At 47.4% G+C, this 66,128-nt stretch overlaps 1 protein-coding gene across 10 annotated transcripts; it reads left to right on the top strand.

The window, feature by feature from the left end:
- The first annotated feature begins 16,797 nt into the window (after positions 1 to 16,797).
- Positions 16,798 to 57,618, top strand: RASSF2 (Ras association domain family member 2). Of its 10 annotated transcripts, XM_034947578.3 has the most exons (14): positions 16,801 to 17,035; positions 18,188 to 18,262; positions 18,733 to 19,008; positions 32,917 to 33,006; positions 33,822 to 33,912; positions 37,205 to 37,280; positions 39,308 to 39,459; positions 42,615 to 42,709; positions 44,624 to 44,784; positions 45,538 to 45,639; positions 46,967 to 47,018; positions 47,488 to 47,609; positions 48,913 to 49,010; positions 51,046 to 55,358. In XM_034947578.3, the coding sequence occupies exons 5-14, from the start codon at positions 33,854 to 33,856 to the stop codon at positions 51,113 to 51,115; spliced, it is 987 nt and encodes a 328-aa protein (XP_034803469.1). In that variant the 5' UTR covers positions 16,801 to 17,035; positions 18,188 to 18,262; positions 18,733 to 19,008; positions 32,917 to 33,006; positions 33,822 to 33,853; the 3' UTR covers positions 51,116 to 55,358. The 10 variants fall into 10 exon arrangements, with proteins under 10 accessions (XP_034803471.1, XP_034803469.1, XP_008973050.2 ...); XM_034947580.3 differs by lacking the exons at positions 18,733 to 19,008; positions 51,046 to 55,358 and adding an exon at positions 56,789 to 57,618 and having other exon boundaries at positions 16,798 to 17,035; XM_008974802.6 differs by lacking the exon at positions 18,733 to 19,008.
- The last annotated feature ends 8,510 nt before the right edge of the window (positions 57,619 to 66,128 follow it).

The following is a 66,128-nucleotide window of genomic DNA, read 5'->3' as shown; positions in this document are numbered from 1 at the left end:
AAATTCTTTGACACTCCTCCCTTCAATAGGTGGACCTAATTTCCCTCCCCTTGAGTATGGGCAGATTTAGTGACTGCTTCTAAGGAATAGACTACAGTAGCTGTGATGTGTGTCTTCCAAGGCTAGGTCATAAAAGACTTTACAAATCTCCACCTTGTTCTTTTGAATCATGCCATGGATGCATGCAAGCATGCCTATCAAGGGACAGAACCAAGGCCCTCTGACAATATCCATCTGCCTGAGCCATCTTAGAAGTGGATTCACCAGCCCCAGTCAAGCCTTCAGATGATTGCAGCTCCAGCTGACATCCTGATAGCAACCCAGTGAGAGCCCCTGAGCCTGAACCACTCAGCTGAGCTGCTCCCAAATCCATAACCCACAATAACTGTATGAAATAATGAGTGTTTATTATTGTTTTAAGCTGCAAACTTTTGCAGTAATTTGTTCTGTAGTGATAGATAATACGCAGGGGCTGCTGTTGGGTGAAGCCACATTAAGACATCAGCCGTGATGAACCTTCAGGACGTAATCTTACAGATGGGGAAATTACAAAAGGTTTTAAAGGGAAGCTCCCACTCCCAACTAGCAGACCCTACCTCGGGTCTTTTTTCTCTTCAGGCTGCCCACTCTCCCCATGGCCATGGTTCGTATTCTCATCCGAGGTAGCAGAAGCACAAATTGAATGTTTCAAAAACGAAACATTTGTTTTATGATTGCTCTTCTCTTGATGTTGAGAAACTCATTAGAATTTTCCTTTGGTCTTCCCCAGCACAGGCATTTTGGTAGGGGGCTTCCAGTCCTACTCAGGATCTGTTTGGTACAGTTCCACTGCCACACCCCACCCACTAATTTCCTCCCTCACTCCAGGCTCACTAGCCCCATAGAGCATGGGGCCACAGTATGGTGCCTAGGGGTGGGGGGGTGTTCCATGGCCCTGTCTGACTGTGCATTCAGATTCCTGTTCTCTATCCCCCTGGCCCACCTGCATTCCCCTGCAGCTGCAGAGAACAGTTTCCAACACTGACAGATTTTGGCCTCAAGTATCTGTACATCTTGCTTTTCCTCTGCTTAAGGCTTGGGCATCATGGGAGTTTGCTCAACAGAAGGCAGGTGTACCCCAGAAGTGGGAGAGGCAGGAACACACACATCAGTAATTGTGTGGCTACTGATGTCCAAGTGGCCTTTTCTCTCACCTCAGGGCCACTTAGGCTGCCTCTCTCATCTGGGAGGGCCAAAGAACCTGCATTCTTGAGTGGGGCACTTCCCCCAGAACTGAAGTCACATTCCACCCCCCTGTCAATCCCACCCTAGGGGAACAATCCACGTGCATCCCTGGAATGCTCTCTTAAGGTGCCTCTACATCAGGCCATCCCAGGGAGAACCCATGGCTCCCAGAAACTCTGGAAGTGATCACTATTTTCCCTCCTCCCAACACCTGTGGCTCTGGGCGCGTTGCAGGGTGGAGGGTTCCTTTTTGTGCTCTCTGTGTGATGGACAGGATGACCTCTTTCCCCACTGTGGGAGATGCTGGCAGTGTCCACCCACCTCCTGTCAGCACTCACCTGACTGAAGCTGCTCGTGGGAACATTTTGAACAAACAGGAAGTGCCAGGGGATAATGCCCACAGGGCAGCCCTCAACTCATGATTGAAGGGATCAGTGTCAGCTGTTCATTCCCTCAAGTGGGGTAGCAGAACCATGCTCTACACTTTCCCAGAGTTCCCGGTGGGACTGCGCCCTCCCAGTGTCCCACGATGGTAACCTGCTCCACACACCCCATGTGGGGGTCCTTCACTTCCCCACCGTGCACCTTCCAGCTCTACAGCTTGCATTCGAATCTATGTCTCAGTGTCTGCATTTGAAGGAACTATGACACACACAATTACCACTGAATTTCACAGATGTCTCCTTCTAAGAGTAAAGAAGAAGTTGCCCATCACTCTGAAGCTTCTAAAAATAATTTTCTCAAAATGAAATAGGCAAAACCCTCTCTCCATCCAAATGCAGATATCTCCTTTCAGCCTCTCTGATCCTGAGTGAGAATCGTCTTCTCACATGGCAGCATGATGCCCCTTGAACTTAATCACATGGGGTCTGGTGTCTTCAGAGGTCCGTGGCAGGGTGTGGGGCTGGGGAAAGGAGGACAGATCTCCTGTGGTGTCACAAGTTATTGCCACAAGCAAATACTTCACAAAGCACTTTGTAGGCTTTGACAAGTCAATGACTATTCTAAACCTTTACCTGGACCTTGTTTCCAAGTTCCAGAACTTAGGACCCTCTACTCACCTGAAGCCACCACGGGATGCCTCTCAAACTGGAAACATTGCCGTCCCTCTCCACCAAAGATGCTTCTCCTCCAGCCCCATCAGCCTCTCTCAAAGCCTGGCTGTCAGAGTGATTCCTTCTTCTCTGTCATTTTCCATACTCAATCTATCACCACATGTTGTGGGTTTTTCTTGCAACCACCTCCTGAGTCTACCCTTGTCTCTGCACATCCACTGTTACCCCTGATAGTAGATCGCATCACTTTTCTCAGTTCTTCACTCACCCTGAGTCCATATCCTTTGCCATGTGCCTTTGCAGCCCCTCCCACTAAAGGTGGTATGTTCTTGCATATGCCTTGACCTTGGGCTTGGCCATGTTGGCTGACTTCAGCCAATGAGCTGTCACAAAGACTTGAAATGTGCTTGTGTGGCAGGGCTTGCTGTCTTGCACTTCAGACATCATCAAGAGAACATGCTCTGGCTAGCCTCTGGGGCCTGGAGAATGACATACATACAGGGCAGAGCTGCAGCAGGAAATAGAGCTATCCCACCTGCTCCCTACCAATTATCATTATTTTAAGGGGCTTGTTTGTTACACAGCAATACTGTGGCAATAGCTGACTGATCCACCCCTGTAGTCCAAATGACCACAGTTTTGTTTCTTAACTTCCATAGTAATCTCTTAACCAGTTTACATGTTTTAATTTTGCCCCTTGCCACTCCATTGTATAAACGGCAGCCACTGTGATATTTTTATAGTAAATTTGATTGCATCTTTTCCTAGTTTAAAGGATTTCAATGGCATCCCATTGCAATTTTTTTAAGATCAAGCACTTCTAATGGTACAGCCATTAAAGGGTTTAAGTGTGTAGATCTCAAAAAGAAAAACAGAAGGCAAATGCACTTATCAAGTAAAGGAAAAAATGCAAAAAAAAAAAAAAAATTGGGAACAAAGAAATCCTATGCCATCACTCCCACAAATAAAACTTCTCAAAACCACATTCAGAAACAATCCTAAGTTTATACAAGTGCGTTTGTAACACTAAACAAAACCAGAATTACAGAAAGCTCTCAATTTATTCTATACTCCATCTCTGTTTTGGACTCTGCAGTAGCTTGTACTGTGTCAACCAAGCTAAGCTGGAGTCATATCTCCCAGAATTCCCTCCCCTTTGTGTGTCCAGGTCAGGGCTGGCCACAGGAGTAACTTGTGCAAGATTTGGAAAGAGACAGCAGCAGCAGCTGTTACATTTGGGAGATGGGTGCAGGCTCTAGATGCCACTACAGCTGCATCTGTCCCCATCCCCATGGCCTCATCTGCCTGAGCCCAGTCAGACCAACAGCTCCTGCTCCTCACATTGGACCTCCTACATGTGCAGCTCTGAGGGTTTTGTAAATTTTTAAATTTTTTGGATACAGGGACTCTATTGCCCAGGCTGGAGTGCAGTGGTACAATCATAGCTCACTGCAGCCTCGACCTCTTGGGCTCAAACAATCTTCTCACTTCTCAGCCTCCTGAGTAGCTGGGACTACAGGCACACACCACCATGCCCGGCTAATTTTTGTATTTTTTTTGTAGAGATTGGGTTTCTCCATGTTAACCAGGCTGGTCTTGAACATTTGGGCTCAAGCAGTCCTCCTGCCTCACTCTCCCAAAGTGTTGAGATTACAGGCGTCAGCCACCCGCACCCAGCCCACAGACGTCTTCTGTAGGTCACTCCAGATGTATGAAAGACAGACAGGTTCCAATTTGTCCTCATGGGTTTTGCTGTGGCTTCCTGGGTCTCCATTCATGTTTGCTTTTTCCCACTTCGTGTCAAGCTTTTCTTTGTAGCCTGCCCTGGCTGACCCAGGTTTACCACTACACACAAAGAACAGCCTTCCGTAGATTTTTTTCATCGTTTCCACTGTGACATCTTTCTGATCTTCCAGTGATCCTTACAGGTGTTACCTCACCAGCTTTTCCCACAAGTACATAAGGTCTAACTCCTATAATAAACCCATGATTCAAGGGCATCCTATTGCAATATGACTGAAACCCCCAGCTCCTTATCGTGGCCTGCAATACAAGGCATGACATGGCCTCTCCCATCTCATCTTATGCCCGTCTCCTCCCTGCTTGCCTGGGTATGGTGTCATCATTCCTTCAGAACAAGAGCCAATTGACTGGATATCATAATTACATTCTCTGTTGAGTCACTTAGATGCTTCAAGTCTCTCCTCCCCACCATTCCTGGTTGCCTGGGTCTGGGGAGGAAGAGGTTAAGGTTGTTGGAAGGCCTGGATAGCTTGGGCCTGTTCTCAATCAGAGCACAGCAGGAAGGCGTGGGGCTGCTTGCTGGGTCGGGGAAGTCTCCATAGCAAAGCGATTAGGTCAAGTGTGGGAGAGAACATGCTGAACGTTCATCTCTGTGCACGGAGGAGGGTGGGCTGGGCCAGGGGCAGGAAGGATGGGCGGTCAAAGTCTCAAAGTGGTAAAGCCCTGGGAGTTGGCTTTGCATCTGCAGAGATTTGGCCAGCTCTGGGCGGAGGGTCAGCGTCTCAGGCATCTCATGACAGGCTGGAATGGGTCAATGGACCAGTCTTGCTGGCTGTGCTGTCCAGCCCTCCCCTCCTTGGCTTCTTCCTGATATTTCTTGGCCCAGGAAGCATGTCTGTCCTCCAAGAAACTTCTCCCAGCTGGCTCCTCTCAGCTGGCTCTGCATCGCCGTGAGAGGTGGCGTTGGCTCCCCGTCTGGCCCTGCGGTTTGGACCAAGTACACACATAGGGGAAGGTGAGCTGTGTCCCTGAAACACGACAGGAATCAGGGAATTTGACTTGTCTTGAATACTGTTTCTTGGCTGCATAAGTGGAACATGAAACACCTCTCACCTCCCACCTTCTGTTCCAGCCACGCTGGACCACACGCTGTTCTCTGGTCGAGCCAGGCTCCTCATGGCTTTGAACTTGCTGCTGCCTCTGCCTAGAATGTCCTTCCCCATCTCACCCTTAAGACCTGACCCAGATGTCACTCCTTTTATGAGGGAGTTCTCTTCTACACCGAGTCCTGTCTTCCTAGGGGCTTCTGTGTAGTGACTGTATTACATCCCTGGTCTCCACCTTTAACCTCCACACAGAGCACCTGAAACTTTTTAAAAAAATATAATTTAGGCAGGGCGCAGTGGCTCACACCTGTAATCCCAGCACTTTGGGAGGCCGAGGTGGGTGAATCACAAGGTCAGGAGATCGAGACCATCCTGGCCAACATGGTGAAACCCCGTCTCTACTAAAAATGCAAAAATTAGGCAGGCATGGTGGCGGGCGCCTGTAATCCCAGCTACTCAGGAGGCCAAGGCGGGAGAATAGCTTAAACCCAGGAGGCGGAGGTTGCAGTGAGCCGACATCGTGCCACTGCACTCCAGCCTGGGCAACCGAGTGAGACTCCATCTCAAAAAAAAAAAAAAAAAAATATATATATATATATATATATATATATATATATGAAATTTAATCTCTACTTTGAACCTCCATTTGGCTGGCAGCAAAAATCATGCTGGTCAATTTCTGAGAAATGTGGTCATTTTAGGTTAAAATTCACTTACTTCTGAAATGTTCCTTTCTGCAGTCCCATTCCCACCTTCTCGCCAGGTTCTCATCTCTGTTTCGGTGGTGGTGGGCTGATGGAACATGGGTGTCGTCATGGTTCTGGGCACAGCATCCTTCCTCCCTGGCTACTCCCAAGATGTTTGAGCTTCCATGTGGTCCCTGGCAAGACTCATGGGTCCCCTTGTTCCAACCATGAGATGCCCTCAGTTCCCCAGCTTTCTCCCATCTGACTTCCATGCCCTTCTCAGGGTTATGGGAAATGTTAGCTGCTCTCCTATAACATCCTACATCCCCTAGAAGCTCTCTGGGTCTACTTAGGTCCCTCTGCCACCAAAGATGCCTGGGCAGCCCTATGCCATGGGTACCATGTTACTCCAGATGACTGATGGGAAGTGGGGCGGGTCTCTACCTTCAGATCCCAAACTCGTATGAAATCTGAGGGTCTTATTGTCCACTCCCATCCTTCTAGATATAACCCTAGAGAGAGGGCAGCATGCTGGATACTCCCAGGATCCATCCCCTCCGGTATCTAAATGACTTGCTTCCCCAGCTCACCTCTCCCTACCTGCCTTCCCCCGACCCTCTTCCCTGCGCCTAGGATCTTTACTTTTTAACCGTTTTTTTCAAGCTGGGATCTCACTCTGTCACCCAGGCTGGAGTGCAGTGGTGCAATTCCAGCTCACTGAAGCCTCCACATTTCAGGCTCAAGTGAGCCTCCCACCTCAGCCTCCTGAGTAGCTGGGATGACAGGGGCAAGCCACCATGTTTGTCTAATTTTTTATTTTTTAATTTTTTGTAGAGATGGGGTCTCCCTATGTTGCCCAGGCTGATCTCAAAGTCCTGGCCTTAAGCAATCCTCTTGCCTTGGCTTAACTATCTTTTTTTTGACTAGTTAATATATGCACATGGAACAAAAGGAAGTCAAATAGTACAAAAGAACACTCATATTTGTATATAATTTATTCAATCCTACATTTCTTCGGATATAATCAATTGACTCTTCACCAAGAGTAATGACAAAACCACTTTCTCCCAAATCCTCTCTCTTCTCTCCTCCATTCAATTTGGGCTGGTTATTGCTATTATTAGTTCTACTGCTTTACTGCTCCGTAGGGACACTGTGAGTGTTTGTATGAGAAAAATCGTCTTTGTCCAAGACAGTCAAGCATTTTACAGTTTGCTCATTATCTTTGGTCCCCACACACCAAATGACATCAACACTCTCAAGCTCCAAGACCACCAAAGAAGCAGATGCTACCTCTGGCCAACAGCCTCTCTCTAGAGGGTTCTTGTATAACTTCACACTTATTTGTATCCCTAATAGCTGGGCTACAGACTTTAAACGTATCTTTTCTTGGCCTTCAACTACAAAAAAATGAGAAAATCAAGATACTTAACACATTCTTACCTTCATTGGGTTTTACAGTTTCTGCTTTATAATGGTTTATAGCATTTGTTTTGTTTCGCAACCATAATTCCAATAGTTGTTTTAATTGTAATCCCGAAACATACATGTATTCAGTGCTCATTATTGGTGTTTTTGCTTCTGTTTCTCATTTGTTTACTAAACTTGGTCTTTCTGTATTTTCTTCAAGGTAGCTGAATTTTTGTAGTTTTGAAAATATATGCATGTTCTTTATTTGGACTAGAGTTTGGGTTGATAAGGAGTTCCTGAACCATGTTTTCTTTCTCTGAGGACACCATAGTAGCATATGTGGCACAAGATTGTTTCATTGTATTCTAGCTTTGAATCTTGCTGTGCTGATGTTTGTAGTCAATCTGATTTTTTTAGCTTTAAGTTCAGGGGTAGATGTGTAGGTTTGTTATATGGGTAAATTGTGTGTCACAGGGGTTTGGTATACAGATTATTTCATTACCCAGATAATAAGCATTGTACCTGATAGGAAGTTTCTATGATCCTCACCTCCCTCCCACCCTCCACCCTCAGGTAGGCCCCAGTACTCAATGTTTAGCTCCCACTTAAGTGAGAACATGCAGTATATGATTTTCTGTTACTATGTTAGTTCACTTAGGATAATGGCCTACAGCTCCATCCATGTTGCTGCAAAGGACATGATCTTGTTCTTTTTTATGGCTGCATAGTATTCCATGGTGTACATGTTCATCACAGCATTATTTTCTAAAACTTCTACATTTTTTTTGTAGATTCAGGGTCTCACTATGTTGCTCAGGCTGGTTTCGAACTCCTGGACTCAAGTGATCCTCCAGTCTTGGCCTCCCAGAGTTCTGAGATTACAAGTGTGAGCTACCACACTTGGCCCTTGTGGGACTATTCACAATAGCAAAGACATGCTGTTATTTTTTAATGGATGATCTGATCTTTCTACTGAGTAACCAGAAACTCTTTATCTTTGAAGCATGGCACTGTTAATAGGATATGTTGCTATTGGTTAATCTGTTCCTTTAGCAATTCATTTACTGAATGTTCATTGGGGCATTATTTTAAGCATTGGGAACACAGCAATAAACAAAAAAGGACAAAAACCCCCATCCTCATATCTCAAGGAACATACATTTGGCTGTAAACATACATTGGGCATAGTTTAGAAAAAACTATATCCATTTTCCCAGAACATAGTATGGTCTTTCAATCTATAAATTCACATTTTCAGTTTAGGAAATTTTTTTTTAGTGTATATATTTGAATGCCAATTATACATATGTTGACTTTCTTCTGCATTTGTTCTATGTCTATTATTTCTTCTCGTCTTAAAATTCACTGTTATTCTCCATGTTACTGCATTCATTTTTCTGAAATGTACCTTCCAGGCTTCTAGGTGAATTTTCATAGTGTTTTGCTCCTCCATTGGGTCTTCTATTTCTGTGATAGTTTTATTCTTCTCTTTCACTTCTTTTCCTGAGTCCTGGTAGCTTATATTTCTCTTCTTTCCCTTGTCTTGTAATTCTTTTCTGGTGCACTTGTAATTTCTCTTTTTTTTCTTTTCGTTGTCTTCTTTCTTTCTTTTGTGCTTGCTTGATTTTTTTTTCTTTTCTTTTTTTTTTTTTGGACAGGCTCTCACTCGTTGCCCAGGCTGGAGTGCAGTGGCATTATCTGGCTTACTGCAGCCTTGACCACCTGGGCTCAAGTGATCCTCCCACCTCAGCCTCCCAAGTAGTACAGGCACGTGCCACCATGCCCACATAATTTTTTAATTTTTTTTGTAGAGACGGGTTTTTGCCATGTTGCCCAGGCTGGTCTCAAACTTCTGGACTCAAATGATCTGCGTGCTTTGGCCTCCCAAGGTGCTGGGATGACAGGTGCGAGCCACTGCACCTGGCCTGTAACTTTTCTTGGAGTAATTGTTTATAGATAATTTTTTTTCATTAAGTTTCTGAATTCATGAGAAAATTCTTGGTCCCAATTATCATCTATCCAGGACAAAGTCTTCCTTAAATGTTAGCAAGAAGTCTCTTTCTGGCTCATTGGAAAGCTCTGAACAATAGAGTTGTGTGTGTGCATGTGTGTGTGCATGGTGGGTGTGGTGGTAGATTGGCCTTTCCTATGCCAAACACAGACTCTATAGTTTCACCTTGGTAATATATATATATATATATATATATATACACACACACACACACACACACACATATATATACACATATATATACATATATATAATCAATATCTATAATTTTGAATATGTATTCAATTTGTATTGATAGGGTAACATTTTTCCCACCAAGTAATTGGTATTTCCTTCCAAAAATGGAAGGGGAGCTTTGGTGGAATGTAACCCTGGGGTTAAAAAAACCTGAATGGATTCCTAGGAAAATTATATGACATATCCCACATAATCTGAAACATGGTTCAGTTACCAAATTGTTTATAAGCACTTTGTTTAGCAGGAAGGTGGCCAAGAGAGAGTTTAGCCTTGAGGCTGTCTATCAAATACTTTTTGTGAAAAGAGACAAAAGGTGGAAATGAGTAAGTTTAGGTTATGCACTTTAGGTCCTTTTCTTTTCTTTTTTTCCCTCTTACCAGCACCTGTTTGTGTTTTAACTGAGGAGGGAAAGCCTAGTAAGATAGGTCTCCTGTCTGGGGCCCAAGACATGTGGACGTGAGCCTACTTAGATATCAGCTGAGCGAGAGCTTCAATCCACTCTCCATCTGCAAGGATGGATCCAGACACTGTGTCATATAAATATTTTAAATGCTATGGAAATTGCTTAGTGGTGGATAAAATGAACTGTTTTAATTAAGATAGTCCTGCCCCATGAAAGATAAACTTGTAGAGTTCAGTGACAAAATCTTTGTTACTCAAATTTCCCTAGGTCTCTCAAGTTTATGAGAACAAATGGAGTCACATTAACAGCCATAAATCTAAATGCCACCAACTCACTCAGACTTGAGCCATTTGAAAATACCTCTTCTGCTGCTTTGGTGGTGGGGGCAAGGGCGGGGGCACAGGGCTGGCAGTGGGGACAAATTCCTAGAGGTACCTCACACAAGCTCAGAAGCAAATCCAGGGGACTTCAGACTTATGTCTGCTGAATACCCTGGTCGTGTCAGCCTTGATTGCAGTATCCTGTTAAGTTCTTTAACAGTTCACTATTGCTATAAAACAAACTATGCCAAACCGTAGTGGCTTAAAGTGACAACCATCTATTTTGTTTACGCTTTTTATCAGCTGGCTATTTGGGCTAGACTCAGCTGGGCTCCCTCATGCATTGGTGGTCAGCTCTGGATTTGGGTATGGGACTTGACAGATCTTGGTTGGGCTCTTTCACATGCCTGGGGCTTTGGCTGGGACAGCTGGGCCCACTTGGCTCTGGGTCATGTGGTCTCTCATCCTCCAGCCAGCTAGCTCAGGTGTGTTCAATGGTAGAGGCAATGTTCCAATAGAAAGAGTGGGAGAATGCAAGGCTTCTTGAGGCCCAGGCTCTGAAAAGGTACAACATGACTTCTGCCTCCTTCTATTGGCCAAAGCAAGCCACACTGTCAGCCCAGATTCAAGGTGGAGAAGTACACTCCACTTCCTTATTGGAGGAACTGCAGCATCACATTGCAAAAAGCAAGTGTGCTGGGAGCCAGTAGTCGTGACCATTTTGGCAATCAAGCTATCTCATCCTAGGTAGTGTTGTCAACATAACAAGCTCTTGAAATAGAGAAGCTGAACAGTGGAGGGTTGGCCCCTTAAGTATTACTCAGCAGGAGGGTTCCCAAAACATGGTTGCTTGGGTCTCAGAATACCTGGAGGTTTACAAAACAGCCCCTTCAGTTGTAACCTAGAGCCCCTTCTTCCCAGGAGCCCCCTCCTGTGTGTCCAGGGGACCAGATTGGGAGCAGAGTTGAGTGACAATCTCATTAGCCTTCTGTCAACTCAAGCCTTGTTACCACTCGTTTTCTTCTTTCTTTAGAATGCAAATTCTCTCCCAGGAGGGTCTTTTTTCACCCGTCAAGCAGATGTCCAGCTGGCCTGCCATGCTGGTGCACCAGACGTGTGAAGAGGTGGCGGCAGCCCAGGGGTAGACCTCACTTAGGCTTCCTTATTTCTCTATATCTCATTGGATCTTCCTCTGTAAATTGTTACCTCCTGGATAGCAGAGGGGAAAAATATCTGAATATTAGTCTGGTAAATGAAGTCTTACGCAATACTAAATGGTCCCTCTGGTCTTCTTACGCAAACCCTCTCTCAGAGTTCTTCCTTCCTGCCCAGCTCTTTTTAAGACGCATCTTTGGGAGAGGTTGAACCTTACTCTGGTGGTGGCAAGTGAGGCTCGTGCTCAGGATCACGGGGAGGCCTCTGGGTCCTCCCTGGGCCCCGCTGCAGATGGCCTGCTCTGGACCCTCCCTTGAAAGCAGAATGCTGGACGGGCTGGTCCCATTCCTGAGTACTGGGCTGGCATCTACTGCTGACGCCTGCAGCGTGTGCAGTTCAAGGTCTGGGTGCTCCAGGCTCCTTCGGATCTCTGCACTCTGATCTTCACTCGGCCTTCGCTGATGCACCCTCTGGGTCTCCATTATGTCCTCCTGCCAGCCCCTGATTTAGCCAGGGTCTACCTGCCCCTCTTCATCCTGGGGCTTAGAGCAGATGATTTGTTGGTTCTGTGTCGCATCCCCTCAGCCCGTTTCTCATCCCAGCAGGGCAGTGGTGGACAGCTCCACGAACAGGAACCCATTCCACCTTAAGGGACAATGGCTCCTGTTTTTCTTTTTTCTTCTTTTTTTTCTGGATTTTTGTTCTGTCGCCCAGGCTGGAGTGCAGTGGCGCGATCTCGGCTCACTGCCACTGCAACCCCCCACCTCCCAGGTTCAAGCAATTCTCCTGCCTCAGCCTCTCAAGTAGCTGGGATTACAGGTGTGCGCCACCATGCCCAGCTAATTTTTGTATTTTTAGTAGAGACGGTGTTTCACTATGTTGGCCAGGCTGGTCTCGAACGCCTGACCTCTGGTGATCTGCCTGCCTCGGCCTTCCAAAGTGCTGGGATTACAGGCACGAGCCACCACACCCGGCCGGCTCCTGTTTTTCTGCCTCAGATGTTTCTTTTAGAACAAATATGTCCACACAAACCAGGAAGTAAGAGGAGGTAAGCTCAACTAGAGGAGAATGAGAGGAGTCAGCAGAAGAATGCCCCAAACCCCCCATCTTTAATGAGATATTTCTGAGGCGTGTTCTACACAGTTCCTTATACGGTCCCCAGAGAAGTCAAGCCCCAGTTGCCCCCAGCAGTAACCTGTCCAATAATGCACCTTCCCCACTCTCCACTTCCACCCTCCCTCACTCCTGCATTCTGGGTCCTCAGTAAATGATCTGCACCCAAATCCTTGTCTCAGGCTCTGCTCTTGAGGGAGCTCAAACCAAGACGGGCCCTGTTAAAAAGCCTGTGGCTCACACAACTCAGCTTCCCTCTGAAGCTCCTGGTCCTTGGGAGCAGGTGGGAACTTTGGCATTACATCTATGCCACACAGGGATTGTGGGTGACCCCAGGAAGCTGAACCCAGGCCCTCCCTCTGTGTAGCTATGGTGCCGCACTGAGCTGACTTGTGTGAGGCTGTCTAGGTTGGAGGAGAAGCGAGTGGGCAGACCGTGTTTTTTTTTTGTTCTTGTTTGTTTGTTTGTTTGTTTTTGACAGTTTTGCTCCTGTTGCCCAGGCTAGAGTGCAACAGCGCCATCTCTGCTCACTGCAACCTCCGCCTCCCAGGTTCAAGCAATTCTCCTGCCTCAGCCTCCTGAGTAGCTGGGATTACAGGCGCCCACCACCACGCCTGGCTAATTTTTGTAATTGTATTAGAAATGGGGTTTCACCATGTTGGCCAGGCTGGTCTTGAACTCCTGACCTCAGGTGATTCTCCTGCCTCGGCCTTCCAAAGTGCTGGGATTACAGACGTGAGCCACCGCACCTGGCCTGTAATCCTTGATTCTATCCCCAGAACTCCACTTAACCCACCAACATACCTCGGCTCTAAGGTCAAAGGTCACAAATCGGGGAGACGCAGCATCCAGGACTTTCTGTCTTCCTCCCTTTTCCCAGAATCCACTGGGAACTGAGGAGTGGGCTTTGGGCCTCCCGGTTCTCTGCATAGCCTCCTTTTCCCAAGCCACACAGGAGAACTCTGATCTGCCTCTCCAGCTGTTATAGGGGGAGACAAAGAAATGTAGAAGCTCCTTTTCTTTCTCTGGCCATGCTTGTCATTCCCACTACTGTTTTGCTAAGGAAAAAAGGAACTTAGCTTTGAGACTCCAAACTCATCAGTGGCCTCCTTGTTCTGTAAACCTGTGCTGTCCCAATCTGGTAGCCTGTGGCTATTGAACACTTGCAACATGGCAAATGCCCCTGAGGAACTGAATTTTTTTTTTTTTTTTTTTTTTTTTGAGACGGAGTCTCGCTCTGTCACCCAGGCTAGAGTGCAGTGGTGCGATCTCGGCTCACTGCCAGCTCCGCTTCCCGGGTTCATGCCATTCTCCTGCCTCAGACTCCCGAGTAGCTGGGACTACAGGTGCCCGCCACCACGCCCGGCTAATTTTTTGTATTTTTAGTAGAGACGGGGTTTCACCGTGTTAGCCAGGATGGTCTCTATCTCCTGACCTTGTGATCCACCCACCTCGGCCTTCCAAAGTGCTGGGATTACAGGCGTGAGCCACCACGCCCGGCCGGAACTGAATTTTAAGTTTATTTATTCATAATTAATTAAAATGAAAATGTATATGCCGATCCTCGATTCAGTTATTGGGCAACATTTAAGTATGTTTGAAACAACTTGGGCATGTGAATCTACTTTTTCAACTAGAAGTTTTACAAAATCTGAATTCAGATCAAGTAGTTTTGTTGAAATTTTAATGTCCAAATTGAGATGTCCTCAAGCAAAAAACACGCTAGATTTCAGCCTTAGTATGAAACTAGAATGTGAAATGTCTCATGGATAATTTCTTTATATTAATTACACATTGAAATGATAGTATTTGTAATATATTGAGTTAAATAAAAATCTATTACTAAAATTAATCTCACCTGTTTCTTTTTACCATTTTTAATGTGGGTGCTAGAAAGTTTAAAATTGCACCTGTGGCTTGAGTTGTATTTCTTTTGTATTTTTAGTGGAGGTGGGGTTTCACCACGTTGGCCAGGCTGGCCTCAAACTCCTGACCTCAGGTTGTCTGCCCGCCTTGGCCTCCCAAAGTGCTGGGATTACAGGCATGAGCCACTGTGCCCAGCCACAAGTTGTGTTTCTATTGGAGAATTTTAGACAATTCTAGACAATGCTCACCTGTTGCTTCCTGGGCCATGAGCCTCTTGGTCTGGCCTCTGGTGGTAGAAGCCTATAAGAAAACACGGTCTGGCCAGGTGCAGTGGCTCACGCCTGTAATCCCAACACTTTAGGAGGCCGAGGTGGGTGGATCACAAAGTCAGGAGTTCGGGGCCAGCCTGGCTAACATGGTGAAACCCTATCTCTAAAAAAAAATACAAAAAATTAGCAGGGCATGGTGGCACATGCCTGTAATCCCAGCTACTCAGGAGGCTGAGGCAGGAGAATCTTGAACCTGGAGGTGGAGGTTGTGGTGAGCCAAGATTGCACCATTGCACCCCAGCCTGGGCAACAAAAGCAAAACTCCATCTTAAAAAAAAAAAAGAAAATATGATTTAAGGGTAGACTTTAATTATTAGTTTAATATATGCAAAATATTATCCCTGTTCAGATGTGTTGCTATATTCTGCCTTGAAGGATGAAGGATGAAGGGCTATTCCTTTCTCACCTGTGGCTTTGGTATGGGGAAATTGATGGATGGAAAAATTTTTTCTGGTGACTTGCCTGAATGAATGAATGAATCAATCAATCAATTTATTCACCAAGATGGAGAATCTAAGTAGAGAGAAATGTGTTCGGGGCTTGGCAAGATGGCTTGTGCTTGTAATCCCAGCACTTTGGAAGGCTGAGGGGGAGGATTGCTTGAGGCCAGGAGTTTAAGACTAGCCTGGACAGCATAGTGAGACCCCATCTCTACAAAAGATACAAAAATTAGCTGGCCGTAGTGGCACATGGCTGTAGTCCCAGCTACTCGGGAGGCTGAGGCAGGAGGATCTCTTGAGCCCAGGAGATTGAGGCTGCAGTGAGCTATGATCATGCCACTGCACTCCAGCCTGGGTGACAGAGTGAGACCCCATCTCAAAATTACAAAACAAAACAAGAACAAAAACAAAAGTAATGGGTTTAGTTTTAAATAGGGCCTAGGTTCAGGATTTCTGGCAGCCCAGTTTGGACAACCTGAGCTCATCCCTAGCCCCACCGTCACAGGAGGGTGAGCTGCTCTTTTGGGAGATTAGATTAGAGAATAAGGGATTCTAGCAGCATCTGGCTGCTTTCCTGAGCAGCAGAGCTCCAAGCCCCGGAGATAGAAGTCATGGCCACCTTTCACCAAGTGTCTGGGGTGCAGGGAGGGCCAGTCTGTGATGAAGGAGAAGAAAGAACCCCTCAGGGAAGACTTTCTGGGTTACGGGAAGCCCTTTAGGCTCTGGATTTGCCTCTTATACTGAGCTCTCCATGCAGTTCTGACACTGAGATCAGATGAGATTATCGAGAAACCACTGCGTCTGCAAATGCATTCCCCCAAGGTTATTTCTATTACCTGCAAAGGAAAGAAGCTTAACACATAGAGTAGTGGGTCCATATGGGGAAACTTAATGGGAGAACTTTAACTTATTTAATTTATAGTGTTTATAGCCCAAGAAGAAAGAACCAGAACATATATACATATTTTTTCTACAAATAAAGCTGATCAGTGGCCTCCTTTTTCAGGGTAGCTGACACAGTTCTCAGCACCACCCTACAGCTGCATTTTGGGTTCAACAGACTTTTGTGGCTGGCCTGGGAAGCAGATCACCATTTATAACATTGTTTCTAAGGGAGACACATTCCAAGATCCAAAGAATGAATTTAGTAAAGAATGCTTGGCTTCCAGGCTGGATGAGCTGGTCTGGCTGTACCTTGGGGGTTGGCCTGAGGCTCCCTTCCCCTTTGGTCCGCAGACACTGCAGGGTTGGGGATAGGCACGTGAGGGGGAGAACCCTGAGTAGATAGGGAACCTGCAGCCGGGCTGCTCAAGGGCCTCTGTGTGCTGGGGGCGCCAGGAGGTCCAGGGATACAAAAGGGGGAGGTGAGAAATGGACAAAGAAACTTGGCCTCCTTGGCATTGCTGTCACGTCTGGCCGGCCCGCCAAGTCGAAGGGGCCTGTTTAGCCCCTGTCCGGCTCAAACCCTTTTGGGAATAAGCTGGGATGTTAGAAAAAACAAAATCCCACAACCTCTGCCTGGGGAATCCAGGCCGCTGGAGGTGGGCTTGGTAGGGCAGCGTGACTGTTCCCTGGGAGTGGCTGTCACAGCTCCGGGTGAACCGAGGAGCTTGGGCCAAGTCTCCATCCCTCTTGGAGAGGGCAGCAGCAAGGAGGTGAGGGGAGCCAGCTCATCCTCCCCAACCCTGCACTCCCCCCCACCTCCCCACCCCCAGCCCGGAAGAATCGCTGGCGGCGGGAGCCTGGACGAGCTGGCGGGGAAGGGGACGCAGCCACAGCATTGTCTGGGAGGGAGGGGAGAAGCTCCGCCCCAGAGGGGAGGGGAGAAGAGGAGGGGGCAGGAGACAAGGGGAGGAAGAAAGGCGAAGGCAAGGCGAAGGGGTGGGGAGTGATCTGAAGAGCGAGAGAAAAGAGAGGACAGCGGACGAGCAGATCCGGTAGGGGCTGAAAAAGGCCAAGGGGCTGGAGGGAGGGAGAGGAAGGAGGAGGGGAGCGAGGAGGGCGGGGCGCCCGGTCCCCAATCGCGCGGCCACCGCCTGCCCAGCCTGGCTGGATTTGAGCCCGGCCCGCCGATCGCTGGCCGAGGCGCAGCTGAAGCAGCCCCCCAGCCGCGGCGCCCCCACTTTCCAACTCCACGGTTCCTGCGGCGCGGGCGCGATGCAGCTGGCCCGGGGTGCAGGCAAGGCGCGGGGCGCGGGGCGCGGGGCACTGGGAGCGAGGCACTGGCGCGGGATGCCGGGCGCAAGGTGCAGGGCGCGGGCCGTTCTCTTTCCGCGTCCCCCCACCTCGCCAAAGTTTTTCCACGATGGTCCCTACCCCGGCTGGGTCAGCCCCTTAATCCTCGCCTGTCTCTTGTCTCCTCTTTCCTCCCCGAGCCGCGGGGCTCCCGGGGCGCGCGGACCCCCGCCAGGGGCCGTGTAGGCGCGGAGCCCCAGCCGGCCTGCCTTGGGTCCGAAGAAAGTTGTGGCTTGGAGCTAGTCCTCCTTCTAGGACCCCTGGGGGCGTCCTTCCTTCTTTTTGAGCCCGCGATGGGAAGGCGCTCCCACCCCATCCCCGGGGTCTCTGAGACTTCCTGGCGAGGTGGGGCGGCGTGGCAGGTGCAGGGCTGGGGAGGGCCTGACAGCCCTGGAGAGTGCCCGACCCCAATCCGCCGCCGTCTTCTAGGCGGATTCCCCAGAGGCAGGTCCTAGTCCCCGGCGCGGGGAGGCGGCGCGCTTCAGAAGGGCGCAGGGTGCGCGGGGGCCGTTGGCCCTCCGGGCACTTCCCCTTTGCGGTCTCCCCGCCCTCCTTCGGAGCTGGTGCCTGAGGTCGCTGGGACCTCTGCCTGGCGTCTTCTCTCGCCCCGAGCGAGGCAGGTGCCGTGGGCGGCCCCGGCGACTTCTGCATTTCGAGCGCTTACTTTGCATTCAGCTCTAAGTCGGAGAGCTCTGGGGACAGCCGAGAGTGCCAGTGGCCTCATAGGGAGACTGAGGGTTCTGTTTCACCTCGGGCGCTGCGTGGGTCTGGGCTGTCCACAGCACCTCTGCGCCTCAGTGACGGGAGAAGCCAAGCGCGAGGCCTCTCAGCGCTGCGTGCACTCTATTTCCCAGGTATCTGGAATCCCGGCGCCTAGAACGTGTTTTTCGGGAGAGCAAAGGCTGTGTCTACGGCAGGCTGGGGATATAGTAAGTACCTTGTAAATGATGAATGAATGTATGAACCAATCAGCTGACAAACAACAATTTGTCCTGGAGGGGGACCCAGTTCCTGCCACAGTTGATCTTAGTACAATGGGAGGAAAGAATTAGAAACAATGATTCTTTTAAACAGCCGGGAAGACAGAGCCAGGGGCCTTCTTTCAGGAACATCTGGATGAGGAATCTGCAGCTAGGCTTATTTTACTAATAAATCCACATTTACTTACTAGGCACTTTTTCTGCAGGTGGTCTGAAGAATTAAAGAAACCTCGCATGGCAAAGATATATCGGATTGTTTGAGGAGAGTTAATTTTCAAAAAACCCAAAACACTTGTGTTCAAATATAGTGTCCCAGGGACACAGTGTGACATCTACCTGGGTGGTGGCCATTTGGGATCAGAGACCCTTGCGTGGGGGCTTTGAGGGTGGGCAGTAGCTGTGTTTTCTCCTCTGGACAGGTCAGCCTGATGCCTAGGGGCTGTGGCAGTCCAGCAGGCCTCACAGGGGTGGAAGAGGGCCTCAAATGATGGCTGAGCTTGGAGAGGGCAGTAGTTTTGGAAAGAGCGGGTGTTCTTGCCCTGGGAGAAGATGGAGGCATAGCGTGCAGCCTGCCTGGGCACGTGGAGTGTGGACTGGTACAGCTTGGGTTCCCTGTGCTGGGGAGGCTGGAAGGTGAGTTCCGCTCCTCCTTCAGCAGATGGAGGAGCAGAGGTGGAATATCAGGGAGACATATGGTAAGTGTTGGGGTGCAGCCTAGACATATCCCAAGTGCTCCACTCCCCTCATTTTTATTCTGTTGAAATTGGGTTGGAATGATGATGGCCCCTTTGAGGAGCCAGGCTGAGAGGAGACCAGGGATCTGAGGTCCCTTTTCGTGCCTTCCTCCAGGGGAAGAGGACTGTGTGCCCTCCATATTGGCCAACTGGGGCTGCGCCCACATCTGCTGTATCTCCAGCCACATCATCCCCACTTTCCTGAGCGTGGCCTCACTCTGTCCCTAGTGCTCCACGGCCCACCTCTCTCCATCTCCACATGGCTTCTGTTTGGAGGTTCAGGTCTTCTCGCCAGTTTGTGCCATCTTAGGAGTCCAGTTGGTGTGGCGGACAACCCTACACCTTGTTTTCAATCCTTTGGATGCTCTGACCCACCTGAGACATCCCAGTTACTATTGGTTTTGCTTTGACTTCTTGGTCTATTTCCTGGTGCCCCGGAGCCAGGCTTCGTGTCTGCGTTCCCTACGTGAGCTGCTTAGGAATGGCTGAGCGAGTCAGCTGGAGAAGTGCCCAGGGTGTGCATCTGCTGCCTCAGAGGGCTGGACGACGCTGCTTGCCAGAGAGGAGACCTGTCATCAAAGCACAAAAGAACACGGGCCTGATTATTACTTTCAGTCATCTTTAGGATATTTTGGCAGGAAGTGTCCTTACTGAGTGGGAGGTGGGGGCAGAAAGGCAGGGTCAGGTTGCCAGAGAGTCTCACGGAGAGGCTGGGAGATGGACTGAGTGACCCCAAGAGTAGTCCCAGGACTCATCTCCTCCTCTCTTCCAGAGCGAGAAACAGGGCAGGTCTCAGCAGTGTGCTTGGAATGGAACAAGATGTTTAGCCTCTATCTTCAATCTATAGTAGCTGAGAACTGCCACAGCTGGGTTTATAAAGCAAGGGGTAGAAATTCCCTCCTGCTACCTCCCTAATACTCTTCACAACATGGTCCAGTTGTTTACTGTAATGACACACTGTCCTATTTAAACACTTCCCTGTCTCCAAGAAGAAGTTTTATTTTTTATTTATATTTATTATTATTATTATTTTTTGACATAGGGTCTCTCTCTGTCGCCCAGGCTGGAGTGCAGTGGTGCAATCATGGCTCATGCAGCCTCAACCTCCTGGGCCCAAGCGATCCTCCCACCTCAGCCTCTTGAGGAGCTGAGACCCCAGGCATATGCCACCACACCCAGCTACATTTTTATTTTTATTTTTTTTATAGAGATGAAGTCTCGCTATGTTATCCAGGCTGGTCTCAAACACCTGGCCTCAAGCCATCCTCCTGCCTCAGCCTCCCAAAGTGCTAGGATTATAGGTGTGAGCCACGTGCCTGGCCCAGAAGAATGTATAAATGTCCTCAAGGTGGAATGAGCTCCCACAGGTCTCACGGCTGGTTTCATTTATTTGGCCTGCTTGTTGGTTACTGTGGACCACATGGCCGTGTGAGGTGGGGGTTGGTGAATGGGGCAGGAGGCACCAGGGAAGGAGGGTGGCACACCCTCTGACTTGGGCTGTGCAGCCAGTGGGTCATTTTTTATCATTTCTGGGATGGCAGACTCTAAAGTCTGTCATCACAGGTTGATGCTGCTGTTTGCGGTGACAGCTTGGGGCTGGGGAACTGCTGCTGCTCAAGGCAGCTGTGGCGGAACCAGAGAGGGGCCCTCTCATCCATTCCTGTGGAACGGGCAAAATGACTTCCAAGGCCCTTTCCTGTTCCTTCAATTGGTGAAAATTGGCAGAGAAATACCTGTGCTTTCTTTGAACATGTCGACCCAAAGTGATTTGGCAAAGTAGATTTCCTTCATCAGCACGGTGCTTTAACCGTAGTTGGCATTCAGTGAAGTGTGATTAACTGCTCATTTTTATAAATGTCATGAAAGAGTATTGGATTTGGAGTTTGAATTGCATCTTACCATTTCCTAGCTGTGGGCTACTGAATAATGTAATAGATGCTGTCAGTCTCCTGCCCATGTTCCACTGGTCTCAACCAATGACTGATGGGAGAAGGTGTGCAAATACTCCAGCTTCCTCGCCTCTCTTTTGAGATAAGTTTGGGGCATGTTCTGTGCTGTCTCTAAGAATTCCCTTGCAGGACCGAATCTCAATTGCTCATAGTGTTAGCTTGCTCACTTCCTCATCTCCAGTACATTTCAAGTACAAAGGGAGTGTACTTTGTACTTTGTACACTCCCTTTGTACTTGAACTTGAATTCTTGTTTCACGATCTACTTTTGGGTGAAACCAACCTAAGACAGGCTTTAACTTATAGTTAAAAGTCATTAAGAGTCTCAGTTTCAGGCTGGGCGCAGTGGCTCATGCCTGTAATCCCAGCACTTTGGGAGGCCGAGGTGGGTGGATCACCTGAGGTCAGGAGTTCAAGACCAGCCTGACCAACATGGTGAAACCCCGTCTCTACTGAAAATATGAAAATTATCCGGGCATGGTGGCGGGCGCCTGTAATCCCACCTACTCAGGAGCCTGAGGCAGGAGAATCGTTTGAACCTGGAAGGCGGAGGTTGCAGTGAGCTGAGATCTCGCCATTGCGCTCCAGCCTTGGCAACAAGAACAAAACTTCCTCTCAAAAAAAAAAAAAAAGAAAAAAGAAAAGACTCAGTTTCCGCAACTGTAAGATGGGAATTATAATAAGTATCTCACAGCAATATTGTGAGGGTCAAATGGGCTATCATGTGCTCAACCTGGCACATAGCAAGCATGTAGAAAACCATTTGCTGGCTAGAAGCAGGCTATGATGGATTTCAGAGTGTGTATTATGGTGGAACATAGAGAGTTACAGTGCTTTGGAGAGAGACTGCTCTTAGGTTAGGTGAGGAAACTGAGGTCACCTGCACATGGTTTGTATTACTAGGTTGTGACCAGCGACGTGCTGGTGAATATTTAACACCCGGCTCTTGGTAGGGGCTTTGGGGGAAGCCCTGCTTTGTGGTGTTCTCCAGTTTATATGATATAAATAAATATTCCCACTATGGCTGACTTCACTCTACCAACCTGGTGTCAGTGAACACTCAGTTGGGAAGAGTTGTGTGCCATTGGCACTTGAGAGCCAGTAGGATCTGGCCCCAGCACACATCTGGCCATGACTAAGTCAGCATGTGACCCCAGTGATTTTAATTTCCAATTCTGTACATGGGGAGGGGAGGATAAGATTTGTATTAGGCATCCAAGTCATGGGATATGTTCAAGCGCTGCCCCAAACCGGTTGAACCTCACCTGCATGTGAGACACTTCTGGGGTGCATTTAGTGATTATAATTATTATTGTTTTTTTTTTTTTTGAGTTGGAGTCTCACTCTGTTGCCTAGGCTGGAATGCAGTGGCACGATCTTGGCTCACTACAACCTCTACCTCCCAAGTTCAAGCGATTCTCCTGCCTCAGCCTCCCAAGTAGCTGGGACTACAGGTGCACGCCACCACACTCAGCTAATTTTTTATTTTTTGTAGAGACAAGGTTTTGCCATGTTGCCCAAGCTGGTCTTGAACTCCTGCATGCAAGCCATCCTCCCGTCTCGGCCTCCCAAATTGCTGGGATTACAGGTGTGAGCCATGGAACCTGACCTATATTTTAAAAATAAAACAAAAAATGTTTATTTTACTTCTGTAATAGAAAGGAAAGGAAAGCCCTGGGAGACAGTTGTGGTATTTGGCCCCTGGTGGTTCCATCTCAGGCTGGGTCATGTGGTCCTGACTATCCTTCCTGGCCTGGGCAGTGTCAGGGTGCTGCCTCCATCTCAGCCTCACAGGACAAAAGTGGCCAGGGTGCAGACGTGCAGCACCACTGGCTTGGGAGCTGACCACAGCATGGCTTGCCAGCTGCTGGCAGCTGGCCCTTGGGGCCCAGACCCCCTGCTGCTGAATCTCAGGGTTTTCTGTGTGGTGATGAGTTTGGAAAGGTGGGCTCACGATTCGCCATGACTTTGAGGGAGCAGCTGCCATGCAGAGAGAGAGATTCAAACCAGGTAGAAGTGGAGTTGTGTGGACACTAGCTTCCTTGAAGCTCGAGAAGGAGGGTCTCTGCCTTTCTATTTCAAGCATCCTTTGTGTGTGCCAAACGCTTGCCCTGCTAAATACCCATCCCAGTGGCTGTAGGGCTGGTTGTTGAATGTTTTGTCCATAGTGTGGCATGGGGTGCAGGGGGGACTTTAACTGGTGGAGTCCACGAGGCCTCAGGTACTCTGGGGAGATGGGTGGTAGCCTCAGATAATCAGTGCCCCTTCCTAAAGTGCCATGTAGGGTCTCACAGCTAATCACACAGACATTTAGGGCAAGGATGGCTCTTTTGTGTCCAGTCGGGGCCACGGTGCCACGGGGTTGGGGGGCTGGTGAGGCAGAGTTTGCCCGCAGGTCAGCTCAGGAAGCTGCGGGACCCAGAACAGGGAAACCAGGTCACGTGACTCTATTCAGGGGTCACGGGAGTGGGTCAGGTGGCTTTTCTCTGGGACATTTGCTCTGAGGCAAATGCTGTGAGTTCCTTGTTAGGTGAGTTCCCCGAAGCGCCCGCGGCTCCTCCAGTGAGCTGGTAAGAGCGTGAGTCTGGGAGGGCGCTCAGGGTCTCTTCACCTGGCCCTGCCCAGTGGGTGGCTACCTTATTAATCTTAGGCAGTCGTCGGGGTGTACGGAGGTTTGATAGAGCCGCCTCTGCGGGCCACGTGGAGGAGCAGTTCTGCTTTTCATGGGGCTGACTTTCCTTTAGGGTTGGTCAGCTGTGCCCAGGGCAGACAGAGGAGGGTGTGAATGTGCTACTGTGGCAAACTTCCCCTGGAAACGGTCTGGAAACCCCCCGATGTGCCATTTCTCCTGGCACTAGGAGGGGTCTGAGATCTGCAGTGAGCGGGGAATTTCCCCGCACATGTTGTTGGATGCGTTAACTCAAGGTTAAAGGAGGGTGGAGGGTGGATGTCAGATATGCTGCAATGACTGCCCCCTGCCGACCACCCTGGAGGGCTCTGGACACACCCAGCACTTCCTTTGCTCTTCCCACTCACTGCTTTTCAAGTCCAAGGAACCTGCCGGGGTCTGGGGGTGGAGGAAGCCAGCGATCCTAGCTTTTGGGTTTTCAGTCCTGTCCCCAGGTGGCGAGTAGAGGAAACCCCAAGATCTCTGCACACACAGCTCAGAGTCTCAGCCTATAGCACCAAAAAAGGAAGAATGCTGGGGTTCCCTTGAGGAAGGGGATGTGAAGTCAGAGATGAGTCTGAGTGGCCTGTGACTTGGAAACCACTCAGTAAACAGGAAGTGTCGATACCAAAGAAATCTGAGCTTGTAGGAAACAGGGGACCCGGAGGCAGCCCCTCCTTACCTGCCTGGATCTGTCTGTCTCTGTCTCTGCAGAGCTGGGAGACGAACCCTCAGATGGGCCATCGGGAGCACTTGGGGACACAGGCCTCAGGCCCTCCCTGCAGGGTGGCCTCCCTTATATCCTGTAGTTATTGGACAGGAGGAAAGCTTACCTTGCTCTTCCCCAGGTAGGACATTAAAACTACCCTATAAACTGGCTCAGCTTTGAGAAATGCAGGTCAGGGAGTGTCTTGTCTTATTTGCTTTATTGGGGCCAGTGTTGTCTCCACCAACTTTCCACTCTCCCCTTGGGTCCTACAGTCACATGGAATTTCTCACTTGGTTGAACTGGAGCCCACGAGGGACTATGTCTTGGCTGGTTAGCATTCTAGGTCTTTAGTTTCTCTGAGCCAGAGTCTAATTCTACACATACCAAGCACACACACCATACATGTGGATACACACACATACACAGCCATACACACCACCCCCAACCATACCCTCCACACACACACACACACGCCACACACTGGACTCTCACTCACACACCGGGAGCTATGCTCACACCCACGCACACACAGCTGCTTTTTTCTGGAGTCTGTGCTTCCTTTATGCTTCCCTTTTTGTCCCGCTCCAGTGCCCTGGCTCTCTGATCAGAGGCTAAGCGCTCTGAATTTCCTTCTGCAACATCCATCCTAAAGGTCAGGCACTTGTGGATGCCGGTGGGGCTTCCCTGTAAACATGTGGCTGCTCCTCCGGCCTGCGAGGCCATTGTCTGGGTGGGCCCAGCGGTGGCCTTCTGGGTCACTCACCTGGCCACACCCCCACTGGCGTGGAGCTGGAGGCAGGCCTTTCCGGCAGGAGTCCCAGGACCGCTTCCTCCCATCTTCCGCAGTCGCGTCCGGGAACCCAGGCCTGTGCAGACAGCTTGGGCAGGGAGGGCTGGGCCGGGCTGGGCCACAGTTGGTGGCGGAAGAGTGGCGGCTTCGTAGGCTGACATGCTTGAAGAAACCCCAGCACGGCCCTTGCTGCATTTCAGTTCCTCCTGTGTCGGTGGGCCAGGCAGGGGCAGCTCTGGGGATGGGAGTGCGGTAGCTTGCCAGGAAGGGCCTGTGCCTGTCAGTTACCAAGCATCGGGGCTTTTCTGGGAATGGGGTGGGGATGGTCTGTGGGGCCTGTGAGTGGGAGGGGTAGTTCATTGTCCCCTCAGTGTCCCACCCAGTGTGTGATAAGGGACTGAGAGTCAGTGGCTCTGTGACTGCAAGTGCCCATGTCCTGGACCTGCGGCTCTGGGCCTCTCTCCCTGGCCCCTGCAGGGTCTGCTTTTCCCACAGCTTGTCCTCTGGGCTGGTCACTCACTTGCCTCGCATCCCCCGGACCTCCCAGCCTGCTGTGGGCTGGTAACTGGAGCCAGCCTGCACCTGCTACTCGCATAGTGACCCTCTCAGATCCAGCGCTCAGCCAGAGAGCCACAGGAGCACTGGGCTGCATGTCGGCTGTGCCACCTGGGACAAGCCACCTAACCTCTGAGACCTTCTGTTTCCTCACTTGTAAAGTGAAGTCTTCCCCCTGGGGTTCTTGGAGGGACTAAGATAAAGCATCTAGAGCCTGCTACCACCAGCAGCATCAGCAGCAGCCCTGGGCGCTTATTAGAACTGCACCTTCTCAGACCCCACCCCAGAATTACTGAATCAGAAACTGGGGCAAAGGGACCTGCAATCTGTATTTTAACGAGCCCTCGGAGGGATTCCAATACACACTCAAGTGGGAGAACCACTCCTCCAGAATACAGTTGGGTTGGCTGATTTTTGGCTGAAAGCACTTTCGCCCTTATCACCTCAAGAGAAGCTGTAGTCTACAGGGGTTCCGCTTGGCAGCTGCACCGCCCTGGATTTGAGCCTCAGCTCCGCCCCTTCTAGCTGTGTGTCTTTGGGCAAGTGGCATAGCTTCTTTGTGCCTCAACTGTTCAACTGCAAAATGAGGATAATAAAGTTTCTTTCGTAATGAGCTTGGTGTAGGGGTTAAAGGAGTCCAAGCAGTGATGGGGCTTCTGTTCCATAAAGCAGGAAGGCAGAAGGCAGAGTATGCCATTTCCTTCCGAGGCAGCCCACATTTTGCCCATGCCCAGGACAGGCTTGGGTTTGGGAAGCATGATCTGGCATCTCTTGCCATCTCTAGGTCTTGGCAGGGCCCCAGCCTGCAGCTGAGGTCTCCTTCCTCGTGTGGTGCAATGGGGCTGGGGTTTCCTGTTTGCCATCCGCACCGCTTCCTGCCCCACTACAAGGGGGCCGAAGCGCAGAGGGATCACTATCTCCTCTGCCATTGCTTGGTTACAAAGCAGATTCCCTCAGGAGACCCGGCCAGTTGGTCTTTAACACTGTAGTGGAAAGCACTGTGTCCAGCAACTTTCTTCTCCAACCCAGGAGATCCAGGTTGTCCTCAGAGGGAGGGGCAGGGCTCAGAGAAGAGGTGTGCACAGGCCCCAAAAGGGGAAGCTACAGGCCTCCAGTGAGTGTTTCCTTTGCATCAGACTTGGGGCCTGGGGCTGGGGTTCTGGCTTCTGTGACATGGTGCCCTGGCTTGCAAGAAGGAGCCCTTTGCGTCAGCTCCATGCCTGCACACATAGACCCTGCGGGACACTCTACACTGTCCCCTTTCTCCTTGGAAATATTAGTAGTAGGGAGAGGGTGCTAAATACCCAACTCAGTTTGCTTTTAGAAAATTCCACCCCTTCCTTTCTTGAAGGGCTGCTTTGAAATACCTATGGTGGTGTCCTCAATCTACACAGCTCTTTCCCTACCAGGTTCCACAGTGGCGCTCAGCCCTGGATGTACACTGGCATGACCTGGGGAGGCTTTGAAAATGCTTCTGCCTGGGCCCCTCCCCTAGAGTCTGATGTAATTGATCTGGGCTGCAATCTGGATGTCAGGATTTGATTTGATTTGATTTTTTAAAGAAGGGGATACACTCCATCTCCCAGACTGGAGTGCAGTGGTACCATCATAGCCCACTGCAACCTCGAACTCCTGTGCTCAAGCGATCCTCCTATCTCAGCCTCCTGAGTAGCTAAGACTACAGGGGTGCACCTCCTGAGTAGCTAGGACTACAGGCATTAACTGTGCCTGGCTAATTTTTTATTTTTTTATTTTTTGTAGAGACGGGGTCTCACAATGTTGCCCAGGTTGATCTTGAACTCCTGGTCCCAAGCCGTCCTTGTGCTGTGCTGCAATTACAGGCGTGAGCCACCATGCCTCACTGACATCAGGATTTTTAAAGCAACCCCTCTCTCTACCCACTCCCTGCCGCTGCTCTGGGAGTCTCATGAGCACCTGGAGTCAGAATCACTGTGACGTCGGGTGTCTCTAAGCCACCTCTTCCCACCGCCCCCCATCCTTGGTTTCAGTCCAGGCTTTGGCAAGTGCCCAGCCCTCCCACTGGTCAGGTGGTGGCTCTGTGGGGTCTGCCACCCTGGGAATTCTCCATGGAAAGCCCTCTCCTCCCCAAGCCTGTCTCAGAGACTGGGGCTGCCTGGATCCTATAGAACAACTGTTGCTCTCCCTCCCTCACCCCCACTGGGAGCTGAGGTGGGGGTGGGTGGGGCCTGGCCCCTGCTCTACAACCAGGAAGACAATTCAGGAAACAAAAAACAAAAGTGACCACCAAAGGGAGCTCTTCCCCTCTCTCACCCTGGACTTTCCTGCCAGGGCTGCCCCTCCCTTGGAGGACTTCCCAATTCATAAATAAGACGAGAGGGGCTGGGTCTCCAGGCTGGAACTGAAACCACGTAGGGCGAGCCAGGGTCCTGGGGATGCTCTGAGACCAAGGAAAGGTGGCACGTTCTCCGGGCTCCCTGACCGTGGAGCGTTTGGAGGAAGCAAGACCTAAGAGCAGAGGGGATTCTGCTGTCTTTGGTGGGAGCTCCAGACGCCTTTCCCTCCTCCTAGAGCGTCTTGAGAACTTGGTGTGTGCTCTCCTCTCAGGAAGCTGAGGCTGTGAATTTTGGGCTTGGCCAGCCCTGCATTTGTTCTTGGAGAGGCCTCCTGTGGGAGGCTGGAAACACCTGCAAGTGGCATCTGTGGGAAGGAAGGGAAAGGACCCTTCATGCAACTGCTGCAGGGCTTCAGCTGGTCCAGAGCTTGGGTGACGCTGACCCCGTTCCTGCAGCCTAGGCTCCAGCGCCAGGCTGGTCCTGAGTGGGCAGCTGTTTCCTCCCAACTTGAGAGTGGGTGGGGGACAGTGACAGACCCAGTAGTTGCTTCAATCTCAGATATGGAGCAGGTGTAATGGATGCTGCTGTACCACCCAGGTCCCCTTAATCTATTGCATGCTGTGAGTGTTGACAGTGCTGGGTCTTAGCGGCACACGTTTCCTGAGAATTGCTCTTGCAGGGAAATGCCTACGGGCTGGCCCTCTGCCAATGACTGACATGCAGCGGTCCAGAAGCGCCACCTGCCCACCTCCACGTAGGACAACTCTGGGGGCCCTTCACACCACAGAGCTCCCCAGGGGATCAGCTGTGGCTGGGCTCCAGCTGAACCCCCCTCATTCCTAGCTCCTCCCACTGCCCCCGTCCTGCCTCCCCCACTCCCTTACAGGTTTCTCCTGAAAACACCTGCACAATAAATCACATGCTTTCTCTCAGGCTCTGCTTCTAGGAATCCCCTGGCCTAAGGTAGCAGGTTAGTGTCCCTGGACAGACTGCTGATCCCATCCCCTTCCTGGAAGCAGTAATCATGATAACCCGGGTGCAGGAGAGGCACAGGCTGGGAGCTGGGGGCTGGGGGCCAGAGAGGAAGCTCCAGGCCCAGGAGGGGAGAGAAACACCAGCAGGTGACTTCTGTGTGGGGTACGTGCTGTGCTGAAGGGCAGGCCGAAGTGGGAGTGCCTGTCCCTGCATTGTCCAGGGGGCATTTATAGGGGGAGGTAAGTTTTGATGATGGTCGAGGCTAGAACATGTGAATCTGGGTCTGAGGGGGAGCATGGGCACACTCACAGAGCATAAAAAGTAGGCTCAGAAAGTTCTCTGTGGCTGGGATGTCATCATATTAAACGGCCAGAGGACCTTCCCTCTGTAAAGACGTCCTCCTGGGTCTTAGGGAAGGTCTTACCCCCAAGTTGTCTTTCAGGCAGTCAGGGAGTCATGAATGGATCTCCAAGTAACCAGCTGAATTCCACTGACAAGCAGAATGCATTGCCCAGGCATTTAATGGAGCTGAGGAGAATTTGGAACATTCTGCCAAAGCATGAAGCCAGTGCCAGAGGGAAAACTTGACTGGTTGGTGGTCCCAACAGGGTTGCAGCATGACAGGAACCTGGGAGACTCATGTCTCAACTAGGCAAGCCCAGCTGTATTCACATCTCCAGCTATTTTGGCAGACATGCTTTGTGGTTAGTAGACATTCAATATATGCTTTATTTTCTAAAGTGTTTTTTCTAAAAAGAAGTACTGATTTAGAATTCTAGAGGGAGTAACTATGTTCATAGAGGAAGTTCAGTAGATTTAAATATGTTTTAGACTTCCAAAGAGCAGCTCCATATTAAAAATGATTTTTGAGAGATAGCTCACACCTGTAATCACAGCATTGTGGAAGCCAAAACAGGAGGATTGCTTGAGGCCAGGAGTTTGAAACCAGCCTGGGCAACATAGTGAGACTCCATCTTTACAAAAAATAAAAAATTAGCCAGGTATGGTGGCGTGTACCTGTGGTCCCAGCTACTCAGAAGGCTGAGGTGAGAGAATCACTTGAGCCCAAGAGGTCAAGGCTGCAGTGACCTGTCATCGTGCCACTCCATTCCAGCCTGGGTGACAGAACGAGACCCTGTCTCAAAAAAAAAAAAAAAAAAAAAAGATTTGTGTAAAATTTGCCCTTTCTTTCTTGTCCCCTTTCTGCCCCTCTTCTCCTTTCTCTGTGTGGTAGACTATGAGGTGTTTTAGTTCTGTGCCTAGATGCTGGCTGATGTGGGAAGCCCCTCTTTCCTCCTTGCCTCAGTTTCCCTCCTACGAGACATAACAACCATTAGTCTGTATTCCCAAGGCCCCGTGGGAAGTCATGATCGTAAATGGTTCTTAAAGGCATTTTGGAGCCCAGGAGAGCACCATAAATTCTGGATAATAACAGGGGAGGCAGAAGCATTGCAACCAGCCAGCTGAACGAATCCCTGTCTCCAAGGCCACAGATACTGGCAGGCACCCCTGGAGGAAGTGTCCAGTTGAATCCAATTGAATCCACATTCCTGTTCCACAAACCGTCTTCCTCTGACCTTCCTTGTGTGAGGAACAATGCTCTGTTTAAGGAATATCAGAATTAACTGTGAATTTCTGGCCCTCTGTTAGTGCTGCTGCTGTTTGCCTTAAGGTGGATGTGAATGTAGCTTAGTATCTTTAGCTGGCTGCAGGGAGACAGTGCTTTGTGAGGGTGGTTGGAAAGTTTGTGAAGAAAGGTGCAGATGCCCAGAGTGGGGCAAAAGAGGGATTGGGTCCTAGAATCACCTACCTGTAATTTCAGCTCAACTTTGGGTTAGGCTATGCAAATATTTTCTTAACACTTTTTTCCCAAGAAATGTCAAAGTAAGAAAAAAGGTGGGGAGAAGTCAGGCCATAGACAAAGATGGGGCAACATGACCCCATAGGTCGGAGTTATAGCTATGGCCTTGGTGAGATCACCCAACAGGTAGAGAGAGAGTGGCTGAGCCCTAGAAAATTCCCACAGTCGGGGCCATCAGACTATCTGATGTGTATCAATCTGGTAAGTAAAAAGTAGGGTCATGAGGGAAGTCGAACACCTTTTCATGAATTTATTAATTACTTGTATTGAGTTTTCCATGAACTATTGTGCGTGTCCTTTGCCCATTTTATGAATGAGCATAGAACCTTTTTCTTACTGATTTATTAAAGCCCTTTATGTATTAAGGACATTAGCCCTTTACCATATGTTTTGTAAATATTTTTCCCCAGTTTTCAATTTGCCTTTTTGACTTTGTATAGTTTCCTTTTTTTTTTTTCTGAACAGAAGTTTAAAATTTTCACAGGTTGGTATCAATTTCTTCAGCATTTTATTTTTCAATGTTTAAATTTTTGGTTCAGTTATTTCTTTTGGTGGAAGGAGTAAGCTAGCGATTTCACTTCCCTGTCTTCCCCCTTCCAAACGCCAGCGAATTCTCTAGTGATATTTTAAAAAATTAAGCTACCTTTCCCCTGCTATTTAGAACTGCTGCTTACATTCCATGTTCCCAGATATATTTGGGTCTATTTCTATATGTTTATTGTTTCATTGCTCTGGCTATTTTTTTCTGTAGAACCAAATAGTTTTAAGAATCAAATTCTCTAACTGGTATTCTCAGTAGATTTAAGAAGACATGGTATTAAAAAGAATTGTCTTAAGAGCAGGACAGATGCAGAACTAAATTACCAAATGATAGGTTATGTTGGAGGCAAAGAACGAAAGAGAGAGGCCTGGAGAAAATTCAACTGGTGAGTTAGAAGATTAGCTGGAGAATTCTGAGAAAAATAAGGAAATGGAGGGTAGCTGCCGGGGTGGATGGATGCATAGTGCTAGAGAGAGAAGAGATTGCAGAAGAACCAAGAATGGACCGGCTGCAGTGGCTCACTGTAATCCCAGCACTTTGGGAGGCCAAGGTGAGAGAATCACTTGAGGCCAGGAGTAAAAGACCAGCTTGGTTAACATAACAAGACCCTGTCTCTATAAAAGAAAAATTAAGAAAAAAATTAGCTGGGTGTGGCAGCCCGTGCCTTTAATCCCTTCGGGAGGCTGAGGCGGGAGGATCGCTTGAGGCCAGGAGTTTGAGGCTGCAGTGAGCTATGATGGCTCCACTGTACCCCAGCCTGAGTGACAGAACCAGACACCGTCTCAAAAAAAGAACCAAGAATGGAAGGAAGAGGGGAAATAATCAAAGAAAGATAGAATAACATTTCCTCTGGCTGAAGAAAGACTCCAGTGTTGGAGAGTGAGAAGGGCTGCCGACAGCAGGCACCGTTCACCTGATTTCCACTCCAACCAGGCTGCGCGATCAGCTCTGGCTGAGTCCCCCATGACCTTTGTGTGGTTTAACAGAGGCTGCTCTGGGTTCCCCTTCCTTGGGCTCTGACCACCAGCTCCTGGCTCTGCTGGCCTTGGCCTCCTTCTCAAGGCCCCTTGTTTCCTGGGCTTCCTTGGTACCATGTCTCCTGTTTTTCCTCTTTCTCCAGGGACTCCTTCCTCTGCCCATGCTGACCAACTGGGTTAATGGGAACCCTGCTCTAGGCCCTGCCCCCTTCACCCCTTCTGTTCTTTCCCGGTGACCTCATCCTCTCCCCTCACCTCACGTGCCAGGAATCGCTCTCCGGGGCCCCAGGCCTGCTGTACTTCTGGTTATCTGCACTGAAAGTTTCCATGGGCCTGCCTGAAACTCAGTCCTGGTCCTCACTTCAGCGACTGTGAAGGTGGCACCTCTGCCTACGTTGCGGTCCTCGCCAGCAGCCTGTGCATCACCAGGACTCTGCCTGTCACCCCACGTTTCATCCGGCAGCACACCCTTTCCCCAAAGGGTGTGCTTTCCGCATCATGACTTTCCTCTTCTTCTTCGAACTCTCTAGAGTCTGTCTCTCCAACTCGGGCTCCGGCCTCTCAACTGGTCCCCTGGATGCTCTTCTCCCGGATTATTTCTCCACAAAGCAAGGCATTGGGTGGGTGACCTTTCCAAAATGTACATCAGATCACATCCCTGCCCTCGGAATTCCCCTTGTTTTCCTCTTGCTGCCGAGAAAAATGACTATGGTCTTGGTAGTTTAAAACAACAGAAATTTAATACTTATATTCTGGAGTCCAGAAGTCTTGAAGTCAGTTTCTCTGGGTTGAGAAATCCTGACATATATATATATATACCTATCTGAATAAATATTTATACATGTAAATGTGTGTATGTATATGCACATTTTATACTTACATAGATTTTAAACAAAATTAGACCCATAGTTTTGTTACCTGTGTTTTTGTAATGTATTGTTATAATTAAATTGTCTTTCACATTGTAATATTTTAGTGGTGTCTGTAGACACATACTGTGATTTCTCGCACTCGGCTGTATTTGGGCATTTTCAGGTGGTTTACCCATCCTCAGTAGACCTCAGTAGAATCGGGCTGTCCCTGAGATAACTCTCTATTCTGTGTTGTGACGGTCTCTTCAGAGAGGAGGACTCATCAGTCGTCCTTGGAACCAATGTGGGTGTCAGTGTGCTCTGTGGCTGGGGCATTTGTGCTTGGATTGTCCAAGGGTTGTCGTCTTTCCTTTGGATGTTTGTTCTCAGAGGCTGTGGCAAGCCGAGGCAGCAGCCAGCAGTGTTGCCTCTCACAGCCTTGGGTCAGTGTTAGCTGTGGATCTGGGTGGGGAGGAATGGAGAGCCATGGCGTCCAATTTTGTGCCGCCTCCCCACCCCAAGTTCTGCTGAGTTCCCAAGCACACAACTTGACTTTAACCTCTGTCTTCTCCTTCCAAATGTAGGCCTCTCCTTCCGATGAAAAGAGAAAGGAAGAATGGACTACAGCCACCAAACGTCCCTAGTCCCATGTGGACAAGATAAATACATTTCCAAGTAAGACGTTTTGCTAGAGTGTTTTGTCCTCAGTGACCAGTCCCGTGCTGGGATGTTGTGGGTGGACGGCAGCCGCTGGCAGAGGGCCCCCTACTGTATATCAGACTGGTGGGGCTCCTGCATGGGGGAAGGAGCCAAGCAGCTGAACTTGGACTTGTAAGAGCATCAGGGCTGCTGCTATAGATAAAAACATGTCCCGAGAGCCTGGCCTGGAGGTGAAGTAAAGGGGAAGTCAAGATGCAGAAATTTGGGGGCTCAAAAGATGTGGTATCCTGGAAGACTTCCAGGAGGAGGAGTTGGCTGGTGGCTGTTCGCTATCTTCTGAATATTTGTGTCTCCCCCAAATTCCTATGTGGAAACTTCACCCCAAGGTGCTGGTATAAGCAGTGGGGCCTCTGGGATGTGATTAGATCTAAGTACCCTTATAAAAGGCCAAGGGAGATTGTTTTTCCTCCGTGGTGTGAGGACGCAGTGAGAAGGCACTGTCTGTGAGGATAGGGCTGTCACCAGACACTGACTCTACCCTGACCTTGGACTTCCTGGCCACCAGAGCTGTGAGAAATGAATTTCTGTTCTTTAGAAGCCACCCAGTCTATGGTCCGGCAGCCAGAGTGGACTCAGACACTGCTCCCCGTCCTGTCCGTTGTGTTCCCAGGGAGTCCTGGCTGGGGTAGTGTGTCCCTCGGCTGCTCTGGGTCTGGCTAATGCCCTCTGAATAGAAGGGGACAATTTAATTGCTTTCTGTGCACTAAAGTCTCTTGAGCTCAGGCTTTTTGCTAATGTGACTGGGCTTGAGCCAAAATAGACCCTTGAATTGGAAGTTCCAGCATAAGATTTCTCTATCTCTTTTTTTTTTTTTTTTTAGAAGGAATCTCCCTCTGTCACCTAGGCTGGAGTGCAGTGGCGTGATCTCAGTTCATGGCAACCTCTGCCTCCTGGGTTCAAGTGATTCTCCTGCCTCAACCTCCCAGGTAGCTGGGATTACAGGCATGCGCCACCACACCCAGCTAATTTTTTAATTTTTAGTAGAGGTGGGCTTTCACCATGTTGGCCGGGCTGGTCTTGAACACCTGACCTCAGGTGATCCACCCGCCTTGGCCTCCCAAAGTGCTGGGATTACAGGCGTGAGCCACCGCGCCCAGCTGGGATTTCTCTATCTTAACGAAATATTTAATTTATCTGAGACTAAATTGTTGGAAGTCCTTAGGCACGCTTGACGCATGTTTTGTGACATCTGACCATTCTTATCTCTTTGTGGACAGATTTCCCCAGGGACTTCTACCAACCAGTGATTTTCTATCCCGGTTTCAGATCTGTGTGTTCAAAAGTACCAAACGGCCTTTTGTCTTAGGTGATTTTGAATCACATTTTCCACAAATTTATTTCAGCTTGCATAGAATCACGCTGCTTTATCTAGGTTTAACTTGTCAGGATTTTCTTGGCATTTCCAGTGGGTTTTGACTCCTGGCGTGGTCCAAAATCTCTCCACTGAATGGCTGGGTTCAGAGAGGCTGAACTCTGCCACCTCTTACTTGAGACTAGACAAAAGCGCACAGTGGCCCCCTCCACCTCTCTCCCCTCTCATCCCACCTGGAGTGCAAAACATGCACTTTCAGATGAAACTTGACTTGTGCATTCTCAGGGTTGATGAGGGATTTCCCTGATCACAAAGGGGGTGAAATCTCCTCTCTGGCCACGTGCAGTAGAGCTGTACTCCCAGTGCAGCCACTTGGAAAACTTGATGGCTAAGGAGGTCCAGTACTGGGCTTCAGAGGGGGAGTTTCTAAGGGTTTTTATTTTTTAATTTTTAGAACTGAAAAAGTATTGCCAGGGCCCAGAAGCCACCTCATGCCCACTTCTTGTCACTACTCCCCAAGGTGAACCACTATCCTGAATTCTAACACTCCATTTTGAACTTTATGTCAATGGAGTATGATCTGTGCTTTTTTGTGAAAGAAGCTAGACACAAGAAAAGCACATATCCTATAATTCCCATGAGTCACACACATGCGTGTAGTTGTGTAGTTCATTCACATTCTCTTCGCTGATAGTTTTCCGTTGTGTGGCTATTGCTTCCTTTATTCACCCATTCTGATGCTGATGGGAGTTTGCAAGTTTTTTTTTTGTTTGTTTGTTTGTTTTTTTGAGATGGAGTCTCAATCTGTTGCCCAGGCTGGAGTGCAGTGGCGCGATCTCGGCTCACTGCAACCTCCACCTCCTGGGTTCACGCCATTCTCCTGCCTTAGCCTCCCAAGTAGCTGGGATTACAGGTGCACGCCACCATGCCTGGCTAAATTTTTTTTTTTGTATATTCAGTAGAGATGGGGTTTCACCACGTTGGCCAGACTGGTCTCAAATTCCTGACTTCAGGCAATCTGCCCATCTCAGCCTCCCAAAGTGCTGGGATTACAGGCGTGAGCCACCGCTCCCAGCCACAAGTTTTTAAACACGTGATAAGGTCATGTCTATGAAGCATGAGTTAGTGTGGCTCAAACCTGTCTCATTTCACTTCTGAACAGCCTGGAAGCTTCTGAGTCTTTTATTATTTTCTGAGACCGAGTTTCACTCTGTCACCCAGGCTGGAGTGCAGTGGCATGATCTCAGCTCACTGCAACCTCTGCCTCTGAGGTTTGGGTGATTCTCCTGCCTCAGCCTCCTGAGTAGCTGGGAATACAGGTGTGCACCACCACGCCTGGCTAATTTTTTGTATTTTTGTTAGAGACAGGGTTTCACCATGTTGGCCAGGCTGGTCTCAAACTCCTGACCTCAAGTGATCTGCTGGTCTTGGCCTCCCAAAGTACTGGGATTACAGGCGTGAGCCACTGCACCCAGCCAGTTTCTGAGTCTTGTGAAGGCCTATCATTATCGTCCTTTCCTCACTCACAGCGTGCTTGAGGGAGAAGAGGCCACAGCCATGCAGGAGAATCACTGTCTGTGGGCTCTGAAGTGCTCGCCTCAGTGAATCCATGGCTTATTAACACCTGCTCATTCAGCTTGAGTTTGGGAGTATTGTCGGTAGACGAGGCCTGCCTCGGTGTCCTGGAGTTGCTCCTTACATTCAGCATTGTTCTGGGGTGGTGCTCACTCTTGACTTTGATCCTGGGGGAAGATGGTTATGGGGTGGTGGCAGCAGAACTCTGTGTGCGTGTGCATGTGTGTGTATGTACATGTGGACAGTTACCCCAAAGTGGGGTGACTGAAGGCCAGGTGAGAGGTGAGAGAAAGGGGGAACAACTGCATTATAAGTGGCTTCAGCTGATAATGTTATACCTCTTCTATTTTTCCCCCTAAGAAATGAACTTCTCTTGCATCTGAAGACCTACAACTTATACTATGAAGGCCAGAATTTACAGCTCCGGCACCGGGAGGTAAGGAGTCCCCAGGGAAGGCCCTGATTGGCTAGTCCAGGGCTTGTCACCATGTGTCCTGGGTCTGAAGGTCCCTGAGGTCCCAAGAGAACCCTGCCTCTCCTGCTTCTCATTTAGGATGCTAGTGAGAGTCCTTGGGGTTCTTTGGAAGAAGACTCCAGGCCCAGTTTTGTTCCAAAAAGGATGAATGTTTCAGAGATGTGTTCCAGAGACATTCCTGTAGAAATGTGGCAGGGCTAGCCCAGTCTCATGGGGGAGATTCTCCAGAGGGAGCGTTCATGAAATGACCTTTCCAGGTGGCTCCCAAGCAGACGTTCTCTTCGTTGGGCAATTCGGGAACCCCACCCAGTCCTCTGTGTTTAAACACTTGGGCCCAAGTTGTATCACTGCAGTGACCTGGGCAAAGCACATAAGTTCTGGATGTTAGCACTTGGCCCGTCCCCACACTTGGTCATCCTAGGTTGCTTTTGTTACTCATCTGATTCCCATCCCGAAACTGAGCTTACTCATCCTGTATCCATTTCTCTAAAGCCTGTTATCAGATAGATGATGAGTTATAAAGGAGTCTGGTAGGGTACTTTATACTCAAGCGCCTGTGACTGATAAAAAGGTCCCTATGTGTAATGCCCTTTGAAACACATTTTCAGGTTATCAAGCTGTGGCGATTTAACCATAGAAACAGATAACAGATGGTGGAATTTCAGCTGCTAGGGCAGGTTGCTTGGGGACAGTATGTGGGATGTAGTGGCCTATTCTGTGTCCCTCAAACCACTCCACTTAGACAAAATCCTGTTTGGGGTTAAATTTTGACCTACAATTGTGTAAAGGAATGATGCCCACCTTGAGCAGGGGAAGGCCGTGTAAATTGCCTATGTTTACATAAAGCCTTCCTCTCCCAGACTCCTAAAATTGTTTCATTTCTCTCCTTCCCTCTTTTATTCCTTCCTCCCTCTTTGAGGATGATTTTGGGGCCCAAGTTAGTTAGTTAGTTGCTCAATGGGCTGATGTCATTTTCACCTATGGGGCTTGTCCTGAAGATGTGTCCCATGACCCAGATCTAACACTTGAATAGCCCATAAAACATGGCTTCAAAAAGGTTTTTCTGAGACTAGAGGGAGGAGAACTGATTCTTTTAGGAACTGCCCTTCAAGCTTTTACTCATCAGCAGCTGGGCCATGCAAGATTTTCGTTCTTAAATAGCTTTCCCGGGTTATGTCCTATAGAATAAATGATTAAAAGTGCTTCATGATTAAAGGATTTCATAGTCATAAGCGAGTCCCAATTCTTTGGGATAGAACAACATATAAATGCCTCTAGAATGGTTTTACATTTAACGTCTAATTAGTCAGCAACCTTTGAGTATAAATTGGGGACGCCTGCAAGATTTATTCACCTGTTGGAGAGTTGTCATTTAGCCCGTTAGTTTATTACAGAACCTGGGACATTCTGCTGTTTGGAAATCTGATTAGCGCAGCCTCTCCCAGCTCATGATCACTTGACACCCTTTTAAAGACAGCAGTTCATCTGCTAGAGGAGCTGGTATTCTGTAGAATAAACTTCGGCAAATGTTGCTTTAAATTTCCTTCAACCACCAGGTTGGATTGCTAAACAGATGTTGTAGCTAAAGAGACATCATTTTCCATAGCAGGGGATGGGACGTAGCTAACTCCAGTTCTTGCTTCTGTTAGCAAGGCTAATCTCACTTATTTTAAGAAATGTATTCCGCTTTCTTTAAAAGTCATTAGGATAAAAAGAAAAACAATGCTTTTTATAATTTACACCTATGTATTTGAATTTCACAGCAACTTTTGTGCTGACCTGTGAGGTCAGCTTCAGGATCTGGAGTAGTTTACGTCAGAAAGTATCTCAGAGCTGGGGTGTGAACTGGGCAGCTGCCCCTATCCTGTGAATACAATCTGGGGGCCCCCAGCCAGGACATGTGAAGAATGTGTCATTTGTCCCTCAGCATGGTCTTGGCTTCTGTGGGGGCTTTTCTAGGCTCACCACTCTGATTGCTTTGTGGGCAGGAAGAAGACGAGTTCATTGTGGAGGGGCTCCTGAACATCTCCTGGGGCCTGCGCCGGCCCATTCGCCTGCAGATGCAGGATGACAACGAACGCATTCGACCCCCTCCATCCTCCTCCTCCTGGCACTCTGGCTGTAACCTGGGGGCTCAGGGGTGAGTGAGGAGAGATGGGGCAGGGAGATGACTGGGATGCTTGGGGGTTCTATGTGTTCTCAAGCACATAAATGCTGCCTTCTTCCAGCCAGCCCTGACCCTGGCTCCTCCTCCTACTACCTCTACTGCCCACCTGCCTTGGCCTTGGAATGAGGAACAAGGGGCAGATGTGGTTGTGATTGGGCCCCCTTCCTGTCACCGCAATCACTGATGAGGTCACAGGAGGGGAGCTGCTGAGTCATACGAGGGAAGCTGCTGAGTCAGAGTCCTCCCTTAGGGAGAACTCAGGAGTCTCTGAGTGGAGCTGCTAGTGGCTAGTGAGGCCCAGCCTGTATATTTCTAACAGGGCGCCCCATGCCCCAGCACCCTCCCCACTGGGACCACTCCTCATAGAATAGCCCCACTCCAAAGCATTTATGACTTGAACCTTCTGACCAAAGCTCTCTGAATCTTGGGGGAACCTAGAAGAGGAAAAGGAATGTCAGGCTCTGTCAGAGTCAGCCAAGCGAGATCAGCCAGGGGTCTGCTCCCTGCAGACCATACGGGGAGCCAGGGTGTGGTGAGATGGTGGTAGTCTAAGTTCCCACCAGAAGGGCTGGGAAGCCCTAGTCCATCCCTCCTTATCCTCCATGGCTGAATAAGCCGCCAAATGCCTCTAGCAAGGCATGCCCTCTTTATTGTCTTTCTGGGACTTGAGTTTTAGGATCAAGTGACTAGCCTGGCTCCATCCTGAAACCTGCTGATGCTGACTGCCTTCGGCCCCAGCCTGGGTGGAGTGTGCTCGCCTCTCAGCCAAAACCACAGTGACCTTTTTTTTCTGGTTTAAATGAAAACCAAGCCCTCTCTGTTGGCCACATTGAACATTTTGCTAAACTCCACAGCCAAATCTATGTTTCTCTACAATTGAGAGAAACCTACTATGTGGCCAGCCCTGGGGCTGGTCTGGTTTCTTTCCAAGGGGATTTAAGGAGGAAAATTGTTGCCCACCCCATAGGCGCTAGGATGTCTGGTTAACGTTCTTTGGTTTCATCTAACTTTGCAGGTTTCATGCTCTGCTTTTCAGCACTATCATCATATTTTTGTTTTGTTTTGTTTGAGACAAGGTCTCACTCTGTTTCCCAGGCTGGAGTGTGGTGGCTTAATCACAGCTTACTGCAGCCTCAACCTCCTAGGCTCAAGTGATCCTCCCAGCTCAGATTCCCCAGCAGCTGGGACTATAGGTGCACACCGCCCCACCCCGACCTTTTGTTTTCTGTTGCCCAGGCTGGAGTGCAGTGATGTGATCTCGGCTCACTGCAACCTCTGCCTCTTGGGTTCAAGCGATTCGTGCCTCAGCCTCCTGAGTAGCTGGGATTACAGGTGCCCACCACCAAACCCAGCCATTTTTGTATTTTTTGGTAGAGAGGGGGTTTCATCATGTTGGCCAGGCTGGTCTTGAACTCGTGACCCCAAGTTATCCACCCTCCTTGACCTCCCAAAGTTCCGGGACCATAGGTGTGAGCCACCATACTGACCCTACCTGGATACTTTTCGTATTTTTTGTAGAAATGGGGTCTCACTATGTTGCACAGGTTGGTCTCAAACTCCTGGCCTCAGGCAATCCTCCCACCTTGACCTCCCAACGTGCTGGGATTACAGGTGTGAGCCACCATGCCCAGCTGTACTTGTTACACTGTACTGTATTTGTTGTTATACTATACTGTATTATTGCTGTGTTTGATTTCCAATGGCCAAGCCCATTTCACAGCCTGACTCTGACCCCCAGACTATTCTATTCCCTAAGTGAGATGATTTTTAAGATTTCGTTTGACCCTGCGGCCTTTGGTTTGGGCTGCTAAAGGGTCCTTCAGTCTGCCTGCTTCTTCTCCCTTCTCTGTGGCATCAAGCTGGTCTTGGTTGACTCTGCAAAATACTTTGGTAGAATTTTCAGGAATGGTAAATGATGTCATTTAGATGTCAGCTATAATACAGTGAATGCCTAGACTACTGTCTTAAGAAGGATCCTGAGGCTGTGCGTGGTGGATCATGCCTATAATCCCAGCACTTCGGGAGGCTGAGGCGGGTGATCACTTGAGCTCAGGAATTCAAGACCAGCCTGGGCAACATGGTGAAACTCTGTCTCTACAAAAAAATAAAATAAGAAAAAATAAGGATGCTGAGACTGGTTCCTGCTTCAGCGAGAATGAGGGCTTTAAATCAGGGAGTGGGAGTCGCTGCTCTGGGTGCCAAGTGTTCACATTCCCCAGAAGCTCTGACCAGGTCCATTCTGTGGTTCAGAAGTATACGAGTTAAATTATAATAGGAAGTTCTTTCAGATTTTCCATTTTAATTGTCCCTCCTTAAAACGATCGTCCCCAGAACATGAGGTTTATCTCTACTGGGTCCCAGGGAACCCATGCTCTTCTCACCATGGGTTGTTCCTAATTGGTCAAATATGATTCTCCTTTCTAGCCAAATCCTCTGTTGATTTTGGATGTTTTTCTGAGCTGCTCCCTTTGTCCTTTTTGGCTTTGAGAAGTTATTTGCCAGTTATGGTGGCAAACCAGGGTCTCAGCTTGGACTGCCTACTTGTAACCCTTTCTTCAGCTTGGATGAGGACTCCATCCTTGCAACGCTGAGAACACTGTCAGTGTCCCTTCCAAAGCTGCCCCTGCCCTTGTTGTGGCCAACCTATTACTTTCCATTCCTTTTGAATGCCAGAAGCAATTATGAGTTATTTCTTCAACAGCAATGAGTCTAAACTGGAATCTTACCCTGCAAAACAAATGGCCATTATTAGAGTTTTCCAAGTAAGCCATAGAATCCATACATGCTTAGAAGCAGTGCAGGCAGCACGTGGGTTTTGTTCCTTGGTATTATCCATCCTGGGCTTGATGAATTGGATGGGTGTGTTACTGCAGTTGCTGCAAAAGAACATCTTCTCCCTCCAGAACTCCCCCTGCCCCACCCACTGCTTGACCTGGGAGCTGGGCCAGCCTTTCACGGGATGCTCCGCGCAGCCCATCTGCACCCTTCATCACCTGATGTGTGCCAGTACCCAGCCTGGCACTAGCAAAGTGCTCCCCTTTCAGGAGTGGGGTCCAGCGGGTGTGGGGGCATCTCTCCACAGGGGTTAAACTAGTCTCCCCCCTCCCCTTTGTCTTCTGCACTCCCAGAACCACTCTGAAGCCCCTGACTGTGCCCAAAGTTCAGATCTCAGAGGTGGATGCCCCGCCGGAGGGTGACCAGATGCCAAGCTCCACAGGTACATGTGAGTGGAAGGTGCTTCCAGCTAGGGACCAACTGTGTGAAGACCGCTGTGATAGATGTTGTAAACTGTTATTTATTTTTGAGAATATAAAATGTATATGGTTCAAGATACAAAGGGAGAGAATTAAGTCACCCACCTCATCCACCCACCTAGAAGCATCCCAAGAACATCCTTCGTGGGATAGTCCATGCAAATATAAGCAAAACACACTGACATATCTTTATGGGTGGATGTAGTTTCTTTCCCCCTCCCCTCCTCTCCCCTCGCCTCCCCTTCCCTTCCCTTCCCCTTCCCTTCCCATCTCCCTCTGTCACCCAGGAGGATGCAGTGCAGTAGTGCAATCTTGGCTCTGCTTCCTGGGTTCAAGTGATCCTCCCACCTCAGCCTCCTGAGTAGCTGGGATTAAAGGCATGGGCCACCATGCCCAGCTAATTTTTGTATTTCTAGTGGTGATGGGTTTTTGGCATGTTGGCCAGGCTGGTCTTGAACTCCTGGCTTCAAGTGATCTGCCCACCTCAGCCTCCCAAAATGCTGGGATTATAGGCATGAGCCACCGCGCCTGGTTGGATGTAGTTTCTTTTCTTCCCCTAGTTATACAAGTGGTAGCATTTTGCAGATCCCAGTTTTTATTTATCAGTTTATCTGGGGGAATGTTTCCATATACATTTGTAAAGAACTTCCTGATTCTTTACAGCTCTGCATTCTTTCACTGTATGGAAAAAGGATAATTTATGTAATCACTCCCTATTGGTAGACATTTAAGTCATTTTCAGCCTCTGCTATGACAAACGAGTTTGCAGTCTTATACATGTGTCATGTCACACATTTGTCAGCGTGTAGGAGTCTTTCAAGTGGAATTTCTGAGCTTAAGGCCATATGCATTTTTAATTTTCATAGATATTTCAGTTTGCAAAATCTTTTTTATGTTACATGGATTAAATGTATTTTAATAAGAGCAGATTAACCTACTTGTGATTAATGTCAATATTTTATATTTATACACATACAAGGATAGAAATATGCCATGGGAACCCCACATATTTTTAGATACATGTTCTGTTAAACATTATTTTTTCTAATTTTTTATTGTGGTAAGATATACATAACATAACGTTTACCATCTTAACCATGTGAAGTGGTACAGTTCAGTGGTACTAAATGCACTCGTAAGGTTGTGCGACCATCACCACCATCCATCTCCGGAACTCCTTCCATCTTGTGAAACTGAAACTCTCTACCCATTAAACTCGCAATAACTCCCCACATCCTTCTCCCTTTAGCCCCTGGCAACCACCATTCTACTCTCTGTCTCTGTAATTTTGTATGTACCTAGAATGTACTTACAGTGTACCTCAATTATATGTGGTACACTTACATGAGGTACACTCTAAGTATCTCATATAAGTGGAATCATTCAGTATTTGCTGTTTTGTAATTGGCTTGTTGCACTTAGTGTAATGTCATCAAGGTTCATCCGTGGGTAGCATGTGTCAGAGTTCGTTTGTGGTATCTTGTTAGCTCTTATATCATGCTTATCCTGTGCCAGGCACTATTCTAAGTGCTTTATGTATACTAACTCATTTAAACCCTCAGCAACCCTCTGAGGTGGGTGTTATTATTATCCCTATTTTATATATAAAAGCACCGAGGCACAGAGAGTTTAGTGATATACGGCAATCGTGGAGCAGGGATTTGAACCCAGGGAGTCCGGCTCTGAAGTCTGTTCTCTGAACTTTTCCTTGTATAGCTTCTCTGTAAATTCTGCATTATGTTTTTCCCCCAGCAGAAAATATTATTTGTATAAAATATATATTTTTGGAGACAGTGGGTGCTGTAGCACTGGCCACAAATTGGGGACCATGTGCCATGTCCCAGGTCCAGACAGACAGAGTTCATTTCCCTCTCCTCTCTCAGACTCCAGGGGCCTGAAGCCCCTGCAGGAGGACACCCCACAGCTGATGCGCACACGCAGTGATGTTGGGGTGCGTCGCCGTGGCAATGTGAGGACGCCTAGTGACCAGCGGCGAATCAGACGCCACCGCTTCTCCATCAACGGCCATTTCTACAACCATAAGGTAAGGTGGACAGGGGGACGGGGAGGGGGAAAGACCTCTTCGTGGGTAGATGCCACCTCAGGGCTACAGCTATATGGTGGGTGGTGTGGATGCCTGGGAAGCCAAGTGTTTGCTGCTGTTTAGTCTTTGGGTTGCAGGTGGGCTGCAAGCCCTGCTGGCTTCCTGAGGGCTGAGGGACCCCAGATCAGAAGCCTCAAAGTCCCCCTGTGGGTTCCCCTTAAGGTGATGGGTGAATTCAGTGGGGCTGTACAAAGCAGTCCCTGCTGTAGCCTTGAAGACCCCATAAACGCAGCTCATCAGTCTCTCCCAAGAAAATCCACGTGTTACCCTCTTCCCGCACACTGTGCCCCCAGCTGGTGTATGGTCTGGCTTTTCCCGGAGCTGAAGCAGAGCTGCAGGTCTCAGACCTGGGGTGTCAGTGCACCACCCACCCCACCCCAGCTTGCTGATCCCTCCTTTCCTCCTGCTTTGTTCAAATCCTATCCCCGGAGGCAATACATGGTGGGAGAGTGGTCAGAGACAGCCTTGTGCCGAAGTCCCAGAGGAAGGGTCTTTTTGAGTGTGGAGCATGAACTGAATTATGCAAACCCCGAGGGTTGCTTTGTCTACAAAGCCTGCTGCTTGCCAGTCTGCCGGGGGCTCCCAGGGAGTACATTTTGAGTATCGTTGTCACTGTGCCCTGTACCGCACCTGGATTTTAGCACTGGGTCCTTTTTCCCACTCCCACCCTGAGCTGGGCCCTTCTATTGACAGACATCCGTGTTCACACCAGCCTATGGCTCTGTCACCAACGTCCGCATCAACAGCACCATGACCACCCCACAGGTCCTGAAGCTGCTGCTCAACAAATTTAAGGTAAGTTCCCTTTGCTGACTGGCCACAGATGGGGTCACAGCTGTGCCTTGGGACCCCTAGAGTGGTTGTGCGAGGAGCTATGGAAATTGTGTGTTTTGTAGGATGCTGAGCAGAGGGCTTCAGTTCTTTAGATCTTCACGATCCAGGACAAAGTCCACAGAATCAGCATCAGCATCACCTGGGTGCTTGTTAGAAATTTAGATTCTCAGGCCCCACCCCAGACCCACTAAATCAGAAACTGTGAGGGGTAGGCCAGGGACGCCGTCTAACAAGCCTGCAGGGGATTTGGATGCCTACCGAAGTTTGAGAAACACCAGCCCTCAAATCCTTTATGGGCTACTTTAGAAGGACCCTGGGGCCTGCTGACTGGTTTTGGGCTCAGTGCGAAGATTGACTTCTGGGACACAGTTGGGAAACCTACTTTGAAATATGATACTTAAATAGACGTGCAAATTATAGTGCAGGAGTGCTTTTAAAGTTCTGTTGCTCTGTGTTTTCCACAATCTCTTGGAGACCAGAGATCTTTTGGAGACCAGGTGTTCTTATTTTTAATGGAAGCCAGTGTAGCCTAACAACCTAAGAACACAGGCTCTGGGTTCAAATCTCCACTGAGCACCTGCTAGTTGGATGAATTGGGCAGGTTACTTAACCTGCCCCTGCCTCTGCTTCGTCATCATAAAATGAGGATAATGGGACTTCACTATGGTATCGTCGTGAGCATTAGATGGGTTGAAGCCTTTAACATTTGTAGAACTATGCCTGGCACATTGCAATAGATGATAGCTGTTATCTATCCTAGTTATGTGCTACCGAATGACCAATTTGGTCAATGACGCACCACATATATGACAGTGGTCCCATAAGATTATAATCCATTTTTTATGGTACCTTTTCTGTGTTTAGATATGTTTAGATACACAAATGCTTACCATTGTGTTACAAGTGCTTACAGCATTGAGTACAGTAACATGCTGTACAGGTTTGTACACTAGGAGCAATAGGCTATATACCATATGGCCTAGGTGTGAAGTAGGCTATGCCACCCAAGTTTCTGTAAGTACACTCTGTGATGTTTGCACAACAATGAAATTGCCTAGTGACACATTTCTCAGAATGCATCCTCGTGCTTAAGTGCATGACTGTATTATTGATAAAGTCATCTGCCTTCTCGATCTTCTCATCACTTCTGAGAGTTGTAGATAAATAGCTCTCCCCTCAAAACAGCCTAAAATTGACTTAGCTTTGCATTGCTAAAGAAGAGGAAAAGCCTCGAAGTTGGGATGTTTAAATAGAAACTTTCAACAAGAATCTTTTGCTCCTGCTTCAGATTGAGAATTCAGCAGAGGAGTTTGCCTTGTATGTGGTCCATACGAGTGGTGGTAAGTCTGAAGACCACAGTGTACTTTAAAACTTCTAATTAACTCAAAATAGCAAGTTAAAAAAATACCTCTGCCTCCTTTGCTTGTTGTTTGAGTTTTGGAAACTTCCAAATGTTGTTTGCCTTCAAGGCTGATGGGCTTGCTGTATGAGTCTACTAGGGATTGCCTTATATGGCCAGTAAACAAATTCTAAACCTAACTGCCTATTAAAAGAGGAACTAGATTTTCTTAAGAGACAGATAAACCCAATTCCTCCAAGGAGTTTGAGGCATGGTGGTATTGTTGAGGGGTGGGGAGTGGGAGGAAGTTGCTTTTCACAACACCTATGGAATAGTTCATTTATAAATCAGTCTCCTGACGTATATGGCAGCATCTCCTAAGGTGCCTAGTCCATTTGGACCCCTGCATTAACCACTACTTAATGTGAGAAAGGCCTCTCAGGGCTGCTCCTGGTTGTGTGTGGTTGCAGAGAAACAGAAGCTGAAGGCCACCGATTACCCGCTGATTGCCCGAATCCTCCAGGGCCCATGTGAGCAGGTCTCCAAAGTGTTCCTAATGGAGAAGGATCAGGTGGAGGAAGTCACCTATGACGTGAGTTCCCTTTGGGTCAGGTGATCTGTCCTCAGGAGGGTGGGGATTTGGTTGGATCACCTGTAATTGGGGTATAGAATGACTTTTTTGACCAATGACCATGCCCCCTTTTACTTCTTCAGCACCAGGTTCTCTTGAAGCCAGCTTTTGCAGAGTAACAAACATCTCCAAATCATAGTAGCTGACAACAGCAAACATTTACTTTTTTGCCCATGATTCTATGGTCTAGTAGCAATGGCTCTACTGTAAGTATGGGTTGAGTTCAAGTCTGCACTGTGTGACTCACCCAGAGGCCCAGGCTTTTGGGGCAGTAGTTACTGCACATGGGTGTGCTCCTCATGGCAGATGGCGGAGCATGAGAAACCAGGCCAAATCATGTAAGCATATTTGAAGCCTCCACTCAGATTTGGTGTGTCATGTCCACACACATTCCACTGGCCAAAGCCAGTCACATGGACAAGCTCGGCATTAATAGGGTAGAGAAATATACTTATCCCAGGGAGAAGAGTTGATAGAGCAGGGTGGGGATTCTTGTGGGGAAAGGGAAGCCATTTTTTAACTTTTTTTTTTTTTTGGGATGGAGTCTCGCTCTGTTGCCCAGGCTGGAGTGCAGTGACACCTCCCTGGTTCAAGCTATTTTCCTGCCTCAGACTCCTGAGTAGCTGGGACCACAGGTGTGCACCACCATGCCTGGCTAATTTTTGTATTTTTAGTAGAGACGGGGTTTCACCATGTTGGCCAGCTGGTCTTGAACTCTTGACCTCCAGTGATCCGCCCGCCTCAGCCTCCCAAAGTGCTGGGATTACAGGCGTGAACCACGATGCCTGGCGCCGTTTTTAAACTTTAACTCACCCCAGAGCCACCCACAGCCTCTCCAAAGCGAGTTCATATTTGGATGCTTGTTTGAGCCTTGAGACCCAAATCGTCATTTGGAACCCTGATTCCTTCCATTCTCTTAGGGGAGAACACAGGGGTTTATTAAACATAATGGGTTCAGTTCTTTCTCTGCATCACTGTGTCAAAAGAAAGTACTTTTCTGTGTTTGGCGTCACCTCATCATGAATTGAATGCATGACATGAAAAATGAGAAGTTATGAGATGGTGTCACGTAAGCGAAGCGATCATCGCAGACTCCTTCCCACCCTGGTGAGGAATGAGGCTTGGCTCCTGCCTTTAAGGAAATCCTGGGTTTCTGAAAAAAATAGACTTCCCAAGGCTTTGTGCCTTGTATAAGGACAACCCTGAAAGGAATTGGAATAATGCTGGGAAGGGCATTCACCCAGACTTGCTTCTTTCTCTCTAGGTGGCCCAGTATATAAAGTTCGAGATGCCGGTACTTAAAAGCTTCATTCAGAAGCTCCAAGAGGAAGAAGATCGGGAAGTAAAGAAGCTGATGCGCAAGTAAGTGTGGCCTCTGGGGCACTGGGCGCACTTCTCCTGGGGCCTAAGCTGATGCGCAAGTAAGTGTGGCCTCTGGGGCACTGGGCGCACTTCTCCTGGGGCCTAAGCTGATGCGCAAGTAAGTGTGGCCTCTGGGGCACTGGGTGCACTTCTCCTGGGGCCTAAGCTGATGCGCAAGTAAGTGTGGCCTCTGGGGCACCGGGCGCACTTCTCCTGGGGCCTCAACAGAGGGGCCTCTGCCGGGTCCTCGCGGGGACTGTGCTGAGCTGCTGCGTGCGCCTGGGTCTCGGCTTTCTTTGGAGGGCTGCCCATGGACAAACCTGGATTTCAAGTGAGGACGTGACAGTTAAGTGTGTTCATCTACTTCTTGTGTCAGCTTCTCGTTTTGATGTGGGACATCAAAGTGTCTCTTGTCCTCCCTCTTATGGAAAGACTCTGAAAAGAAGGCGTTGGTTTAAAATTTCTTTGGGGTCTAGATGCAGAAATAGGGAAGGTGACTGCACGCTGGTTTCTTAAGTATACGATCAGGCTCCCAGCAGGAGACAGATGCTCACTCCGATGAGGGTCTTTGACGGGTGTTTGAAGAAGGGACTATTTACAAAGACTTGGGCAGAGTCTGGGGTAACCTCAAGGGATAGTGCAGTCCCTGGGGCTAGTGTTACCACCCCTTGCCTGAAGGGGTGAAGGCAAGGAGTGCCAACCAAGACCCGGAGGTTGCAGGGATGTCAGGAAGGCTGTCTTAGCCGTGGATGTAGCCTGAGCTACTGGCCTCCAAAATCCTTTCTTCTCCCCCTTCCTCCCTTTGTAACATTTATCTTCTGGAAATTGCATTTGGATTGAAAAATAAAGCTGCTTTCTGGGAAGGATTTTGTGATTTCTTTGCTATGTTTAGTCATAGAAGAGACTGCCTTTCATAGATATGGTGGAATAAATGATTCATTTTTGCCACTGGAGAATAAAGCCGCTGCTGGATTTGCTGTATCGATGATCATAACTAGTCTGATAACACACTGAACACTTACTATGTCCTAAAGTTTTTGTTGTTGTTGTTTTGTTTTGTTTTGTTTTGACACAGAGTCTTGCTCTGTTGCTCAGGCTGGAGTGCAGTGATGCGAGCTCGGCTCACTGCAACTTCTACCTCCCAGACTCAAGTGATTCTCCCGTCTCAGCCTCCCCAGTAGCTGGGATTACAGGCATGCGCCACCATATCTAGCTATTTTTTTTTTTTTTTTGTATTTTTAGTAGAGACGGGGTTTTGCCATGTTGGCCAGGCTGGTCTTGAACTCCTGACCTCAAGTGATCCACCCTCCTCGGCCTCTCAGAGTGCTGGGATTGCAGGCATGAGCCACCATGCCCAGCCAACTATGTCCTAAACTTTAAAAATAGCTTTTTCTGTGCAGCACAAATCCCTGAACATAAGGAATATGTCCATTGATCCCTGCACAACAGTGCCCACTCCTGTAGCTGCAGTGCCACAGCTCAGGGAAGTCGTGGGAAAACAGAACTCCCCCCAAGCCACAGACCTCCATGCCTAGTAGCTGCTATGGCCTCTTCGGCAGAATGCAGGCTCTGTTATAAGGTTGAACCATACGAAGTTGCCATTTTTGTAGGATCCCCAAGAGGGTCAACTGTTAGCAATTTTATATCATCTAGCCTAGGTGAGGGTTCATGAGCTGCTGTGCATATGAAGTACTATGCATAGTGTCTTGGACATAGTAAGCAAACGCACTGAATTCGTAGAATGCTTATTATTGCTGTTGTTTTTTTTTACCTTTTTTTTTTTTTGGCTAGATGTTCTACCCATAGTAAAATAATCTAATTTGGATTTGGCCTCTTTATTTCCTCTCATCGTGTTGTAGGAATGAACATAAGCAACAAAGTAGCTAAAGAGGGGTCAGTAATGGAAGCAAAGGAGCAGGGCACTTGACTGCACTGTTACCTGGTGTGACCTTGGTGTTACCCAGGTGGCCGGGAAGGTCCTGGGCAGGGGTGTGTTGCTGGCTGCTCTCCACCTGAGCCTGTTTCTTGTCTCCAGGTACACCGTGCTCCGGCTAATGATTCGACAGAGGCTGGAGGAGATAGCCGAGACCCCAGCAACGATCTGAGCCATGAGAACGAGGGGATCTGGGCACCCCAGGAACCGCCATTGCCCATAAGACCCCCAGGAAGCTAGGCACTTTCTTTCCATGGAAACATTTAGACACAAACCTCCCCAGCTCCGGCCAAGCCATCATTTGCTACCTGGAGCTGGATGTAGAAGTCAGCAGACAGCTCCCTATCCCTGGACCCCTGCCCTCCTTTTTTCTGCTCACAAGGACTTTTGATTTTAGTTACAAGGAGGACCCAAAATGTGTGTGTGTGTACATGTGTGTGCACGCATGGTACGTGTCCATGTGCCTACCTGATACTTTCACATGTAATTAAATTCCAGGCAACCAGCACAAGAGCCGTGAGCTTGGCACGTGTGCTGCTCGTGAGCAGGAAAATCAGAGGAGCCACTGATCTGAGTGGTATTTAGGTTGAAGGAAAGATTTCTCCTCTCAAGTGCCAGAGAGCAGCCACATGTCTGTCTGTGTTTAGAGAGGGAAGAGGGTTCTCCAGGTTCACCATTTGGGTTGTTTATATGTTGGTAGAAATTCTCCCTGTATGCCTAGAAGGATCAGTGAATGTAAGAGCCTTGGAAATTAGCAAAATAACAGCCACATAACCTTGCGGCAAGTCTGATGGAAAGAAAAAGATAAACCATCCGTGGGGTAGATGCAATAAGCCCACGTATTTTTACACTGGAAACGCTGATTGTTTTAAATGACAAAGACATACGTGATGTTCTATGTGGAAACCTGTGAAGAGTGGATTCTGCCTCCATCTCTGCTTCCATGGCTACCTTTAGGAGACAGAGAAGATCCTGTGTGTTTCTCTACCCAGCTGACAGCCTATCTCTCTGGCGCTTCCTTGAGTGGAAGGATATGTCTCAAGAAACAAAGATCTCGCTGGTGCGTACACAGTGCTGACCAGCTAGTGTGGCCAGGGCCTGGTGGCCTGGTGGCCAGGAAGTTTCAGGTTGAAGGGAAATGTCGAGGCTACCTGCGGAAATGACAGGTGCCTTGAACGCAGCCCATCTTCATGTCATCAAAGGTCTTCCTGCACTTGAAGCTGTCAAGTTTGCAGTCAAGACCATTCTTTCCAACCTCTGGGTTCTTGCAAGTTGACCTCACCTTGTGTGTGGAGATGCATTCCAAGAATGAAGCCTCATCTTGCTAGTGAGTGTGGGGTTCAGGGAAGCTCTTTAGGCCACCTGGTGAAGGTGCACGGGGAGGATGGAGCTTCTCCTCAGCTCCTCTGAGCAGCCACCTATGTGATCTTTAAATCCAACCCCAATGGGAGAAAAGGGCAAGAACAGTCTGTGCCCTGGGACTCCCATCAGGAAGCTTGACAGGCAGCTGGGCATCAGTGCAGCTGATATCGTTTGAGGAGGGAGACAGATGCTTGGCCCTGGGTGCCTGGCTATGGAGATTGACCAAGCAAGATCAGGAGCTCCTGATAGCAGGCGTCTTTGAGCCTAGCTGGGGTAGAGGCACTGCCCATCTCTTCTCCACCTTCTCTCCACAGAATGTTTGCAGAGCTGGGCAGTTGAGGAAAGGACAGCCCCTGGTTGGTGCCTCCAAAGGAAGGTGGACCTTTTTGGTGGAGACGTTTCTGCCCTGGGCACCCTCCTGCCCCCCATTCATACCTATGGCTTCTTTAGAAGGCTCACAGCTGTGGTCTTAATGTAGACTGCAAAAAGATGGCATGCGGCCCCTGGCATTTCGCCAGGGGTTTTATAGCAAGTCTCCTTCCTCCATAGGGACAGCAGCACCAGCCCTGTGGGGCATGGAGTGGAAACCCAGAAGGGCTTCTGCAAGCTGCACAGAATTGGGGTAAGAAGACAAAGAGTGGGCACCGGGAGAGGCTTCCTTTGTTACAGCTGGGAAAGAACAGTTCTGTGAATGCAAACACCTCCTGAGTTTTGCAATTAAGAAAATGATTTGGAGAACTTCTCTTCTGGTAATTTTTATTTTGAATGTTCAAGGCCTTAGTTGGCCCCAGTAATTCTCCTTGGAGGACTTGGGAGAAGAATTTCCACAAAGCAAACTACTAACCACTAGCTCTTATTGGACAGCGATTTCTGGCTTATAAGAGTTCTCTTTGATTTGCACTAGCACTACGATAGTGTTAAATGGGGAAATACTGCAACATGTCCAGTTGGCCAGATCACTTTCCAAGGGAGCAATACTAAGGCAGACTCAGCTTTTTAAAGATGGGAGGTCAGGAGGTGGAAGTGAGAGGAGATCCCATCTCACACAACACACTTCCACGTAATGCAGACCACACTTTTCCATTTTGTCCTGCCCTCTTGAGAGGTCATTTCTCACGTCCTAAGAACCTGATCAGAAATTTTGGAAGGGTTCTTTGAAATAGCAGCAGTTGAAACAGAGACACTTTGCCACAGTGTGGAGCAGATTTTCTCACTGGTATCACATGGTCTTGCAGTTTTGAACTCTTCGACTGATTTGTGGGAGTTTATGTAATTGCGTGCAATGAACCTGAAATTGTGTAAAGAACAAAAGACCAGTTTATAGGGTTGGGTTTTTTTTCCAACTTGTGAAAAGCATTTAGCTGCATCTGTCTCCCCACCACCCCCACCCCGGGAGGGGCTTATGTTACAAGGTGATCAAGTGAAGGAAAAACCTGAGCCTGTCTGGCTGCGATGGTGGAATTAAGCACAAGGTCACATTCTCTGTGATCACATGAGAGGGAAGGTGATGACTTAAATGGCAGGGGGTGGGGATTATCTTGGGGAGAGGCTGAAAAGCACAAAAGATAGTCTTGCCTGTACGTATTGGTGAAGAACGTGCACAAGGCTGGATGGACTTCAACTTGGAGTTGAGTTGAGGCAAGAGGATTTCTGGATATTAGTCACCCATCTGCAAGAAAAATGCTGAGGCCTCGGGTCAAGATTTTGATCTGAGACGTGCTGATGCTTCAAGGAGAAATATTTTCACAATCCTCTCTTCCCTCACCAAAAGAAAACAGTACTCTCTCCTAGAAACCTCTAGGTAAACACATTTTATCCTAATATCGGTAGCATATAATGCCCCCCCAAAATATCTGTTTTTCATGCAAAAAATCTCAAAAAGAAGTCTGTGGAGGTGAGTGGTTACTTCAAAGTGTCAGGAGAGTGAAGAAATTGGCCACAGAAGAGCAAGAAGCTCTCTTAAGAAAAGGGAATTCTCTTTAAAGAAACCACCACCAACAACAAAACAACCAAAAACCATGTTTTATGTCAAAGCTCTGTAGCACAGAGAATGTGGTGTCATAGATACATTGCCGAGAGAGATTTCTTTCTTTCTTTTTTTTTTTTTGAGACAGAGTCTGGTTCTGTTTCCCAGGCTGGAGTGCAGTGGTGCGATCTCAGCTCACTGCAACATCCGCCTCTGGGGTTCAAGTGATTCTCCTGTCTCAGCCTCCCAAGTAGCTGGAATTACAGGGACCCGCCACCATGCCCGGCTAATTTTTTTGTGTGGTTTTAGTAGAGGTGGGGTTTCACCATCTTGGCCAGGCTGGGCTTGAACTCCTGACCTCGTGATCCACCCGCCTAGGCCTCCCAAAGTGTTGGGATTACAGGCGTGAGCCACTGTGCCCAGCCAAGAGAGAAATTTCTACATGAACAAGACAATTTCAGTGTCTTACAGCTGCCAAACCATGACGTGAAGAATGAGATAGGAGACAGGAGATCACCATAAGCGTCCCTGATATAGCAGCACACATTTTCACATTTCCACTTAAATCGTTTTGCACAAAGTCTTGCTTCACTCAGATGAGATGAGATATGATTTCCTAGAGATGTAAAAATAAGAATGCATGTGGCGCCCCCTTCTTCCAGATGTAATAGAAAGCTCTGCCCTATCACAAGGGGGGTGTTGAAGCGCCCCTTGTGTTTTAACTGTATTTAACTGAGCACAAGATGCACAAGCTACGGTGGGAAACCCTCAGTTTACCTTTGGAGTCTTCCCTGCAGATTGCAGACCTGTTTCCAGGCTGATGTTTCTGGTGTGTAATTGCTAGTGTTTCTGAAGGGTTTTCCCAATTGTTTTAGCCTTGTGAAGTATTCTTAATTATAACTTGCCTTTCAGCGATGGTACATGACTTGATTCGACGTTTGGTTCTGAACTTACACTCTGATGCGTTTACTTATCTAACATAATCTGACAAGGCCTCAGTAAGGGAGCCATACATTTTTGTAGCATTTTGATATGTTTTAATGCATCTGACTTAGATCTTACTGAAATAAAGCACTTTTCAAAGAGATGCGCCCCGTGGATGGGTCTGTGTGTGACTGCTGGGTGCGGGAGCTCTGTGTTGTGAGAGGGTGGTTGTAACGTGGGTGACAGGAACAGGAAGGAGCACCCACCAGATAAGTTAATTTTCTTCCCCGAGTTTATGGTTTGAACATGTTTGGGCCTGGCTCTTATGTCTCAAATAGGAAGTAAAATGAGAAGGTCGTCTTAGGAGCTGCCAGTTGAGGGCTCTGGAGAGCCAGGAGTTGTGGAGGAAAGAGCTTGGAACTTCTACTCGGTGAGGCTGGATTTCCACTCTCACTCCACCCCTTCCTCTTGGACCCTGGGACCAACTCAACGATCCTTTCTCTAGGACTTGGTTTTCTCACCTGTAAAATGGCTAAGCCCCCCTGCAGGGGTTGGGCACCTGGGCTTGCTTCTGTTGGAAGCATCCCCCCATGGCTCCCCAAGTGTGAGATTTTCAGACTAGGGCCCAAGTTCCACCCTATGGTATGGGGAAGGTATGATATTTAATTTTATATGTCAACTTGGCTAGGCCATGCAGCCCAGATATTTGGTCAAACACTAGATGTTACTATGAATTTGTTTTTTTTTTAAAGTTGAGATTAACATTTAAATCAGTGGACTTTGAGCAGTCTGCCCTCCATAATGTGGGTGGGCCTCACCCAATCAGTTCAAGGCCTTAAGAACGCAGACTGAGATCCCAGAGAAGAAGGAATTCTGCCTCAAGACTGCCTTTGGACTTGAACTACAGGATCAATTATGTGAACCAATTCCTTAAGCTCTGTCTCCCCACACCTACACCTCTCTCTCTCTATACACACACACACACACACACACACACACAATCTTTGGAGAACCCTAATACACAGAAATAATTTCATTTGTTCATAAAGTTTAATATGAGATTTGACGGTTGTCTTCCTAAGAAACCTGGCCATGGAGCATAAATAGTGACCATTATAATTTGGCCTCTAGAAGAAGGTAACAAGACCAGATTTTTAATGATGCTTCTGTAAACAATGCATATATAAGTATGAAAGAGAGAGAGATGGGGAAGGAGGGAGAGACAGAAAGAAAGTGTGGATAAATCACAGTTCCCTTGGAGTGTTGTTTCGATTTCCCATATTTAGAGTTTTCAATTTAAATAGAGCTTTCAGTTGCTGCTTTTAAGTTGGGTGAAACAGATGAGCAGTTAACCCTTCCAAGGTAGTGAGACTTTTGTACAGTGCATCGTGTAGATGTAGGTGATATACACTGAAGATAAATGGTTCATCTGGAGTCCAACCACGACCCCCCAAAATGCAGTAAGCCTTGTAGGAGTTACAGTGCCTAAAATAACCAAAAAATTCGAATAGCCTTCTGCCAAAGGTGCTGGCAGTTCTTGGCTTGTTTTATAGAAACAGATTTTATGAAGTAATTTGGTATTATCTATTTTAGGTAATGAAGTTATGACTGAATGGAGTTTGCTGTGAGTACAAGACTTCACTGTCAAGTTTTGAAGACATTTGAATAGGTTGCTGAAATGTTTAAATGCAAGAAAACACTGCTGAAAACTGAACTTGAGTAAAATTAACATTGCTATTTTTAGTTTAAAACCATGCAAAATGTTCTGCGGATCATATGGGGGCAGAAAGAAGAAAAGAAGAAATAATGCAAAAAAGAAATTGTGACTTACAGTTTAAGTATATGTCATATAAGTAAGTTAACTTTATATAAGTGATAAATTATAAGTATATGCTTTATAAGTGTATAAGTTAACTTTAGAAGTTTTAAAATGGTAGGTAGGCCCACTGGCAGAGACGGTAAGTCCTGGTTTTCTTGGGACACTTCCACTTTATTCTGTGGTTATATGTAATTATTAACAGCATCCCCTTTTACTCTCAAAATGATCCAGTATGGATGATAAATATGATCACCCTATAAGTTGGCCAAAGAGCAGCTTATCATAATTTTGATGAGAAGTTTTTAAGCAGCAGCCATAAGTTGGAATTTAAGTGTTAAGTTTAAACTTTAGGAAAAACTGAAATCTAAACGTGTTTTGACATAATGCAGAATCTAATATGGATTTTTATGTATCAGTGTTTTATTAACCCTGATTTAATTGTTCTTGCATTAGAGCAAGATACATTTTTCTTATTGGAGTTTTAAGCTTGGACTTACTAATTCATAAGCCATAAACATGAATATTATTATTTTTGAATTTAAAAAGTATTTATTTTTCAGTTTTATTGTGGCATAACTGACAAATAAAAATGACATATATTCAAGGTGTACAACCTGATGATTGTTGTACATACACATTTCACATATACATTGTGAAACGATTACCACATCACATTAACACGTCCATCATCACACAGTTGCCATTGTGTGTGTGTGTGTGTGTGATGTCAGGACACTTCAGATCTACTGTTTTTTTCTTCATCCAGCCCAAAATGTCAAAGATCTACTTTCTTAGTGAATTACAAGTAAACAATACAGTACTATTAACTATAGTCACAGCACTGTATATTAGATCCCTAGAACTTACCTTGTAACTGAACATTTGTTCTCTGATTTTTAGGATATGACACAAAAAGCACAGGCAACAAAAGCAAAAACAGGCCAGGTGTGATGGCTCATGCCTGTAGTCCTAGCATTTTGAAAGGGTAAGGTGGGTGGATTGCTTGAGCACAGGAGTTTGAGACCATCCTGGGCAACACGGCAAAACCCCATCTCTACAAAATATACCCCCCAAAATTAGCTGGGCATGGTGGCATGCACCTGTAGTCCCAGTTACTCGGGAGGCTGAGGTAGGAGGATCGCTTGAGCCCAGAAGGCTGCGGTTGCAGTGAGCCGAAATCACATGCACTCCAGTCTGGGTGACAGAGAGATACACTACCTCAAAGAAAAAAAAAAGGCAAAAATAAACAAGTGGGACTACATCAAACTAAAAACCTTCTGCACAGCAAAGGAAACAATGAAATGAAAAGACAACCTATAGAATGGAAGAAAATACTTGCAAACCATGTATCTGATAAGGGGTTAACGTTCAAAATACATAAGGAATTTCCACAACTCAATAATTCATGACTTTGAATGTCCCCTGCTAGTCACTAAGCCCCTCTAAGCTGCCCTTGATGCCACCTACCCTCACCTGCAGAGCCATCTATGGGGTCAACAGCACCAAGAGTCAGGTATCTTACAACATCCTTCCCTGGGACAACCCAGGGGTTCTGAGAAGGTAGTTGGTGCCAAACACTGGGACAGATGGAACATGACAGCATGGGTATGTCTTGCTGATGGAAAGTAATTATGTCTCAGAGATGTCTAGAGTATAATTTTGGGAACAAACTACTTAGAACTCCCACACATTGTGGATATTGAATGTCCGGGACTACAAAGAGCCTTGATTCCAAAATGATCCCAAGGAGAGATCTTAATTGATACAGACGTGCTGGGAAGGGAAGAGCATGGTCCCTTTAAATGATACAGAAGCGGGGAAGTGAAGTGCTGGGTAGAGGAGGGCGTGGTCCCTAGCTAGGGCTCTACCCCCACGGACCTAGGTGAGGACAGGCATTTTTGCTTTGCTGTCCAAATGTTGCACTTCCCAAGACAACCCTGGCCTCTCATGCTCCCATCCTATGCCTATAAAAACGCGAGACCCTAGCAAGGCAGGGACAGGAGCGGCTGAAAGTGGAGAGGAGCACATCAGCGGAGGAACACTTGGGGGGCTGGACATGGGGAGGAGCACATCGGCAGGCACTGGCACGCTGGCAGGCCATGAACTGGCAGAAGGGCATGGAGTTTGGCTGGGGCAGTTGGAGGAGCGCCCGTGGGGTCGAGTGGCCTGACTCCAGGTGAAAATCATCTCCTTTCTGGCACCGCCCCTCCCATCTGCTGAAAGCTACTTCCACTCAATAAAGCCTTGCACTCATTCTCCAAGCTCACGCGTGATGCGATTTTTCCGGTACACAAGGCAAGAACACCGGGATACAGAAAGCCCTCTGTCCTTGCGACAAGGTAGAGGGTCTAATTGAGCTGCTTAACACAAGCGGCTTATGGACGGCTAAACTGAAAGAGCACCCTGTGACACATGCCCGCTGGGGCCTCAGGAGCTGCAAACATTCACCCCCTGGACACTGGCGTGGGGTCGGAGCCCCACAGCCTGCCCGTCTGTGTGCTCCCTCAGAGGTTTGAGCCGCAGGGCACTGAAGGTGCGAGCCACAGTCCCTACCTCACGCCCTGCGAGGGGGGAAAAGGGAACCGTTCCCGTTTCATAATGTAGTGTTCAACTTCAATCGTTAAAGTTCTTTAGCCAAATATTAACTATAACACAAGTTGTCACAAAAATCACTAAGCAAAAAAGCGAACTATAACATCTATGACCCATTAAAAGAAACCAACAAATAAAAGTTGAATTCAAGTTGGTCATAATAATCTGGAGATAAATTATTAGAAATATAAAATGAATTTTGCAAGGTTGCTCAAACAAGGAAAATATATAAAAATGTATTTCTATGTATTTCTAGGTGTATAATCTAATAAAAGATTAAAAAATAAAATTAAAAAATGGGAAGATATACCTCATTTATGGATTGAAAATTTAGCAGATCTGCCCCAAATTATCTATACATTCAAGTAATCCCAATAAAAAGCCAAGTACATTTTTTTCCTTGCTTTCCTCCTTCTTTGTGATAATGGTATAGGTAAAATAAAAACCATAAGCATGAATATTATTCTGCTACTGGAAGTGTAATTATCAAGTTTATGTAGAAGGCTGGGTGTGGTGGCTCACACCTGTAATCCTAGCACTTTGGGAGGCCGAGTCGGGCAGATCACCTGAGGTCAGGAGTTTGAGACCAGCCTGGCTGACTTGGCGAAACCCTGTCTCTACCAAAAATACAAAAATTAGCCAGGCGTGGTGGTGGGTGCCTGTAATCCCAGCTACTCAAGAGGCTGAAGCGGGAGAATCACTTGAACTGGGAGGTGGAGGCTGCAGTGAGCCAAGATTGTGTCACTGCACTCCAGCCTGGGCCACAGAGTGAGACTCAGAATGAAATTACATAATAGTTTATGTAGAAACATGGAAAATATTGTTATGTAAAGTAAATAAAATAGTATGTTCAATATGATTGCAGGCCTACATGTAAAGGCTTATGAAAAACGTTACGTTGGGGTGGTGCTATTAGATTTTCTTACTGCTTCTATTACATTGGCTTTAAAATTAAAATTTCCTGCTTAGTAACTCCAAAAATATTGAGAATCCAAAAACGTATAAACACATACAAAACAAAACAACAACAACAAAAAAACAGTGGCCAGAAGATTAAAGCCAGCCAGGCCTTTGTGTCCCTGGTAGGGTCAGTTTTTCCAAGCACTAGACTTCAGAATTCCTAGAAGAATAAGAGGCCCATTATGCAATGGAAATGCAGTCCCATATACCAAAAATCATATATATATATATATATATATATATATGTAATGTAAATACACACATATGTAATACACAGACAAAATGGAAGGATGGCGTCAATAGTTCCAGGGCCTTTGAGGAAACCAGCCACCATGCCATGCCATCTCGAGTACGCAGGAGCCTGAGGTTAGAGACCTCATGTGAGGAATTGGGAAATTCCCTGTGTTTAGAGTCAGTCACCCTGGACACCAAACACATTTTCAATCTGTACTCTCAATTCTCCTTTCAGAAACTGGACATGCAAAAGTTTTCAAAAGGAGAGAAAAATACACACCATAAATCCTGGAAACCTGAAGTTAGCCAGAATGTGCTGTTAGACAGTTCTACTTTCAGTTTCTTATATTCTGAAGTTCTCTTGATTAGGAATTGGGTACCAGATGCAGTGCCCGATTCACAAACCAAGCCCTTTGCTTGGTGTCTTCTGGATAAATGTGTGCCTTGTCCCGCCTGGGCACATGGGACACTCCTGCTCCCCCAGCCCACCCCGCCCATCCCATGAACCTGAGGCCTGAGCCAGGAGCTCAGGAGCTGCTCTGCCTTTCGTTCCCATAGAGGCCAGGACACTGGCAGTGAGCATGATTTCTGGGCTGACTCAGATGACTATCAAATAAACTGAATTTAAAAATAGTTCACTCAGGTGCCTACTGGTACCTTCTCAGGATACACACACTAAGTTGACAATAAACAACCCTAAAATAACCCAAATGACTCTAAGTTTCTTAAAATGCCCTTAGAATTCCCCCACCCTAAAAAAACCTCAAGGATCCTGAAGATCCCTGTAAACTTCATGCTAGTGGGGTTGACCTCTAAGAAGCATCAGAATCACCCAGGGTTCCTGTGAAAATGCAGACTGCTGGGCCCCAACCCCAGAGTTCCTGATTCAGCAGATGGAGTAGGGCAGAGAATCTGCATCTCTAATAAAGTTCTCAGGTGATGCTGATGTTTCTGGTGCACTAACTGTTCTAAATGAGCCTAAGGGGAACACTGCAATCACCTGGGGAGTTTTTTAAGAACACTGATGTCTATATTCCGTACCAAGAGATTGTGGTTCAATTCTTCTGTGCTGTGGCACTGGCAGCAGAATTTTTAATATTGCCTCTTTCTTACTAACTGATATGGTTTGGCTGTGTCCCCACCCAAATCTCATCTTGAATCCTAACGTGTTATGAGAGTGACCTGGTGTGGAGCGGCGGGTAATTGAATCATGGGGGCAAGTCTTCCCCATGCTGTTCTCATGATATTGAATGTCTCATGAAATCCGATGGTTTTAAAAAGAGGAGCTCCCCTGCACAAGCTCTCTTTGCCTGCTGCCATCCATGTAAGACTTGCTCCACCTTGCCTTCCACCATGACTGTGAGGCTTCCCCAGCCACATGGAACTGTAAGTCCAATTAAACCTCTTTCTTTTGTAAATTGTCCAGTCTCGGTTATGTCTTCATCAGCCACGTGAAAATGGACTAATACACAAACCTCCTCTCCGATTCCTGTATGCACTGAATTTGAGGACCACTTTACCAACCTTAAAAGATCCTAAATGAATCCAAACAATCCTTAACAATGAAACACAATCCCCTGTAAAACATTTAAAGGTGATAGACAATTAAAATGACAACAATAAAATGACACTAAGATTCCTAAACGCTATTAATCAACCCTAGATGATCCCAGAGGACCCTAAAAGAAGCTAAATAACTTTTAGTGACCATAAACTCTAGAAAAAAGTTTAAATGCTGTAATAATTGGAAAAGGTCCTAAATAACCTTAATGAAGTCAAGATATAATTAAAAGGTCTAAATGACAGCAAATGCTACATGACCAGCCACATTCCTACCAACTGTAAACCTAAAATCTTTAAAACCAAATCCTTAACAACAAAAACCCTAAATCATCCCAAATGAATTTCAAAAATCATAAATAATAGTAAAAGATCCTAAATAGCCAAAAATATTCTAAATGATCTTTGGTGGCTCCTAACATCCCTAGAGGTTCCTAAACCTTGAATGAGCCAACTTTAAAATCAAAGAACCCAAATGATATTCAGTGACCTAAATGACTGTAAACCTTTTTTTTTAAAAAAATCCCAAGTCCTTATCTAGCCTACCTGGACCTGCTACTGAACCAACCAGGGGTTTAGTCTATGTCCTACTGCTTGCCTCCCAGAAAACCAATCACTGAGACAATGAGCCTTGCCAAGGAAGAAGGCTTTCATCAGGTGCTGCAGCTAAGAAGATGGAAGATCAGTCTCAAATCCATCTCCCTGAGCAACTAAAATTAGGAGTTTATATAGCAGGAAATAAATGTGTGGGAAAACGGGAATTAGCAAGGGGTAAGCAAGAAGAGTTGATCAACAGGAAGCAGGTGGTTGCTTAGACAATCATGATGGGTAAGGGGGTTTTGCCTCTCATTGTTTAGATGCAATGATCTGGTGAGTGTCAGATCCTTGATGCTATCTAGAAGGCCTGATAGTTGGTTTCCTGAGAAAGGAACTCAGATAAGACAAGTGTCATTTTCTCAGGTTTTAAGACTGGGAGGATAAATTTCTCTGTTTATTCAAAGAAACCATAAACATCAGCTCTATGGGACAACTGGGTCGGTTTCAGACCTACATGGTCTTCCTCAGGCCTCTTCTTGGGATCAGCTACACTGGCCTTGCTGCTCTTCAAGCATGTCCAGACCTGTCCTGCTTCTGGGACTTGCACTTGCCACTTGGTCTTTTTGGGATACTCTTCACCCAAGCTCATCACGTGCTTGCCTCCTTTTTGATTCAGGTCTCAGCTCAACTCTTCCTTCCTAGCAAGGCCTTCCCCGAACACCCAAATCAGCTGCTCTCCTGCCAGCTATCCTCTGCTTCCACACTCTTCTAAGTGCTTTTTGCAGTCTGAATGTATTCGTTGACTTATGTATCTCCTCCACTAGAACCTAAGCTCTGTGAAGGCATCCCAACCACCTAGAGCAGCACCTGATTCTTGGTAGACACTGTGAAAGGAAAATAAACCTCAGGACCCCCAACTCACTAAGGCAAAGGGAAAAGTCAAGTTAGGAAATGGGTCATGCAAACCTGCTTCCCATTTTGTTCAGAAAAAGATAGCTGCAAAGATAAAAAGAGCTACATAATTCCCTCACAATGTGCCCACAAGGAAATTCCTTGTGGGTCCCAAGATCTTTACCTTAAAAGAGTTCTATTGAATTTCACCCTGACCTTCACACGGATAGGACAAAGGACAGAACTAAAAGTCATCTCTCTGTTCACCTGACTGCTTCCTCTGCCGTAAGTTTATTTTATCTTATGTAAAAATGCTGATTCACTGAGCATCAGACGAATGCATAAGTGACTATTCCTCTACCCTTTTCTTGCATGTATAATGTGTATTCAGTGAATGCTGATAGAAGAAGACTCAAAAGAATGCAACTGCTTGCCTTTCTCATTGCCCACCCTTTTGTAAAGTTCCTTCCTTTTTCCTGCAATAGTTGCTTTTTTCCCCTTTAAATATTGAGGTCTCCAGATGCCCTTTGGAAAAAGCAAAGGACCACAGATTTTTCCTGAGCTTCTGTGTTCTTTTCCTGGTTGTGTCCTTAACCTTGACAAATAAACCTCTTAAAATGATTGAGACCCATCTCGGTCATTTTCTTTGATTTACAACACCTTGATAATATTTGTGTAGTGAACGAATAAATATCCAAATGTACCATAAACATGAAGACCTCAGACACCAAGTGTGCCAATGCTAACAGCCTCTAAGTCCTGACCCAAACTCACTAACAAGTGTAATCCTTCTTAAAATGAACTTACATGATCCCATGCTATCGAAATCACCTCAAATGGTCCTAAATCCTTTGTGATCCTAAACTACCCAAAGTGGTATAAGACTTCAGACGCTCTTAGAGATTCTGAAGAGGTATAAATTACTCAAAACAACTTTAAATGCTAAATAATCTTCCATGACTATAAATGGTGCCAAGTGATACAAACCACCCCTAAAAAGCTCTAAGCAATCAAAATAGAACCTAAATCTTAAAAATATCTGTAAGACTTTCAAGACGTTTGAACCCTAAACAATCCTAACTCTAAATGCATAAAATATCCTGAATGAATAATTTCAGGATATTCTTTAGAGTCTAAGCACACTAAAGAAACCAATCGTTTAAATGACCCTATGGTAATGTATCTAACAACCTTAGAGACCTAATACCTAGAAGTGGCCTCAGATGCCTGTAAACTACCACAGAACTTGAATATGCAAGTTTTGTGATTCTGGAGAGGATCTTGTTAGAACATTGACTCAGATTTAGCAGACCTAGGGTGCGGTTTGAGACACTGCCTTCCTACCAACTCCCAGGGGATGTGGATGCTGCTGATCCACAGGCCACACTTGGAATAGCAAAGCTAGAAGCTATATAAACCCAAAGGATCCTAAGTCAATTAAAACTACCCTAAATTCTAAAACACCCTCAGAGATCCCAGACAATCCTAAATCCTAAACAACTCTAAACATGCTAAAGTTTCTTAAATGATGCTTAAAACCTTAAGCCCCAGATTATCTCACATGACCCTAAACTAACCCAAACAACTCTAAATGACCCTAAGTATCTCAATAGACTCTAAGAGATCTTAAGCCTTATACCTCCCTAAGGGCCCTTAAAAATTTAAACTTGCTGGAAATGACCTTACACCCCAACAGTCCAAAAGACTCTAAAAGATCCAAGAAATCATAATTGCACCTAAAATACCCAAACTATTCTAAACTATTCTAATTGATCCAAAATTATCCTAAACCCAAAGTGGCCTTAAATAGTTGCAAAGGAACCCAAGTCTAATGAACCCAACCTTCTCAGCCTCAACAACATTAATGCTAACTCCAACGCCCTGGACATTAATGACTCAACAATCCTAAACCCTAACAGGCAATGGAGCAGACACCTCATCAGTGACCTGTCCTGACCCTCATTATTCCATACCTCAATGACTCATCTGTTACCCAAAGACCAGAGCTCTGTTTGTATACTTGGACTTTAACCTTGATTTAGGGATCCTGTTGGTGTTGCAACAGAAGACCCCAAATTTCAAATGATGATAAATTAATGGATGTTTGACCCTGAACCCCTTGACAATGACAACCCTAAAGGCCTAATTACCACAAACAAATGATCCTGAGCTCTGAACTCTGTGAAGAAGTTGGAGCAGACCCACATACATTGTGATCAGAATCCGAACCCTACATCTCTCTTCTTAATTATCAGATACCTTCACCCTAATAATCCCAATGATACAAGAAAAGTGACAGAGACTACGCTGAGACTTTCTTGTTCCCAAATGTAACTTTGA

The sequence above is a fragment of the Pan paniscus genome, chromosome 21 (assembly GCF_029289425.2).
Source record: "Pan paniscus chromosome 21, NHGRI_mPanPan1-v2.0_pri, whole genome shotgun sequence".
In the NCBI taxonomy this organism is placed as follows: Eukaryota; Metazoa; Chordata; class Mammalia; order Primates; family Hominidae; genus Pan; species Pan paniscus.
The sequence above is the reverse complement of the archived record's forward strand: the minus strand, read 5'-3'. Positions and strand labels throughout refer to the sequence as shown.

Coding starts and splice junctions, on each gene's coding strand:
- RASSF2 (XM_008974799.5), top strand. CDS start 33,854: ATGGACTACAGCCACCAAACGTCCCTAGTCCCATGTGGACAAGATAAA. Junction 42,710..44,623: donor GCCAAGCTCCACAGGTACAT/GTGAGTGGAAGG, acceptor CTCCTCTCTCAG/ACTCCAGGGGCCTGAAGCCC. Junction 47,019..47,487: donor TGTGGTCCATACGAGTGGTG/GTAAGTCTGAAG, acceptor GTGTGGTTGCAG/AGAAACAGAAGCTGAAGGCC.